Source organism: Meriones unguiculatus, chromosome 15 (genome assembly GCF_030254825.1).
Source record: "Meriones unguiculatus strain TT.TT164.6M chromosome 15, Bangor_MerUng_6.1, whole genome shotgun sequence".
NCBI lineage: Eukaryota > Metazoa > Chordata > Mammalia > Rodentia > Muridae > Meriones > Meriones unguiculatus.
This window is the reverse complement of record NC_083362.1, coordinates 41,340,106-41,412,194: the sequence shown is the minus strand read 5'-3', so window position 1 is coordinate 41,412,194 and position 72,089 is coordinate 41,340,106.

Sequence of the window (72,089 nt, the reverse complement as noted above, 5' to 3'; positions counted from 1 at the left end):
TAATTTATTTTAAAAGTTGGTGGTGCACTGAACGAATATCACGTGCTCAGAGGCTTAGGAAAGAGGCCAGCCAGGAGAGACGATCTGGCCTTCTCGGCCATCGATTTCTGCACAATCAATCGAGTCGGATCATGCAGTTAATCCAATTCAGTAGTTAAGAAAATTGAAAAGACCAGCTGTATGGTTTTTGGGTCCAGTATTTTTATTATTTATTTATTTATTTATTTATTTATTTATTTATACAAGAGACACTGAAAGCACTGTTATTTTGTTAGCCTGTTTAGACCTTCAGAGAAGGGAAAAAGGCAAACAGATTTTTTTTCTCTGCTGCAAAATAATATTTTTGAAAGGGAATAGTAAAGATATAACCTTAATTCTCATAGGATGTCCATAAAAGCAGAATACATCCTAGCTTAAATATCTAAGAGTGTTTAGCTAAAAGGAAATTACTTTTAATCAAAATGGAGTAGCCTCAGTCTTCAGAAATATGCAAAAATAGTTCTTATGTCTGAAACAAAGTAATTCTATTTGCCCTTCAATAGAAGCAAATAAAAACAGGTCACATACAGAGTGTCAATACAAGCTTAGGTAATATATTCTGTCTCTGTGTCACTCCCAATTATGACTTGATGAAAAACCACGTTCAAACACAATGCAAAAAAAAAATTACTTGTTCTATCATTCATGTAAAACACAGAAAATGGCTCAATTGGACACTCACTGTGGAGTGCATACTAAACGCCATCAGAGTGCGACTCATTTCCTCTTTGTGAAATGAATCCATCCCTAAACTATCACATGAAACCTTTAGCTCTCACTACATTCCTATTAATTGCACAACACTTCACAGGCTCTTGTTGAATAGAAGAAGGGAAATTACAGAAAAGGTCACTTTCTTCCTTAGCAGTGGCATGCTAATTAGCCAGGAACACAGGGAGCAGCACGCGAGGTGCCTGGATATTTGAACTGGAGTGGGGAAGAAAAGGATGGAAGAGCAAACTCCGCAAGAGCACGCGCTCCTGTTTTTACAGCTGAGGAGTGTTTAACTCTTAGTTCTCTCTTAGGGAAGGCAGTAATTTGCCATTCTTAAATTCTCCATTTTCAGAAATATACAACTTTTTTTTTTTTTTTTTTTTTGACCACCCTCAGTGCTCACCTATCTCCCGTGTGGTTTTCCACGTCTGGTTACTGTCTTTTTGTCACTGCTTCTTTGAGGCTATTCCACCCTCTGGTTACTTCCCCTCTTTCTCTTTCTGTTACAGCTTCTGTCTTCAGAAGGCATTTTTCTCATTAGTAAGCTGACTCTATGATGTATCACTCAAGCCGTTACAGTTTAGGGTCTCATTATCTCATTATTCAAGACAGCAGTCACTAGGTACATGTGGCAAGTTATAACTAAATTTAGGTTAAAGCACAGAGTGATTGTCTCCAGTCACTGTTGAAAGTCAACAGCTACAGTGGTTAGGAGGTACCATAGAGGTAGCCTGGATGGAGATTTTTATCATTACTGAAAACTCTATTGAATAATGAGTGACAGAGAGTAAAATAAATCAGTATTAATAATGCCAGGAAAGTTATTTTCAACTGACACTGTCACTAGCCAATAGGGATGTATGATGAACTTTCTATGGGCATCTTTTTACTGTTCTGGCTTCTTCCTTCATTCCTACAGGTGCAAAAATCATGTTTGTACACAAAACACAATAAATATAGCAACCACTACCAGCTTCTGTATTGAGCCAACTTGGGACATTGGTTTTTCAGTCAATTACTAATACTAATTTATTATTAGTAATGTAATGTAAAACTGTAAAAGTAAACATTTTACATTACATTACAGTGTATTGTTTAATTTTCATAGTGATCATCGGCCATTGATTGAATTTAAACAGTCAGTCAGGGTGGAATGTTCTTATGTTAGTTTATGTGAAGTGAGTGGAAAGTCAGTCATCTGCTGAAAACAGATTCCCTTTAAGAAATGACAGGGCAGATACTAAGACTCATAACCAAACCTTTGGCAGAGTGCAGGGAATCATATGAAAGAAGGGGAGTTAGTATGACGTGGAAAGGATAGGAGCTCCACAAGGACCAAATATATCTGGGCACAGGGTCTTTTCTGAGACTGACACTCCACCAAGGAGCACATATGGATATAACCTAGAACTTCTGCTAAGATGTAGCCCGTGGTAGCCCAGTAATGAATTGGTTTCCCATAGTAAGGGGAACAGGGACTATTTCTGACAGGAACTCAATGGCTGGCTCATTGACCTCCCCACCCCCCAAGGGAGGAGCAGTTCTGCTAGGCCACAGAGGAGGACTTTACAGCCAGTTCTGAAGATACCTGATAAAACAGGGTCAGATGAAAGCAGAGGAGGTCCTCCTCAAGCAGTGGACTTGGACAGGGGCAAGGAAGAGATGAGGGAGGGAGGATGGGATTGGGAGGGAATGAGGGAATGCAATATAGCTGGGATATAGAGTTAATAAAATGTAATTAATAATAAAATATTTTTAAAAAAGAGAAATGCTCAATAGACTCAAATATTAACGTAACTGAAATTACCAAATTGTAAAGTAATTGAAATGAAAAGAGAGACAATAAATAAATAAATAAATCAAAAAAGAAAGAAAGAAAGAAAGCAAGAAAGCAAGCAAACAAGAAATGGCAGGGACTCTTAGTAACCAGAGGATCTAAATGATGAAGATAAAACTAAAACAGGAGAAACTGAATTAGAAAAACCTTTCTAGGGTTCATTAGAATAAAAGCATAGAGTAAAACAGTGAAAACAGGACAGAAATCTTAGACAATTATTATAAATTTCTTATTTTTGTTTTACTTGAATGGTTGGGCTAGTGTGGGAATGTGTGGATTTTTCTGACTGGTGTAAAAATTTCTCAAAGAAGTAGGCAGTGCCACAAAGGTAACACCTGACTCAAGCATCAATGGCGTTTCAACTTCCACAAATACTGTCAATCCTGAACTGAACTCTAGTTTCATTCATTGCCTGACAGTGCTATTTGAACATCATCTAGTCTCTGCTGGACATGCCAAACTCTACCTCCAAACTACAGTTATGCATATAAGCATCATACTGCAAATACAGTAAATTAAAGCCATTTTTAAAGTTATCATAGCGTTTTTTAATGCTCTTTCAAAGTTTTATTCCTGTGACTCATGAAAAGTAATGCCATTTAACCTTTTCTTGGAAACAAGAGACTGTACTGACAAAGATTTAAATGTGGAAATCAATACCATATAACTGCAATACCAGGATGTTTCTTGGTTTGAAACCTCGAAAGTCATAGTTTGGATACATGTTAACGAAACAGTGTCCAAATGTTGAGTTCTGAATTGGGCCTAAAATATAGGAAAAACAAAACCAACTTGAGGTTATTACTTCCAGTTGAATAAAACAAATATGACTTGAACCCCTAAATCACTAATAATTATGGACAATCTCCCTATTATGTATGATTACATATTGCAAAATGTAAATGTTTGTAAAATAAATTGTTGCAGTAAATTTACAGTAATAAAATATGACCATTCTCTGAAGTTTTGTTTTAAAGAGGCAATCTATAAACTTATATTCAAGACATAAAGATTAAAGAGAAAAAAATGATTTTTTTCTTGTTTTGTTATGCTCTTAGTTAATTTTTTGGAATTAAATACTGTATTCTAAAAACTTACAATGATTCTCACTAATATCTTGCTAATTTTCCAGGTACCAAGCTTTTCTATTATTTTCTTAATTGTGATGGCATGATCTTTGGTTCATTTGAAGTAAGGACTATGAAGTAGTAAAACCAATAATTCTAAGAAACAATAAAGATAAGGTTGTAATTTCCATATTCAGTATTAAAGTATAAAGGTGCAATATTTGAGAAAATAATTTGATGATGACTATGTTTGTATAGATAAATGGGAATACAAGTTCTAGTAATACTAAATATAAAATGAAAGTAATGTCAAAATCAATGAATAGAAGACAAATTAACTAGGCAGTAACTGGGGGAAGTAGAAGAAGGGATATTCATTTATTCAGATCTTGTTAAAAAATAGATTTCAAAAGTAAAACCAACGTAAACACAAAGCCACAAATTCAATGGAAAATGTGTGATGAATTTTGAAGGAAAAAAATTACTTCATAAGCTTATTACTCAAACAAACAAAGGCAAAAAGTGAGAGCTCAAATACCTGTATGCTATGAAAAACTGTAAACATAATATATGATGAACTACATTTAAGGAAAAATAAATTTTATTACAAATGGCATATTTATAAAAAATGTTTCTGCAAATGACTGATCAAGTTGTACTTCATACCTTGACCACTTCAAGCAATAATGGCACGATCGTCTTCTCTTTCTCCATGTATTTTTCCTATCAGCTTATTGCAACTCTCCTGTGTTTATTTCACACTAAGTTTTTCCTCGCTTGTGTTGTTATGGATTCAAGTGAAGAAGAACTTGGGATACAGGCTTCTCTTCATAGATTCGTTTAAAAAAGTGATCTTTTAAAAGTTTAACTCATCATCCTCTGGATTCAACATCTTTAAATGTTTTTTAAGCAGGCATACAAACACAGGTATCCTCTCCTGTGATCACTGCTCCTGTTGGCTACATGTCTGATGATGTTCCTTAGAATTCACTCCCTTCAGGTCTCCCATGGTGAGTTCGTTTACACTGGTAAAGTTTCAATCTATGCTCAGAAGATCTTTATTTGTCTTCAGAGGTAAAGCAGTTTCTGTTCTGCCTGTCACTGTGTATTTTTCCCCATATTACTTGCTACTTCTGATAACAACCGGCTATCTTTGCTTTTATTCTTTTTTCACAAACCGTCGGCTCCCCGACAGTTGGATGATTCTTGTCCCATTCTACGCAGGACAGTCTGACATGTAGAAATTGATGTGTGGATAAATACTCCACAGTGCATCAGTACAAAAGGATGTACAATGATTTAGAAAGTCATGAATAGTAACAAGGGAAAACATATTGCTGAATGAAGAAATTATGTTTTCTCACAATTATTGTTGTTGACCCACCTGAACTAGTTGGTAAGATCCTCTTTCTGCATATATCATATACGTTGGTTTGCGGTGCACAGGAAACCATACTGGAATTAGCCTGGAAGTTTCCTCCCTCCTGACTACCTTTCATAGTAATAAAAAATGTCAATAGTTTCTGGGGTAGGAACAACATTTATTGTCTTACATGTAGACCTTGCATGCTCCAAAATCAAACTGTCAGGTAAGATGTGTTCACTGGTTCAACAGCAACATTAGTGTTATGGTTGTAATCAATTGCTTTCTAACTAAGTTATATATATATATATATATAACTTAGTTACATAAATATTCTAAATTATCCGACTTGAAAATATAATTGATATGTAGTATATTAAAGTCATGGCTTTTGTGAAGTGAAAAAAAAACTTAGTTAGGAAACAATTATATATATATATATATATATATATATATATATATATATATATATGCTTATACCCATAGACTATTGCTGTTCTCAGCCTTTTAAAGCAAACCGTTGTCTCATGGGCTGGTGAAGGTATTAAGAATGAGTTACAGTTGAGTGCTCAGTACTAAAGGAGACATCTGTATCTCCCTCTTCAAGTCTCAGGGAGGGCAGCAGGAATGTGGCAAATGAATGTAAAAGCCTCTGATGAAGGGAATGGCTGGGATATGTTTTCTGGGCATAACATGACCATGGAATTTTTCTTAGTGTCCTATTGCTCTGAAGTGACATTGTGACTATAGCAACTCTTATACACAAAAGCACTGAATCCAGCCCGATTTACAGGCTCTGAGGTTTAGTCCTTGATCCTCATGGCAGGAACTATGGTGGTAGGCGAGGAGACCTGGCTCTGAGAGTAGTTGAGAGTTCTACAGGCAGCTTGCAGAGTGAAATGCTGGGCCTGACTTGAGTATTTTAAATCCACAGCCTCCCCCTCCCCCCCCATGTGACACTTTTCACCCACAAGGCCACACCTATTTCAACAAGGCCACATATCCTAATGCACTCCCGAGGCATTCAAATGGGAAACTGTTGTGGGGGGAGGGGAATCTTATTCAAACCATTACAGAATTCTTGAACTCACCAGAAGCTGAAGTCAACTATACAGAACTTTCACAAAACCTGGAGGAGATCCTGGGGCCTTGTCCATCACTGAAGAGCCATTGACAGCCAATAGCAACTGAGGTAGGAGGAGTCATTTTTTTTCTTCTCACTGATTCAGCCACTGGGGACTCGGCCATCCTCTAGCCAGATTCATAGCCATACATACATGGGTGACTCTACTTAGAGACAGTGGGTCATAAGACAAAAGTACAAAGCAAAAAGACATGAATGTGAGAGGGAGTCATGCTTGGGAAAAGGTAATTTTGGTAGGAGTACAAGGGGAACAAGAGAGGGTAGCGACTTTGATCAGTTTGCAACATATGTACATTCATATATACACACGAAATTTTCAAAGAGCAAATCAAGCGGTAATTCTTTTTTAAAGTATGATTTCTGTTTGTAAAGACACAAATGAATGGATATTTGGAAAGTTCTGCTACATTCCTAGTAAGGGGCCATACAGAAATAACCATGATTAAAATGCTTGTGTGTTTTTTGTCCCATTTTCAATACAGGTGAGTTCTTTTTATGGTTAGAAACTAAAAACAATGTTCATTGTTCAAATTAGTCTTGCAAAGGTACACCTTCCTTATCATTCCAACTTCGACCACTAACCCATTCATTAGGCAGAAGAACAATTTTGAATGCTTATCAACAACAACAACAACAACAACAACAAAAGTGTGTGACTCTTAACTGTCATGACATCTTGTCATGTAAGCTGAGTCAAGAAAAAAGGGGAACTTTATAGGTTATTTTCTTTAATCAACAAAAAAGACCTAATGCTAGTTTCTATGATTCCTGACTCTCTATGATTTAGCTCTGTATTATTGCATTTTCCCCCCATGGAAAGTGGTGCCAAAATTTGTAATGTAACAACAGGTGTGAGGCTGATTACTTATAGTCCTGTTTACAAGACTGGCCTTTGTGTGACATCTGGGAATTTTGATTTCCTGTCATTACCTGGTAAGAGTAGCTCACTGTGAAATTGTTCTGCCTAAACCTAACGACAGAGTTTCCTAAATCTGAGCAAACGGCTTGTAGGGAACACTTGCCTACTTTCTCAGAGTCAGGGGAGTTTGAGACTTGCCAGGTGCAGGCTGCCCACACTTCCCCGGGAGAATAACCACCCATGGCCTTGGGTTTCTAATGAGCTTTTCTGGTTTGAAATACTCCAGACACCTTGTCACAACATGTTTCTGGAGAACTGAGAATGAAGAGCATCTGGCTCCACTCTGGGGGGAGGCCTTGAGGAAGCACGTGGCTGAGTCTCCCTGGACTTTGCCTGTGTGGCTTTTCGTCTTTCTTAGTTTCCTTTTGCTGTAATAAATCATAACTCTGTGCATTGCTCCTTGCTGTGTCCCCTGGAGTCCTGGGAAGTCTCTGAACCCTTGGAGTCTTGATAACTGTGACCCAGAAGCTTACTTTCAGGTAAGGATATTTAACACACTTCCACGTTCTTATTTTAACTAGATGATAAGCTACATAAATGTGATCTTCTCTGTAATATGATATGATTTCAGAGTTACTTCTCTATGATTCTGTTGTACCTTACTTTATACAGACAATCTCTAAATGTAATCAGATTCCACAAGAAGTGCAGATTCCCTAGTGTCTTAATTTCTAACCTAGATTAGGTGAAGGATTCAGAATTTTCTTCTGTGAGGATAATTTAGGTGTTGGTGACAACCCAAAGGAAGCTATATCCCTTCCTTTTTGTAACTGTAGTTTTATTTGGTGCTTTATAGTAAAAAGTAGATTAGGAGCTGGAGTTCAGGTGAGAGGAAACAGAACTGAGCAGATTATTGCATTGTATCCATGACTAAAATGAAGGGGTTTTTTTTCCCTGTCTTTAAAAAATGCTTCCCTTCAGTTGAGGAATGGATACAGAAATTGTGGTAAACCTACACAATGGAATATTACTCAGCAATAAAAAACAAGGAAATCATGAAATTTGCAGGCAAATGGCGGGAGCTGGAAAAGATCATCCTAACTGAGGTATCCCAGAAGCAGAAAGACACACAGGTTATATACTCACTCATAAGTGGATATTAGACATACAATATAGGATAAACATACTAAAATCAGTACACCTAAAGAAACTAATCAAGGAGGAGTACTCTGGCTAAGATGCTCAATCCCCATTCAGAAAGGCAAAGAGTATGGACATCAGAAGAGGGAGAAAATAGGTAACAGAACAGGAGCCTACCGCAGAGGGCCTCTGAAAGACTCTACCTTGCAGGGTATCAAAGCAGATGCTGAGACTCATAGCCAAACTCTGGGCAGAGTTCAGGGAATCTTATGAAAAAAAAAAGGGGGGGTGGGAATAGTAAGACCTGTAGGGGACAGGAGCTCCTCAAGGAGAGCAACAGAACCAAAAAATCTGGGCCCAGGGGTCTTTTCTGAGACTGATACTCCAGCCAAGGACCATTCATGGAGATAACTTAGAAGCCCTGCACAGATGTAGCCCATGGCAGTTCAGTCTCCAAGTGGGTTCCATAGTAATGGGAACAGGGACTGTCTCTGACATGAACTGATTGGTCTGCTCTTTAACCACCTCCCCCTGAGAGGGGAGCAGCCTTACCAGGCCACAGAGGAATTCAATGCAGACACTCCTGATGAGACCTGATAGGATCAGAAAGAAGGAGAGGAGGACTGCCCCTATCAGTGGACTTGGGAAAGGAAAAGGGTGAAGAAGGGAGAGAGGGGGTGGGATTGGGAGGGTAGGAGGGAGGGAGCAATGGGGGGGCACAAAGTGAATAAACTGTAATTAATAAAAATAAAAATAAAAAAATTGCTTGAGAAAAACATTAGTTTTTCCATTTTCTAAAGAGTCCCTGCAGCTTTTGAGACTTTCCCCTGGCAACACCCACCGTATTCACAGCATTGTGTTTGTTGACAAAGTTGAAGACATAGTAAACATGACTGCAGATGTTTGCACCTGTTCACTCACCTTGTAGTGCAGTTGGAGAAGGATCAGGTGCTGAGAATGAGATCACGTCCTTACTTTGTTAATATCTAGAGGTTTGCTATATATAAGTTATTAAACATTTTAAACCCCATTCCAATTTCCTCATTGGAAAAGTGATTTTTTAAAAATACTATTCATTCTCTTTGGCTGTTAATAGGAGATAGTAGGCTCAGAATTTTTTAGATAAACATATTTTTACATGGATTGTAGACCCAACAGAGAGAGTCCCAGTCAGTCAAAGGTTGAAAAGACCCTCATTGCATTGTTGAGATGGTTAGTTACAAGAAATGATTTAGGTCTGTAGTCAAGTGTGTTTTCCCATAATTTACTCATGAATCAATCTTTCTAGTTTAGTCAACTTACAGAATGACTCCTCCAAATGTTATTACTGCAGGGACATTCTATAGCAAGGGCCATCTAGGCTATGCTCATCTGCTGAGAAGAGTGGTGTTAGACAAATACCTTTGGATTCAAGCCGTATTTTCTTCAAACTCACAGAGTCATAGACACAGTTCTCAGTTTAGTGTGATTGCACCAAAGAAAAAGGATCCAGAAGTTGTAATCTGCTCTGCTTGGCATATCTCAAGAAGAAAAGAAATTGTTTTATAGGCTCAGTGCCATGTACCCCATAAAAAATTTCTATTGGATATATTTTTTAAAAAGTGTTTTACTTTAAATACTTCTTGAGAGTCTAAGGGCCTAAAGATCATATCTACCTTTCCTATGATTTCAGTGCAGTCATTGACATGTTTTGGTTGAGTACGTGAGGACTAGTTTGTGTAGGACGCTGTTGCTCTAGTTCTTTGTTCTGGTCATTTGGGAACATGATTGAGACTAAGATTTCCTTCTTGACACTTCCTTTGTAAAAAGTAGAGAGTATATAGATTTATGGAGTAGGCTGACATGTAGTCTGACTCTGTGTAAGCTGGTTATTATTTGGGGGATAACCATATAATTCTTTTTATTAAGTTAGGATGCTAATAACACCCTTACATGTTTTACATTAATGAGACAGAGCAATGGGTATGAAAGTCCTTTGGAAAATGTGTAAAAAGTAGAGTGTAACTGTTAGAACAGGGCCAGTTACACCATATCTATGTTCTTCATACTGTTTTTGTTGGTGTGTTTGTCTATTTTTGAGATTGTATTTTAATTACAGCTTTCTCTCTTCCCTCTCCTCCCTCCAAACTCTCCCATATACCCCTCCAGACTCTAACTAGCAGTGTTTTCAAAGCAAAGACTCATGACCAACCCTTTGGCAGAGTACAGGGAATCATAAGAAAGAAGGGGAGTTAGTCTGATGGGGAAAGGATAGGAGCTCCACAAGGACCAAATATATCTGGGCACGGGGTCTTTTCTGAGACTGACATTCAACCAAGGACCATGTATGGATATAACCTAGAACCTCCACTCAGATGTAGCCTGTGGTAGCTCAGTAACCAATTGGTTTCCCAAAGTGAGGGGAACAGGGACTATTTCTAACAGGAACTCAATGACTGGCTCTTTGGTCTCCCCACCCCCGAAGGGAGGAGCAGTCCTGTTAGGCCACAGAGGAGAGCTTTGCAGCCAGTCCTGAAGATACCTGATAAAATAGGATCAGATGAATGGGGAGGAGGTCCCCCCATCAGTGGACTTGGAAAGGGGCACGGTGGAGATGAGGGGGGGAGGGAGGGAGGGAGGGACTGGGAGGGAATGAGGGATCGGGACATGGCTGGGATACAGAGTTAATAAAATGTAACTGATAAAATAAAATAAAATAAAATAAATTAAAAAAAAAACAAAAAACAAAAAATACAAAAAAAAAGTTAATGTTCTCTTTTCTGATCAATAGTTATTGCATGCATATATGTATTGGTATATATGCATATGTCCCCTTCTCTTATAAAACTGTTGAGTCTGTATAATGTTCCTTGTATGATCATTTGGCACTGGACAACCAGTTAATGTGCTCCTCCCTGGGGAAGAGCACCTATGTTTCTCTCAGTTTTGCTCATTTCCTATAATTCTTTGGGTGGCATTGACGTTTCTTGAGCTTTTTCCTGTGCAGTTTGGCATGTTTGTTGGTGTTGTCTTTGTTCAGCCCATGTTTGGGAAGTCATGACCATGAGACTTTATGGGTGTAGCTTCTGAGGTAAGTAGGAGACACTCTTATAGCAAACTCCCTAATCCTCTGGATCTTACAATCTTTCGATCCCATCTTCCACAGTGTTCTCTGAGCTCTAGGTGTGGGAGTATTGTGCTTACACCCCCAGATAAGTGCAGTCTTCACCCTCCATCAGCAAGTAAAGTGAGACCACTACAGAAAGCCACAGTCCCTCAGTAAGCAGACTTATGGAACATAGTCCCAGCGGATGTATCTTTACACTGATTTTTGATGTCCTGTAGTTTAAAACGCCTAATGTGATTCACTGACATCTCTGCTCATCCATCACTGCTAGGAGTAAAAAGACATAAATCACTCTAGAAGGTACAAAGAACAACTAACTTTATTTCCTCTCACTTTACAATTTTTAAACAAGCATATATTTGTTTTTTGTTTGTTTGTTTGTTTCTGTTTTTGTAAATTGAAGTACAACAAAACTTGCTTTTTCAAAAACACTGATCCCTGAACTACACATGGAATAGAGGAAAACCCCAGTTTGTATTGATGCTTTTTATCATCTGATTTATTTTTAACAGTTTTATCTTTTGTTGTTTATTTATTTTTAATGATTTATTTTGTTTTAATCATGTATATGTATGTGTATCTATGTGAATGGATACTATACATATGTGGGTATTAAGAGAGGCCAGAAGGATTAGATCCCCTAGAGGTACAGGAGGTGATGGGAATTGAACTCAGGTCCTCAAGAGTGACATATAATATAGGATAAACATACTAAAATCTGTAGACCTAAAGAAGCTAAGCAAGGAGGAGGACCCTGGATAAGATAATCAATGCTCACTCAGAAAGACAAATGGGATGAACATTGGAAGAAGGAAAAAAACAGGAAACATGACAGGAGCCTACGACAGAGGGTCTCTGAAAGACTCTACCCAGCAGTGTATAAAAGCAGACACTGAGACTTATAACTAAACTCTGGGCAGAGTGCAGGGAATCTTATGAAAGAAGGGAGAGATAGTAAGACCTGGAGAGGACAGGAGCTCTACAAGGAGAGCAACAGACCCAAAATATCTGGGCACAGGTGTCTTTTCTGAGACTGATACTCCAACCAATGACCATTCATGTATATAACCTAGAACCCCTGCTCAGAGGTAGCCCATGGCAGCTCAGTGTCCAAGTGGGTACCTTAGTAAGGAGAACAGGGACTATTTCTGACATGAACTCAGTGGCTGGCTCTTTGACCCCCTCCCCCTGCCAAGAGAGGAAACAGCCTTTCCAGGCCACAGAGGAGGACAATGCAGCCATTCCTGATGAGACCTGATAAGCTAGGATCAGATGGAAGGGGAGGAGGACCTCCCCTACCAGTGGACTTGAAGAGGGGCATGGGAAAAGATGAGAGAGGGAGGGTGGGATTGGGAGGAAATGAAGGAGCAACAACTGGGATACAAAAAGAATAAACTTTAATTAATATAAACAAATAAAAATTTAATTAAAAAAGCAAATAAAGAAAAACATCATAAAAAAAGAGTGATACTCCTCACTCTCAACCACTATATCTTTCCAGACTGCTTGCTCTCTCTCTTTCCCTCAAAAGTTTCCACTTCGTTTTTCACACACAGATTATTTTGTCTTTATAACTTTCCTCCAAATGCTGTTCTATGCTTTCTCTTAAGATCTTGTCCTTTAATATTTACATTGAGTTGGAGTGTTATTCATTTTTCTTTCAAATTCCCATCTAAAGTTTCTCTCTTTCACATAGCATGTTTTCTTGGTTTGGTGTGTTTTCTCATGATCAACCTGCAGTCTTGTTTGCACATGTGCTCAAATCAATGCCTAATAGTGCATTTTGGTCCTGGTACTCATTTCCTAAATGTTTATTGGTTTGAAAAAAATACAATAAAATAAATGACCCAATAATGTCTCTCCCTCAGTGGTTTAACCCAAAGCACACAACTGTTCCCCTAGGGTAGCACAATGCGGAGAGATGAAAGCCGCAAACATTAGCCTCATAGTTTTTAAACATTTAAAAGCCAGGAAAATCTAATAATGAATGCATCAAAAATTGTTTTTCTGTTTCATTATTTCTCTGATCTTTTGTAGTACTGATTAACTTGTAATCACCATGCTAATGAGGCCCCTTGTGGGCTACTTCACATCTTTAATCTATGCCCATAAGGTGAATTGCAAATACACTCCTTAATCACAATTAGAATCTAATGAAATACTTTAAATGCAGCAACCTGTTATTGGCCTCATTTAAATAAACTACTTAAAATTGTTCAAAATTAGAAAATTGCATTAATATATTTCTGTGCAAAGGACACTTTTGCACTTAATATGCATGCTTGACATGTATAAGGGACATCTGTATGACATTATTTTTTCACTTTATAAATACAATTTGAGACTCAGGGAATAATAAAAGCTATGACATATAATGATACCCAGGAAAGAATATTAAATCAGAAAAATATCAAAACTATAGCATTTGGTTAAAATATGCAAAATCAAGTAAAATTAAAGCAGCCACACACATATCTGATAAAAGTAGGAGCAGGTTATTACCCAAACATGAAATACACTGTCCACACATGTTAGGAGAATAGATAACCTGCCATGCTAATACTCCTACTTCCTGTCTACAGGACATGGCAAAACAAAGCCTTACCTTCAATACTTGTGTTTCTGAAATAGGTGATGCCTGTATCACCTCACCCGATAATACATTTGGTGTTTTTGATGACACATGTTTATTTTTTTTGATGACAAAACTATTTATTCAATATTTTGATGACAAATTATAAGAGTATGATAGTTAAAATTAATTTAAGATAGATTTCTTATTCAAGTTGAAATATATTTGTAAATTAATTTCGCCAATGTCCTAAGCATCAAGTGTAAAATCTGTGTTAGCTATTTCAAAGTGCACCTTACAAAGAGGTTGTATTCCAAAATATTTACTCTCTTCCTTTCAGATTTTAGAAATATTCAAATAGTAAAATAATTTTTAGAATAGCAAAACAATACTCAGAATTCTTTAATAGTATTGTGCAGCTCCTTTCCTGGAATACCCTTTTGTAAATATTTAACGTGTGCTATTAATTTTTTTAAAAAGTGAACATTCTTCTATAGTTAAAATTTTCTTATTTAATTAAATATGAAAAAATATTGTCCCAGATACCTCCTTTAGTGCTGTCATAATCATTTCTACTATAATATTAACTTAAAGTATGCATATATTAAGTGGGGGTAATGTATACTTACTCTTCTTATATATTACAAACTTGAATTTTGTTAATTAATTGTCAACAAAACATCTAGGACAGCTAAGAACGTTAGTGTAAGCTTGTAATGTCAGCCTTCAGGAGGCAGAAACAGGAAAGTCCTTGGTTGTAGGTTATGTGGGCAACATAGTGAAATCTTTTCTCAAAATCTAAAATTAATCAAACTATCCCCCCGTGAGAAAACAAACAGCAAACCATAAAGCCTCTTCAGGAACCAGTCAACTAAACTATTTAATTTGATGGTCTGGTGTTCTTACTTTGCTATTTTCTGGTCCTAGACTCTCATTTGTTACATGGTTTGCAAATGCTTTCTCCCACTCTTTAGTTTAGCTTTTTAAATTCTTAATAATGTTTTTTGAACTTTTTGCTGCTTTCCAAACGTCTGATTTTGTATATAGCTGATGTTGCTATGCTCTGGCTCAAACCTAAGAACTTCTCTTTCAGATCAAAGATTATTATGATTTATTTTCCTCTGAAAGTTTTGAAAAATTTACATCATATGTTTATTTTCTTTGTCAAGATTCACCTATATTTTGGTTATGTGTTTGTGTGGTTCGGTATTTCTTAGAACTTTTGCCAAATGGAAAGTTTTCCTCCACTGAGTGACATCATCATCTATGTTAGAACTAATTGGTTTTGCATGCATGGTTTTATTTCTACATTCTCAATGATATTCCATGGACCTATATGTTTTTCAGTTATCAACCAGAAAAATGTAATTAATGCTTGTTTTTGCTTCATTTGAAAGTTGAAGGATGAATTCTACGATTTATTCTTTACTGCTTTATCTCTTTATGGTTACTTAGAAGTGTGCTATTTGACTTTTCACAAATAAACACATGAAAGGCAAGATGATAAATAAGATGTAAAAATGAGAAGGAGCTGAAAAACAATGTGAAAACCAGATACAGAAGCCCAAAGGGTATATTGACTATTGGGGGAGGGGGAGGAGAATAGCTATCATAGTAATAAAATAAGCTGCTATTCAGGCTTGATGCAAGTATAAGTAACTCCAAACAACTGTAGCTTTTTTAATATAATTTTTTATTTATTACAGTTTATTCACGTTGTATCCCAGCTGAAGCCCCAGCCTTGCTCACTCCCAATCCTGCCCTCCCTCCCTCCATTTTCTCCTCCTATGCCCCTTCCCTGGTACACTGATAGTGGAGGACCTCGTCCCCTTCCGTCTGACCCCAGGCTATCAGGTCTCATCAGGGCTGTGTTTCATAGTCTTCCCCTGTGGTCTGGTCAGGCTGCTCCTCCCTCAGGGGGAGGTGATCAAAGTTTTGCACTGATTTCACATACAACCAGCCCTCTCAACAATCAAGAAAGTGGGGAGGACATATTGACAGATTCTGGGGAAGGAAGGATCACTGTCCTTAGCTGCTACCCACTGCCAAGTATGGGCAAGTCTCACGAACATGAGGGATTTGAGAGGAGGAAGGAAAGGAGGTGATTGACAGGGGTGATAGGCAGGTTTGAGAGAGCGTCATCATTAAGCGTTATCTAAGAACTTATCGAAGAACAAATTTAACAAATGAAAATTTTAAAAGAAAATGCTTTTAACAGTGTGATAATATTCTCTCATAATTGTAATTAGACTTACAACTTTGAGGCAAATTCCTTAGTTACAACATTCTTCAGTGACGCTCAGTGTCTATGGAGAAAAGTGAGTGAGTTTTTCATTTGGCCCACACATTTTCTGGAGAAGCAAAAGCAAATGAGTAAGTCTCCCTAAGTCAGCCAGTGACTGGTCATGAGGGACTCCGGAGTAGTTCATTCTTGTGTTTTAATTGAAAAGCAAGGGCTAGCTGGCAAGGAAGTGCAAAAACTCAAGGTGCTGGTTCATTAGCGTTAAGCCAGTCCTCCACATGGCTGTTCTTAGAATCTCCATGGGAGTGATTCTATCTCAATGAGATTTTTTCCCCCATCTGATTCTAAATTGGGATAAATTTAGTTTATGTAAGTGGCCCTTGCTCGGGTTATCCTAATCAGGGTGAGTGAATGCTACAGTTTAGTGGAACGCTGCTGTGGGAGATTGTCTAGTTCACCCTGCAGCTAGCTCGTTATAACAAGCCACCTCGGGACAGGCTGAGTTCCCTCCCTGTTCTCCACCCACTCGTAGAGCTGATCTATCTCTTGGCTAACTTTTAAAAACCTAGTAAAGAGTAGATTATAATATTTGGAGAAATAAGCTCATTAAAATATGTACACTCAAACTTGGAAAAATTAGAAATACACATTAAAAAGTCTAAATCTGATTTTAAAAATTTTGAATCTAATTTAAATCTAATTAAAAAATCTTAATTGATTATGCCCATTTTAGCTTAATAAATTATAATACCAGGAAATAAAAGTCTATTAATTCATTATCTGATTCAATTCCTAAGCCAATCCTATTCCATTGATATTACGATCTACATATTTCAATTATATTATAGAAAATTGGAGTAATATTAAATCTTATTTCAAAAATTTTATTAAATGGTCGCAGTGAGCTTGTATTCAGCCATTCAAATGACAGACACTTATGTCACACCCTCAGAAACCTAAGTATGGAATGGGGAGATGAGTTATTGGTGAAGATCTTTAGAAAAATAAAGGGCAAAAATGGTGAACAATTGTTCGAAAAGCTTTTGTTTGCTGCTTTTCTGAGTGGAGGAGGTGGTGCCTGGTATTTTTGTTCAGGGATGATAGTACCTTCAATGGAAAGCAGTTGGAAAGAGACAGGTGTGAGAGTATCTTAAAGGAGAAAGGCTTATTCCCATCTTCAGGTGCAAAAGTCAGGTTGTCAAGCAACTCTGCCACATCCATCAGTTGCTAAGATGGAGAAAACCAGTTTATTTTTACTTCACTGATGTAAGTTTTCTTCCAAAGCGTGGATTGGGTGTTACTTGAAAAAGTGTATGTCTATTCCTGCCTGCCCTGACACCGTTCTCCAGGTCCCATTATTCAACTGTACTTTCAGGATCATGGGAAGATGTTGAAGTAGTGAAAAGAATTTCTATAGTATGAGGAATAAATGAGCTGCCTTTATCACCTTCAGTAAGGAACTAAATTAGACTCACACTAATGATGGTTTCTATTCTAGGAAAAGTCTCAATGCCTACCTAAGCATACTGTGTTAGTCAGAATTATAACGGATTAGAACAATGTAATCAACACATATGAATGATACAAAAAAGCAATTTTGGAAAATTGTTTCAAGCCTCTTAATTATTTTCAAATTTAGTCTAACTGCTATTAATTTCCATTGAACAATTTAATTTTTATTTATGTATCAAGAATAATTTTTAATCTACTACCCCCTTTTTATTATATAGATGCATTTTGCTGTGTTCAATATATTTGGAATGGAAAAAAATGAAACAGATTAGTCAAAATAGTAAATCTGTAGACAAAACTAGAAGAGTGGTTATGAGGTTATCCTGAACCAATTCATTGCAGAGATAATTGTCGCTCCCCTACTGTGCACCAGACACAGTGGTGTGATGGGAAAAACGCAAGGGCAAAGGTGAAGTTTTGGTCTCTGTGGCACCTGGAAACCAGGAAACTTAACTACAGCTACCTCTGTGGATAGCAGAGTGACAAACACCTGAATGAGAGAGGGGGTTAAAGAGAATCATGGAAATGTTTGCCATGTGCTCTTTGTTTCTCAGGATTGTGCTTGGTACTAATAGAGTTTTCAGTTAATGGAACTGAAATTATTTCTGTTTTACTATCGAGAAATGTGAGAGACCAAGGAAGTTAGACTGATGTGAAGCTACTTAGTCTAGCTGTGACGAGAACTCCAAATTGTATTTCACAAAACATTTGCTTTTTATCCATACCAGTGTTTGCACAATTTCCCTGTTCCTAACAGATCAGTTGAAGATTTTCTTTTTTTGATTTTTATTTTTATATTAATTATAGTTTATTCACTTTGTATCCCAGCTGTAGCTCCCTCCTTCATTCCCTCCCAACCCCACCTTCCCTCCCTCATCTCCTCCCATGCTCCTCTCCAAGTCCACTGATAGGGGAGGTCCTCTTCCCCTTCCATCTGAAGAATTTCTTAAAATATAGATTGACGATCCCAACACTGTGACTCTGTGCTAGATGCTCCAGGTCAGGGATGGAGAAGCTTTAGTTTTAGCAAACAAATCCCAAGTATTTCTTTTTAGTAAAACAAGTTTTAGAAGCTCAGACTTTCAACACATCACATTTTATACTTATTATGAAGGGCAAAGATACATCTGTGGAGGAAGGAGGCTATTTTTGAAATATTTTTTAAAAAGTTCTATGTATTTGACCTTGACAGTTGGAAACAGATAAGTTTTCTAAGTGGTGACAGGACACATTTTCTAATAAAGATATTTTTTGTGGCAAATATAAAATAGATTTTTATTTTTCCCTGAGTTGCACGATGTGCATTATAAGTAGGTACTTTTTACACATACCCACACCCACACACACCCACACACACCCACACACACCCACACACTACAAACACACACAGAGCATAACCTTTCATGGTTAACAGTTTGTATAATATATACGAGAAAATATCTCATAATTTGTCATGTGGTAATGAGGGAAAAATAATGATTATATATTATACATACATATGCATGCATAAATACAGAGAGGAGAGAGAAAGAAAGAGAGAGAAATGAATAGTATCAAACTTCTATGTAAAATTTCAAAACCGCAGCATAAGAGTTATCTACGGTTTTACTTTCTATAGCTTCCAATCCAACTGGGGCCTGAAAATGGTAAGGCGGAAATTTCAGAAGAATTCATAAAGTTTACAATTTATTGCAACGCCACTTCCATTTTAGAAGGTGTCTCATAGCTGTAACAGACTACCTGACAGAAAGCAACTTGCTGGAGGAAGGGTTTATTTTGGCCAACAGTTCAGGGGAGTATAGTGAGTCACGGAGGGGAAGGCATGGCAGCATGATCAGCCATGGAGTGATCACTTTACATTCATGCTCAGGAGCCTGAGCGTGAAGAGGAAGCGAGGCCAGGCTAGAAAGCCTAACACCTGTCCCCAAACGACATACCTCCTTCCGTAAGTGACCATAGGTAGCGTTTGATATGTGCCCTGGCACCTGGTTAAGCAGTGCATCTGTGCTACGGCCCCTGCTCATCTCTCAGTCCTCTGTGGTGTGATTTTATGTGAAGGAAGGCTAGCATATGTGAAGGAAGGCTACATAACACGACCAGTGTCATTCTCGCAAGAAGTAGAATTAGAGAGTAATGTTAGGTCTTTCAGAGCTCCTTTTGCAACCACTTGCGTGAGCATAACAACACTAACGTTGATCTTGATGTTGCTTTTGAAAGAAAATGTCTCCGTCATCGCATATGATTGTTTTCCTAGTCTGAATGAGGGAATTATTGAGCATAATGAGAGTATAAGTTTAATTGTTGTATTTTAAACTTTTTTAAAAATTTAGCATCATGATTAAATATTTGAATATTTTAGCATTTAAAATTATGTTGTAGAATATTTTTTAAATGAGTCAGCTTTATCTAATAGGTAATTACACACACACCCTAATGACCAAACATTCAAATGTAAGGACTATACTGTATGTAAGGGCTCCAATCGCTCCACCTAGGTTCCGTCTCCAACGCCACCAAGTAAAGAAATGAATTATAAAGGAAGCAGTGAGTGGGAAATACTTACACTTATCTGTATTAGTTTAAATTTAGCTCCTGCTGATATAAGCATACTTCATTCTGACATGGATCATTCTTGACTCCTTCAAGTACTTGTTTGTGAATACCCACTTCAATAATGAGAGATTGGCTCTTGTCGTTTAACATACATACACTTAATTGTGCAATGCCAGTGTACGATGTCTGACTGGTAAACTTTTCACAAAGTGACAGTATGAGACGAAGATCAATTTCACACCAATGCTCCTGAATGCAACCCAGCTTACCGTGGAATGTGACCATGTGAATGACTGGCTCACCGACACTGCTCAGCGGCACACAGGACTGTCATGCTACCGCGCATAACTGATGAAACGGACAAAAATCGGAATCTGAAGCTTAGTTTCGACTTACGGTATTGCTTTAGCGTCAAAAACATCAAACAGCTATGTGGAGAATGGGCGCTGTAAGCTGGGCTTGACCTGTAGAGCGTAGCCGCGTCTCTTTTTAACTTTCACCTGGGGAACAGCTTTAGCACCCAGAATGCAGTGCTTCTGCGCCGATCGCTTTGCCTTTCATCTCAACAGACTACACTTATTCGTAAAGTTCTGTGGCCCGGCAGCCTCTTTCTTACATCTTCTTCAGCAAGATCAGTTTCTACCTTTGTGGCACACTGACCCTGTTTTGGCATGCGGGTTCAGGTTCCTCACCCACCCCCGTGGTAAGAAAATCTTTATTTTGGAATTAAAGTTTTGTGATGAGAAGGTTAAATTTGTATTTTTGCTTATTTTTATATGTTTCATAATAGACCCTGGGCCTGACTAATGCTTAAAAAGCCTAAAAAAGTAGTCAATGCTTAGCTACACCCTCAGTTTCAAATCTTCAATAGCTTCACATCAATCATTTAATTATATGTGTAGTTACTTTGTTTACTTCCTTTCCTTATTCTAAATTTAATTTTATAGACACTAATATGATGTGGTTAACGTTATTTATTGCTAACTTGTTTTAGTGCTAATCTACTAAAGCAAGTAAACAGAACCTTAAAAAGTGTTAATTAATTTAGATTAATGTATGTGCTTTATTTTATCTTCCAATTTATCCTTTCTTTTATGCCATAGGAGAATTATTGCATCATTGGAGGATAGGCTTTTTAATAGGAAGATGATATATGGAAGCAATAAATTCTAGACCACTCACCCTTTAAAATTAACCTTTAGTTCTCCAAGGCTTATAATAATAGTAAGTGTGGAAAGACTAAAGCGGGAATTTTCAGATCCTAGAAGTCTGCTTCTTCCCTTGGAACTGAGGCTGAGAACTGGGTTCTTATACAGTTCCATATATTATAGAGATATCTTTTACTTCATCCGATGCAATTTCTTGTTAATTACATTATTTCCAGGTGATAATAGCAAGCATATAGTTCGTGTTGTTTCAATCCTTAATACTCCCTTTTCAAAGAACATTCTCCTTCTCCCATTTTCAGAATTACTTTTTGTGCTTTCGACACTTTAGTCACGGCCGATTTTCACCTGTAATCTTACTTTTCTCTGTATGCACGTTGCCATGGAAACCATCACAGAATGTCTGCATTTTACAAATTGTGGTATAAATTACAGGCTATTACAATTGTTATGTTACTGTTCTGTTCAGAGTACTGCATTTTCACCTATGGCAAAGGTTATGACTCCTATTTATTCCAAAAGGATTTGGGGTAGTTTGGTGTAGGAGTAGGTTAGTTGTGCTGAGGTTTTTCCCTTCCATTAGTGTCATGTTGAAATAAATTCCTGCTGGGTAGCATTTAATGGCTGCTTTTAAGTTTACTGTGCATGATTACATTTCTAATTAAGGTTCTTGGTTGTGCTCTGACTTTTCATTAAATATCAAACTTCACCAAACTCCTTCAAAAATACAATTCCACATATTGTTAGACCAATGTGTTAGGTAAGATGCCATGTGAGTCAGGTATGCAAATTAGTGTTAAAATAAATTGTCGACTATTAGTTAAAAGACCAAGAAGAGAACTAGAAAGCAGTCAGTCTTTAAGACTTAATGTAGTTGAATACAGAAAATAGTTTTTGTTGTTGTTGTTTTTGTTTGTTTGTTTAACAAAAGAAACTGGGACTCTTACTGAGAAAGCAATCCAGGCATCAGAAACAAACAAATAAACAAACAAACAAAAACCAAAAGCAAAAATCAAAAAAATTAATTAACAAAAGGCTACCGGGCCTGAGCCAGAGAGACATGAGTAAGTAGTATTACTGTAACAAAAGGCTGTTTAGTCTTTGGGTGAAAGTTAAGATTCTGGGGAGATTGCTGACAGATGCTGAAACAGTAGAAGAAACACCATCCTCCAGAGACACTTGTGTTACAGAAGTCTTCTTTCTTCCACCTGAACCCTGATTTCTCATTATTGCTCTCGAAGGGTCTTCATACAAAGATGTTGGCAAACGCAGATTATAGCCATCTGCCTCCACTGGGGCACTAAGAGAGTAGGAAAATATTAGGGAATGAACAGGAATGAAATAGATCCAGCACCATTAGAGAAATTATTAAAATTCCATAAAGGCTGGGTGTATAACTAAGATATTAGCCCACTGTCTGATTTAGGGTTGGTGAAGATCTTTTCCCAATCTGTAGGCTGCCATTTTGTTCTGTTGACAGTATCCTCAGTTTCATGAGATCCCATTTATTAGATCCCCTTGTTGATCTCAGAGCCTGTGCTGTTGGTGTTCTGTTCAGGAAGTTGTCTCCTGTGCCAATGAGTTCAAGGCTCTTCCCCACTTTGTCTTCTAGTAGGTTTAGACTCTCTGGTTTTATGTCAAGGTCTTTGATCCACTTGGAATTGAGTTTTGTGCAGGGTGATAAATACTGGTGTATTTTCAATTTTCTACACGCAGACATCCAGTTAGACCAGCACCATTTGCTGAAGATGCGTTCTTTCTCTTGTAAGGTTTTGGTTTCTCTGTAGAAAAATCAAGCGCCTGTAGGAGTGTGGGTTTATTTCTGGGTCTTCAATTTGCTTTCAATTGATCAACCTGTCTGTTTCTATGCCAATGTGTAGTTTTTATTACTATTGCTCTGTCCTATAGCTTGAAATCAGGGATGTTGATATCACCAGAAATTCTCTTATTGTACAGAATTGTTTTGGCTAACCTGGATCTTTTATTTTTTCCATATGAAATTAATAGTTGCTCTTTCCAGTTCTATAAAGAATAGTGTTAGAACTTTGATGGGAACTGTATGGAATCTGTAGACTGCTTTTGGCAGGATGGTCATTTTTACTATATGAATCCTACTGATCCACGAGCATGGGAGATCTTTCCATCTTCTAAAATCTTCTACAGTTTCTTTCTTCAAAGACTTGAAGTTCTTGTCATACAAGTCTTTTACTTGCTTGGCTAAAGTTACACCAAGATATTTTATATTATTTGTTGCTATTGTGAAGGGTGTTGTTTCCCTAATTTCTTTCTCAGCCCTTTTGTCGCTAATGACTTTTTTGAATTAATTTTGTGTTCAGACACTTTGATGAAGGTGTTTATCAGCTGAGGGAGTTCTCTAGTAGAATCTCGGGGATCACTTATGTATACTATTATCTTATCTGCAAACAGTGATACTTTGACTTCTTCTCTTCCATTGTGTATCCCCTTGATCTTCTTTACTTCTCTTTTGCTTTAGATAGAACTTCAAGTACTATATTGAGATATGGTGAGAGTGGGCATCCTTGTCTTGTCCCTGATTTCAGTGGGAACACTTTAAATTTCTCTCCATTTAACTTGATGTTGGCTATTGGCTTGCTGTATATATGTGGCTAATGGGCAGCTTGGTCTTTATATGGGGAGCCTGGTGAGTGAAGTATGGGTGGGGGGCTGTTTTTAACATAGACTGCCTGCTTTTGGATCACTTCCCCCTGGCAGGGCTGCCTTACTTGGCCTTAGGGGATGAGAATATGCTTAGTCCTGATATGACTTGATAAGCTGGGGAAGGTTGATATGGGGAGAGGGGGGCTCACCTTTACTGGGGGGAAAGGGAGAGGGAAAGGCTGAGGTAGAGGAAGGAAGGGGAACTGGGAGGAGAGGAGGGAGTGGGCATCCATGGCATGTAAATTAAATAAAGAAATTTTTAAAAAAGAATCACAGTTAGCCATAAACAAACAAACAAACAAACAAAAAACCAAATAAACAAAATAAGCTGGGTGAAATAAAATTACTGCAAGTTCTTTTCACATGCAGAACTGGCTTAACTTTGCCTTTGAATGCAAATATATGAAAAGAGACATCTAAGAGGACAGAGTGAACAACACATTGAGAAAACATTGCTTCCTCTGATTTACTCAAATACAACAAACATTCAGATGGTAAAAAGTAAATATCAGTTCAATGAAGATCCTTACATTTACTAAAATCTGTCATGTTATTGGGCAAAAGTTTGTAAAGTAAATCCGGAGTCCAGGAAACCTTAAAATATACTACATATTTTTCATATTGTATTTGTCTTAGTCTATGTCCTAGTGACTACAGCTGCTCTTACAAAGGAAAGGTTTTAATTGGCTGGCTTACAGTTCAGAGGCTGAGTCCATTGTCATCATGTTGGAAGCATGGTTGCACACAGGAAGACATGCTAAAGAAGGAGCTTGAGAGTTCTACATCTGGATCTGCAGGCAGCAGGAAGAGAGGGAACCACTGGGTCTGATGTGACCTTTTGAAACCCCAAGCCTACCCCCAGTGACACACTTCCTCCAACAAGATCTCACCAACTCTGACAAAGCTGCAGGTTCTAATTCCTCCAGAGAATGACACTCCCTATCAGGGCCATTTTCACTCAAACTACCATGGTATTATTTGATATTGTCTTTGTTTCTTCTTCACCAAGAGATGTGAAAGACCTGGATACTTTGATCTAATGAGAACCTGACTAATTAGTTCCACAATATTCATATTATTGTTCATATTGACATATCCTGAGAGCCTGATAATTATTGCAGTTCACAAGGTTCACATCAGGGTAAGAATGTAGGTCTTTTATTTATTTATTTATTTATTTATTTTTTGAAAAGCTCGTAATGCACTTTCCTGGATTAGGAAAATTAGCTGGTGAAGAGGAAGCTTGCTGGTCAGTAACAGCTTGGTTTCCTTGTGTCCTGTGATCAAAATGCGTGATATCTTTAGCAAGAGAGTTTCCATCGTGTTTGGATGCACAATCAATGGCAGCAACAATAACCTGTATTGTTTTGAGGGGGGTCTCTAGGATTTCCTTGACTCTACCGGACATGTTCCACACTGAGAAACAGGTTTTTGATTGGCCCAGTGGTTCTTCAAGAAGCATTATCCCCCAAGTAGAGTAACCCTATTTAAACTCTTTTTGTTAATGTATGTTTTTGGATCTTTATAAAATACAGGTTTCCATATGCCTTTTCAAACACTTTCATCTTAGTTACCCTCCCCTAATTCTCTTCAGCTCTTCCTAATCCTTCTGTCATTATTCTATTACTCTTCCTTCCTTAAGCTCTTGCTGCTGGCATGGTCTCTTTCTAGTTTCATGCTTTTTATAAGTATACTAAATAAATGCTAATCTAAATATTTGAAGCAAGGATCAACAAATTAGAGAAAATACGTGGCATTTGTCTTTCTGGGTCTGGATGACTCATTCAATATAGTTTGAAATTTAGCTTCAAATTTTGTTTTTTCCTTTTACTTACAGCTGAACCTACACACCACATTTTTATTATTCATTGACTGTTTGATGGATTTCTCGGCTGTTTTTAATACCTGACTCTAGTCAATCTGTGGGATCACAGATGTGTAAATGTCTCTCTAACAAGAGGTCTTTGGGCATATTCCCAGGAATTGTTAGAGCTGCATCAAAGAAAAGATCTATTTTAGGTTTTCTAAATGTCCATGCTGATTTTCAGAGTGGCTGCAACAGTTTGCACTCCTACCAAGAGTGAGTAAGGTACCTTTAAGCTATATCTTCATCAGAATGAGTTCTCTTTTCATCCTTGATCTTGGACATTCTGACATTCTCTTTTGCTGTTATTGTTTTGATTTTTGTCTTTTTTAGATTGGGCTTGTCTGTATAGCACTGGCTGTCATGGAACTCACTCTATAGACCAGGCTGGCCTTAAACTCAAAGATCTACCTGCCTCTGCCTTCCAAATGCTGGGAATAAAAGCATGTGTCACCAGTGCCTAGCAGAATGAAATCTCAAAGTAGTTTTAATTTATATTTCCCTGATGGCTAAGGATACTGAACACTTTAAAGTATTTCTTAGCCATGTGTGTTTCTTCTTCAGCAAAGTCAGTTCTATAGCTCATTTTTAAATTAGGTTGTTTATCATTTTGGTCTTTAGGTTTTTTTGAGCTATTTATATATTATAGATATCAATAGTATGTCAGATATATAGCTGTCAAAGATAACTATCCCATACTTAAACTGCCTCTTCACATAATTGATGGCTTCTTTTGCTACACAGCTTTCACTTTCATGATGTTTCATTTGTTGGTTTTAGTCCAGCACTATAATAGCCCTATTCAGAAAGTTCTTTCTTGTTCCAATAAGACCAAGAATATTCTACACGTTTTCTTCTATCAAATTCAGGTTATCAGGTCTTACACTGAGGTCCTTTATCTATTTAGTGTGGAGTTTATGCAGGGTAAGAAATAATGGTTTAACTTCTGTGTTCTTCATGTAAACATTTCATTTTCTCAGCACCAAGTTTTGAAGATGTTATTTTTTTCCAATGTGTATTCTTGCATCAGTAAAAATCAGGTGTTTGTTGGAGTGTGGGCTGATATCTGGTTTCTTAATTCTATTCCACTGATCAAGAATTCTTTTTTCTTTTCTTTTTTTTTGTTAATAGCTTATGGTTTTTATTACTATGGGTCTGGTATATAACTTCAAATAGTGGTGGCTCCAGCAATGTGTTTTACTGCTTTTATGAATTGCATTGGAGTAGTTGTAATCTTTTGTGCTTTAGCATAAATTTTAAGATTTTTTTCAATGTCTGCAAAGAATTGCATTGACATTTTGATAGAGGTTACAATAAATCTGTCGGATAGCCTTTTTTATAATACTAATCCTATCAATCTGTGAGTATGGAAGGTCTTTCAATATTCTTTTGTCTTCTTCAACTTCTTCTTTGAATTTAAGACCGACATCATAACAGGAATTCCAGTCTGCTACTATAACTCTCACCATGAACCCCTAGACCTCAGAAAACTTACTGATATTTTCTTAAATGCATACAGTATCAAACTGCTTTCTAAATCCTCATATGTTGTCTTAGTTAAGGTTACTATTACTGTGATAAAACACCATGACCAAAAGCAAGTAGGTGAGGAAAGTGTTTATTTGGCTTATATATACTAAATTACAGTTCACTGAGAGATGCCAAGACAGGAACTCAGGAAAGTGGAGGCAAGAGCTTATGCAGAGGCCGTGGAGGGGTACTCTTACTGGCTTGTTCCCAATGCTTTTCCAACCTGCTTTCTTACAGTACCCAGTACCATCCCACGGGTGGCACCACCCACCTGGGCTGAGCCCTCCCTTATCAGTCACTAATTAAGGAAACGCCCCCACAAGTTTGCCTGTCTACGGCCCAGTTTTATGGAGGTAGTTCCTAAAATGAGGTTCCCTCTTGTCAGATGACTATAGTTTGTTTCAAGTTGACAAAACTAGCCCCCCCCGCATCCATGTACCCATAGAATCCTATAGCTCTCAAGCCTCATCAATGATGCTTCTTTTTTTACAGTGTATGTTTGCTACAGAGATTGACACCTGCTCAAATTCAAAGATTAACTATCCGTGAAGTGAATAACCGTCATAAGATGGGAGGTGGAATGACTGTGGTAGGCAAAGGGACATAAATGACAGGGATATAGCACTCTGAGCTCATAGCACCATTGGTTGCCAGCACTTGATCAGCTCAGTCGATATTCCTAGAAAAGGTATAATTTGACTAATTTTATGCATGTATGATTATTTTAGAGTTTTTAATCCTTACTGAAAAGGTTGCTAAACAAAATAGGAAAATTACAAAACAGAGAGAATAATGCTGTTTCTATGTTTGGAAGAAACTAAGCTATTTGAACCAATACACATGTTCTAACAGCACTGCTTATGTTATTTGAATGGAAAGTCTTTGATGACAAAGAAAAAAAGCAGGCAAGCCAGCAAGACAAAACAAAACAAAATAAAAACAAAACCTTTCACCACAATTGCTACCATGACAAAGACAGTTGTTAGTGAGAGCTAATCAATAATGAAAGCGAAGCTCAGGCACAATTAGACTGATAGTTTTTAATGACAAACACCCCATGGAACATGTTATTTCCTCTGTTGTTAATGACACGCTTTGTTGTGCAGTTCTTTAGTACGGCCTTCACAATCAGCCCAGAAATTGTTCCTTCTCTGTACGGCATCAAAGATGCAGAGATTTAATGATGAACTAATGGCACAGCTATTTTTCAAGACCACTCCCTGATTTACGAAAAATTTTCTATTATAATTGAAGTTGTTATTTTTTTTTTTGGTAGAGGAATTAAAATTAGCAGGTCCCAAAGGGATGTGATTATTAGTTAGGTATTTTTTTTTTAATAAACACAAACCGAGAATTAGTTCTCCCTTTGTGTTATTCTAGAAGGAGGCATTTGCTGCACAGTTACTGATTGCTCCATCTCTAAATTCTGCATGCCTTAATATGCTAATGGATTTGGAATTATGAGGCACTAAACGTAAACTTTTTATGGGAATAAAATATTTTATGATGTGTTGTATCTTTATTAACACTAGATATATAAACTTAAAATTGAAATACTATGTTTGTATCATTATGCTTCAATAAATGCATACTTAATATTAAAAATAAACTGCATGACTATTTTCAGCATGCTTTTGAGATTTAAAAACTTTCAGTTTTAATGAAGTGCCATAAGTACAAAAAGTATGCAAAACTCCAAGAAATAGCACACTGAATATGAATAGGAAACACCTGTGCTACCGAATTTCTTTTGAGGAAAAAAACACAGCATTCAAGCCCAGCCCCCATCCCCCTTCTTCCCTCTCTCAACCATCTTCCCTTCTTCCCCAAAGATGGTCTCACTCATCACAGCTATCCCCAAAGTTGCATGTGGTCTGAATTTCAGCTAAGTAGAACTATGTCCCATTCAGTCCATCTATTTTCATTTACTTATCATTTTCTTGTTCAGTGTGTAACTTGAATATTCTAACATGATTTGACATCTTTTGAGTTCTAGATTTTCATGAAAAATACTTTGTGAATATTCTTTTGGATGTTCATGTTTTCACATTTATGTTGGAAGTATGATTAGGAATACAATTTCATTAATGTGTTCATGTAAATTAGATTAGAGTGTTTTCCAGAGTGGTACTAGTTTACATTCCACCAGAAGTAGATTAATTTCTGCATTTTTGCAACTCCTGATATGGTTTGCTTGGTTGACATTAGACATTCTAGGTAGCTATGAAGATTTTCTTTCTATTTGTTTGTTTATCTATTTATTTATTTATTCACTTTATATCCCGATCTCCTTTATACCCCTCTCTCCTCTCCTCCTAGTCTTACCCTCCCTCCCTCTTTCTCCATTCCTCCATCCTTTATTCATCAGAAAAAAGGGGATCCTCCCACCAGCCCACCTGAGAATATCAAGTCGCATATGACTGAGCAAATCCTCTTCCTCTGTGGCCTGGTGAGGAAGCTCTGCCAGGAGGATGTGTTTGAAAAGCAGGCAGCAGAGTCCTCTTACTTGGAGACCCACATGAAGAAAAAGCTTCCCATTGGCTATTTATATGTAGGGGGGGGTCAAGTCCGTGCATGGTCCTTCATTGGTGCATCAGTTTCCATAATTTCCCCTGGGCCTGGGATGCTTGGCTCTGTTGGCATTCTTGTGGAGCTCTTGTCCCCTCTGGGTCCTTTTAGTCCTCTAACTCTTCCAAAAGACTCCCTGTGCTCCACCCAATGTTTGGCGGTGAGTCTTAGCATCTGTTTTTATCTGCTGCTGGATGAACTTCTCTCTCAGGAAACAGCTATGTTAGACTCCTGTCTGCAAGAATAGCAGAGTATCATTAATAGTGTCAGGGGTTGGCTCTCTCCCATGGGGTTGGTCTTAGGTTGAACCACCAACAAAAGAACATGCACAGGCTGGTCCTAGACCCTCCTAAACATTTAAAGCTGATGGTCTGTCTGCTTGGCCCGTAAGTGGGTCCCCTAAAAGTTGGACAGGAGGCTGCTTCTGTCTTGGACTCTCTTGCCTCTCTCTGAATCCCATTTCTATGGCAGGGCTGACATGTATTGCCTCAGTGAAAGAGGAGGCACTTAGTCCTGATGTGATTTGATGTGCCAGGGTGGGTTGGTACTTTTGTGGTGAAAGTAGGGAAGGTCGAGAGAGAAGGGAGTATGGAGAAAGTTGTTGGGAAGTTGGGACTGTGAGGAGAAGATGTGAGTGGGTTGTAAAAGGAACAAATAAAGAAATTAATGAAAAAAACAAAAAGAACAAAACCTTCAACCCAGCTAATCAATAACTGGCCCAACTTGAGATGCATGTCATGAGAGAGAGCCCACCCCTGACATTATTAATATTTTGCTTTACTTGCAGACAGGAGGCTAACATAATTGTCATTGGGAGGCTTAACCTAGCAGCTGATGAAAATAGACTCAAAGCCAAACATCAGGTTGAGCTCAGGAATCTCATGGAAGAAATGAGAAGAATTGAAAGAGCCAGAAATGTCAAAGATACCACAAGAAAACCTGCAAAATCAACTAACTGGACTAATAGTGTTCACAAAGACTGAACCACCAACCAGAGAGCATTCATGGTATGGTTCTATGGTTCACACACATATGTAACAGAGGTACAACTTGATGGTCTGCTTGGCCCGTAAGTGGGTCCCCTAAAAGTTGGATAGGAGGCTGCTTCTGTCTTGGACTCTCTTGCCTCTCTCTGAATCCCATTTCTATGGCAGGGCTGACATGTATTGCCTCAGTGAAAGAGGAGGCACTTAGTCCTGATGTGATTTGATGTGCCAGGGTGGGTTGGTTGGTACTTTTGTGGTGAAAGTAGGGAAGGTCGAGAGAGAAGGGAGTATGGAGAAAGTTGTTGGTCCTCATGTGGGACCTCTAGCAGCAGGAGCAGGGGCTTCCTCTGACTCTGTTGCCTGCTTTTGGGTCCCTTTCCCCTAACTGGAAAGCCTTGTCTAGCCTTGATAGAAGAAGATGTGCCCGGTCCTACTTGCTATGCCACGGTGAGTCCCATGGAAGGTCTCTGAGAAGAAAGGGAGGGAACACAGGGAGAGGAAAGGGAAGGTGAGAGAGAGGTACTGGGCAGAGAAAAGGGGAGGTAAGAGGGAGAGGCTGGGATGTAAAGTAAATAAATAAATGAAAAAAACACAATCTAAATCCTTTCTTATTATATTCTGCTCTTCTCTAGAATGAGACATAGTCTTCATGCCCACCTTCACTCCCTGGTTTCATTTCTAGCTCTGTTCCTGATATTCTGATCTGCCAATTGGTGATTTTTTCACTTCATCGACAGCATATCTCATGTATTGGTAATGTAATCTCATCTATATCAAAAGGAGGATTTTCTTGAGCCTGTCTGTGACTTTAGGTTTCATCTTCTTTTTCTCTATATTCAGTCTTCTTGGAAATATATTTATTATCTCCTATGTGTCACTTCAAATATATTATGGTTTTGTTGTTGTTGTTTTGAAATAGGATATTACTCTGTAGCCTAGGCTATCCTAGAAACCCTTATGTAGTCCAAGCTATCCTTCAACTCCCATTGATCAGTCTCCCAAATTCTAGATTTACAAGCTCATCAAATCTTCTCTCAGTCCTTAATCGTTAATAGTAACTCTACTGAATATGTTCTGTCAATATTGTCATTGTAGCCTGGGAATGTAGCCAGCATCAGTGGCCTGAAAGAATAAACAGTTCTCATGCCTCTTCTTAATAGACCTGCTTGTTAATGAAATAATACTTACAGTATCAAGAAGGTATAGAACTTGCAGTTGTTTATAATAATTCCTGGTTATCCAAGTATTTGAGTGATAAAGGTAGAGATGGTGATCAATAGAGGAGATATAAGCAAAGGACAAGACATTTGGGGAAAAGTGGTTTACCTCATCAGCTGTGGGGTTCTGACCATCTTAGGAGAATAAGGAACTAATTTGGATATAACCATACATGCATGCAACTACATGCAATTAGCAATGTATGGATATGAAAGACTATGGAAGAGAGAAAGATGGTTGGAGTTTCATATTTACCAGAAATCAGTTTTGGGAGAAGACATGAAACTATGGCTGTCAAGCAAGGGATTTGTTAAAAATTAAGTTGATGAATTTCAATTCCAAATGTTTGAAAATGTGTGTGATTGTGTGCTATAATGTAGAATTCATAGAATATGAAGGCTTTCTGAATTTCAGAAAATCATTAGTCTTTGGTAAGAAGAGACGCATGCATGATACAATTAAAGAGTCGTAATTCAGAAGCTTGCAAAAACAAAAGGTGGAAAGAAACGGACTAGAGCAAGAGGATTTGTTTTGGACCTGTCTATTTCTATCCTTTCTCAGTTGTATGTGCCTGCCCGGACCCCTTATTTGGCTTACAGCTGTTCCTACACATTCTTACATAGCCCCAGTGGTGGCTGTACACAATGCTTTTCCTTTCATATGTGCTCAGCAGTTCATCTCACACATGCACAGTGATAATTGCTTTGTTTTGAAATTTTGTTTGCATTGCTATCTCCTGAAAAACAAAACCCCTCGAAGATCACCGCATTTCAGAGATAACTAAGTACTACGTTAAATATTTATCCCATCACAAAAAGTTAACCATAATCTTATCAATGATATTCTCTTGAATATTTAGAAAACAATGTAGAAACTATGATGAAATGTATAATTAAGGTTACAGACATCTTTGCATGTCAGATTCAAAACATTTTTATCACTGATATGAATTAAATAAAATCTTCCCCAGATAAATTATTAATTGATACATATTGATAAACTAAAATAATTGGCAAAAAGTTTTATAATTTACATTTTCAAATTTTCCTTAAATTATCATTGAAAAAATATGTATGTGAGTGTGTGTTACAAATCTAAATGCTAAGATTTTTTGAAGTCATGAACCCATGAAACAGCTGCAAATATTAGGAGGAGTCTATTCTTTCTCCTTTTGAGACAAAAGTGAGTGAAATCTGTTAGCTCAGCAGGCGAGTGTTTTGTAACTTGAAAAATACTTTGATTTTCTTTTATATTTGATTTTTTTTCTCTTGGGGAAGCAGCTGAAAGTCTCTACTACAGGAAATTGTTGAATCAGAGAAAGTCAAATTTTTAGAGAGTGGAAGACGCAGTCATAAATGAGCAGGGTGCAAGAACGTTTCGAGCGAGGCAAAAGCGCTCCACGCATGGACAGTGCTGACCCCAGCTTCTCCGTCCCAGGAAGGATTACCTGTGAGAGCGCATCATCCTGAGAGGCGTGGTATTTGGTCCTGAGCCTGAAACCACTCAGGGTTAAAAGGAACGCCTGAAAGAGCCCAGATCAGTGCTCTTTTCCTTTCAGCACTTAGGGATACAACATGTAAATAAGCCCGCTGACTGTACTTCTATTTTATTTTTAAAGTGATTTGGTTTGAGAGCGTGAAAAAAATAAAGACTGAGTTTTAAGTCCTCAGGGAGAAAATTGCCTCAGAAAGTCCATTCCATGCTTCTAGACTATTATTATAGGCCCAAACATCAAAATGCCAGAGAGCTGGTGGAACAATAGAGGAAAGGTCAGTCGGCATGATGCCAACTCAGTCAATGAAAGGACTTGCCAGGTAAGAGCAGTTCTCCTGGAAAAACGAAAATGGTAGAGAAAACAATTTATTCATATGAGGTTCATTTGATTTTTTTTTTTCAGAGAATGTATTTTATTTTTGCTATGTGGACTAGGAAGCCAGAGAAAATGTCACTGTGAGCTGTTATTTACATTTCATAGGTTGAGTGATTGACTGACTAATAGCCACATCTTACTCTATAGGAGGGAGACACTATGAACAGAGAAAGGAAAGAGGAAATGAGTGTGTGTGTGTGCGTGCATGTGTGTGTGTGTGTGTGTGTGTGTGTGTGTGTGTGTGTGTATGTGTGTGTGGTCCAAGTCCCAATGCCGGGATATGAGGAGGGTTACAAAAGGCATCTCCTCATGCCTGTATACCTGTCACACAGATTGCTAGGCAAGCAGATGATAGGAGGCAGTCAGGTGCTTGTGGGCCTACAAGCCGACACAGACACATATACAGACCTGCATACAGGCTACATGGAGGTGGGTATACAGGCCTACAGACAGACACACAGGCAGGCTGGGGAAGGTAAGCTCTCAGACTGCTGACCTCCAGGCCATATTCACAAAAAAAAAAAAAAAAAAAAAAAAAAAAAAAAGTCATCTAACAGAATACATTACTATTTACTTTGGGAATCTGAAGATATCTGAAGATGTCAGCCATTTTGTGCTTATATCCCATACATGTTCTGTGTCAGCCATGTTTTAACTGACTCATACTGGGATAGTTATATCAGCCTCATGTTGTCTAAATATAAACTAACCCTTATAACTTTTGATTTACAACAACGGTGTGTGTGTGTGTGTGTGTGTGTGTGTGTGTGCGCGCGCGCGTATGTGTGTAGCCAAAATCCAAGTCCCTCATAAAATACCATATGTAAATGGGCTTTGTTGAAGTCCATTAAGAAAAAGTTACTTTCTCCTGGATTAAGAATGTTTGAGTTTTGCCTCTGGTCTTGGTGGAGACATGGCATCCTGAACTGCACCAAAAATTAGAACACAACATACTTGGGACTGTCCGTCACCTCACCTGGAGGCCATCCCTTCAGGTGGGAGGAATAATTTTCCCTGTGAGTTAATGCACTCATACCCTTCGTAGCCTTGTTCCTTCACCATGCAACATTACTAATTCTGACCTCTTTTATGAGTTCTAACTCAAAAAGTTGAGCGTTTCCTTTTTCTTCTTTCTCTTTGGATGTCAGTCAAAACTACGACCTTCTTGACAAGGTTTCCTTAACACTCTGGGCTTTCTCACCTGTTCTTTGATAGTGCTACGCCACCTCTACAAGCAACCCATAGCCTGCCTCCATTGCTTAACAGGCCAGTATTCTTGAACCCTAACTCCAAATGCATGGCTTTCTCTTTCTTCTTCATTTTCCTCTCCACGGCAGCTGCCATGATTTATATAGCTTTTCTCTCCTGATATTTTTCTTTCAAGATCTGATAAGATTGTTTTCAAGATTTATTCAGAATCCATCTCTGAATTTTTTCCTATTTGTCCAAAATCCAAAGAGACTCAGATTTTCCCAGTAACATAGAAAAAAAAACCCTGAGGGTTGAAATTGCGTACAAGTTGTGTTTTGCCAAATCACCGTTTAATCAAGAAACTTAAGAGGCAAGGTAAAAATAATGCAAAACTTAATTCACTAGAGTGATGACGTTAGATGGAAGGCAAGGATATGACTGAAAGGTGAATAGAGATCCGGTACAACACAGTCTTGGGCACAAGGTGATTTAGAAGTCAAATTTACGTAGTCTTTTAGGATCCTACATTTTCAGAAATGGCGCTATCATTTGTAATATTAAACCGTATGTCATCTTAGTAAAGATAACTGAAATATGAAAAATTCCAATTAAAATGCTTACAATTGAATCTGACAGCCTCAAAATAACACATTAAGTACATACACTTTGGGGGAATTCTTTAAATTGGCTATTTCTTTTGGTGTTTGAGAATTGTCCACAGCTCAGATATTGCTTCAGCAAAACACATTAACCTTAAATTTCACAAGTTTAATAGGGAGATATTTGGTCAATGCATTATACAAGCCTGCAAGTATTGCCATTCTTTCATTGTTGTTTAAAGTTTCATACATTCGTGTTTATGTTTGCTGTTTTATTTATTTATTTTAAAAATTATTTTTATATTACATTCCAATAGGAACTTTATAAACCACTGTTATTTATTGTAGCCATGAACTTATAATAGATAATATTGGTCTGACAGAGGTGTTACCTTTTTAAATATGCCTATTATTTCTATGTAATGGCTAGGTAATGGTTTTTAATGTCTAATTCCTTAATTGTGCACAATCTACTCTGCAATATTTATGTGCTTCTCCCTGTCCCCTCTGTGTGTCTGTGAGTGTGCGTACATGTAATTTGGTTTGTCCTTTTTTCTTGCCAAAGCTTATTTTTTTTAAATACACTGGCAAAAAGCAATAATTCGAAGAAAATAATGAGTGTATTGCTGAATATTTCTTATTACTAATCTACATATAGGTGACTGGCATGTGTTCTATTATTTCATAGCTGAATATGGAAAGATCCCTGGACAAAGTTAACAATAATGGCCTAATGAAGATGAGCTTCTTTTGAATTTGTCCCATGATTCGGTTACAAGTGTCATGTGTAACTGTACAACTTTGAAGTTAGTGAGGAGAAATGTCCAGAGGAGGCAGTCCTGCCTCTCACACAGGCATTTGCTCTCATTGTGTGGACATCAACACGTGACCAGAAAATCAGCCTTAAGGGTGCTTATTTAGTGTATTATACACACAGGCGATTTAAAAGTCAAGGAGAACACAGGTAAGAACCATGCAGGAATAGCAGCTGTAAAACAGACCTTCCCTGTGTGAGCAGAGATAGCTTGCTTCTGTAGAACCAGCATGACATGCACACAGCTTGCTCCCACGTATTATTCTCAGCAAGGAAGAGAAGCTTACGTTTTGTTTTTCCTAAAAAAAAAAAAAAAGTATTGATTTCCTATTTTTGTACCTCACTCAGGTGATTACATTTTGTGTCTTTTAGGTATGAACACCGTTTCTAATCTCTTCTTTTTATACTGTGTCTTCTGTTGACAGTTCTGAGTACAGGGATCATACCAATTGCCAAGATGAAATGCAAAGGTTATATTTAAAGAAAAATAACTCTTAACTTCTCTCTTAGTTTATTTGTCCATAAATCTGGAAGGTAGACAGTATTGATTTTGTTGCAGCCTTGTGATAACTGATGGATTATGTAGAGTACTTTAAGATATCGGACTTGTAGGATGCTCCTAGTCAAAGTCTAACCAGTTCTCTTCACCTTGCCTGGCCTTTGACTCTATCCTTGTCCTGAATCTACTTTAGAGTCCTGTCTATAATGATGCTTTTTGTTTGCCTGTTTTTAATCAGATCCCCTGATCTTACACTGACTATCCCACATCCTTCTCCCATGCTGATCATCATTGACACATGCTGCTTGTGGGCTTTCTTGTGCCTTGATGTCTCACATAGTACAACCTTAGTGATATAAGCCAAAGATCATTTAGATTCTTTAGAGTGATATCTCTCTCTCTTTCTCTCTAAATGTCTTGTTCTCTCTTCCTAAGGGAATCAAGAGAGAAGAAAAAGACAATATCACCACAGAGCACTGAAGGACCTGAATGTGCTGTGTTACATAGCATATTATGCTTTGCTGCTTCTATTCTATGGAGAGAATTAATTCCACAATCACTATTTTTTTTGTACGACAGATCATTACATGAAATGAAGATATAATAGAGGTTTTGATGTTGAAAGACACTTTGCCATGGCATGTGGCAAAGTGTTGTGAGTGAAAATATTGCCAAGTATTTTTGTACACTCTGTCAGAGATAAAACGACTTTAATCGAACACATTAGTGCAATTATTAACCATTATGCTTATATTTTCAGAACTTACGCACAGTAATAATTGGCACTAAATGAACTGGAATAATGCTATTTTTTTCTGAAGTGTTGGTTTTAATTTAAAGTTAGAAGATAGATACAAGTTCAATCAGCATAAAGAGTTAAATGGCTGTTTACTCCATGTTAGACAATGAACTAAAAACAGTCGGGATAAAAAATAATTATTAACACATAGACTCAATTACTAGCATTGCATGTTTAAGGTATCTGTGAAGCAGCTAACATTTCTCCTTAGCATCTCAGAAGAGCAGGTTTTTGAGTGATTATTTAATATATTATTCCAATAGGACATTTCAGAGTGATACATAAAATACCAGTAGCAGCTGTGCAGGGTCGTCAGTGTAAGCCAGGACTTGCCAGTGGGGCTTTCATTGAGCAATAATTCTAAACTATGAAGTCCACGTGGAGACATCAGATGATAATCAAGCCCTGAGGACAGAGGATCACTGAAGCTGAGGATTTAAGCTTGAATGGTTGGTTTAGAGATAGCAGTCAAAGATTTGGGACCTGTTGAACTCACCAAGGGAGCCTGCACTCTGGATTCAAAGATCCCTTGATGACTTCAGAAGACACGTCATGTGATGGTTTTGTGAGGTCTCCAGGCATCTCTAGTCAAATTCGAAGCACAGATAGCTTTCGTTTACTTGAAACCACTTCGGCTGGTATGTAAAATATGTATCTATTTCATTTTTAAGAAAACATTTCTTTCATTTTTATGAGTATAGTAAAATTACATCATTTCTCCTTTTTTTGTTCTTCCCTCCAAACCCTGCGAAATACCCTTCCTTACTCTCTTTCTAATTCATGACCTCTCTTTTTAGTTGCATACATATATGTATATGTAGATACATAAATACAACCTGCTCAGAATTTTGTTTTTATTTAAAGTTTTCAGTTGGCACATTGTGTTTTTTTTTTAATTCATTTTTATCGGCATCCTTCAGGGAATAGCAACTTTTGAGCTGAAATCGTCAGGAATACACATTTTATGAGCACTTAGCATTTGAAGGGCTCATCTGTAGAAATGATTCAGCTATCTGAATTTTCCCACAGATAGCTTTCGTGTGTGTTCTATGACTATAAATGCACGGAGGCTTTCTGTCAGCCTGCTGCATCTCTAGTCAAATGAGCAGTGTTAAAACATGTGAGTTTACCAGAAAAAATGGAGTCCTACTCCTTATGAATCAGATGAAATAATCAAATGCGTGAAACAAGCGATGCCATTCAGAAAGGCCGTCTATAATATTTAAGATGTAAAAATAATATATAACGCATGTCTTTAAATTTTTAAAATCAGCTATTAAAGTCCAATTTTGTCACTGAATAACCATTAATCCAAATTTCAGTGCATATCACAGGCATTTAGCGATGAGACAACTACTTTTTGTTTGTTTGTACAATCAAGCAGGTGTAACATATTACATAGTGGGATGTGTGTATGTGTGTATGTGTGTGTGTGTGTGAGAGAGAGATTTTTACCAGTTCTCTGTGTATTCTAGATATTAAATTCCTGTCTGAAATAGCATCAAACATTTTCATTCATCTCTTTTAAAATTTAATTTAATTTAATTATTTATTTTTTTAGATTTTCATTCATTCTATAACCTGTTTCTCTCTTAATAGTTTCCTTTGCTACACAGAAGTTTTTCAGTTTCAATTGAATTCACATGGTGCTTTGTACTACTAGAGTACCATTCAGAAAATTCTTGCTTGTACCTACATTTTAAAGTGTTTTTCTTACTTTTCTTGTAGCAGTTTCAGCATTTCAAGTTTTAAATTGAAACCTTTTATCCATTACAAGGGGGTTGATAAAATATACTCCAATGACACCCAAAAGATCATCAAATAGTTTGAGTACTTATACTCCAACAAAGCTAGACAACCTTGAAAAATGTGGATAATTTCTAATCTCAGATGACTTACCAAAATTAAATTCAGAATTTATAGATAATTTTACATAGACACGTAATAAGCAATAAGATTAAAAGTCTCCCAGTGCCACCACCAACAAGAAATCCATGGATACTGAATTCATCGATGGATTCTAGCAAATGTTTAAAGAAGATAGAATACAAATAATTTTTAAACTGTTTTACAAAGTAGAAGGGAAAACACACTATCAAAGTAAGTCTAAAAAGTCAGTATTAACCTGATATGAAACCTATAAAATGACACTACACACAAAGAAAACCATAGACTAACTTTCCCAAAGAAAATTGATGTAAAAATCCTCAACACAATACTTGTAAACTGAATTCAAAATAACATTAAGAAGATCATATGCAATGACCAAGTTTAACTTATCCCTAAGATGCAAGACCAGTACAACATGTGCAGTTTGATAAATGTGATGTACTATATAAATACAACGAAGGACAGAAATCATCCAGCCATCTTGGTAGAGACAGAAAAGGCATTTTACAAAATTCCACACATTCTCATTATAAAGGTCCTGAAGAGACTAAGAATAGATTAAAAAAAAAACCTCAACATAATTAAAATGACATAAAATAATATGAGAATCAGTAGTTATTCAGTATATTAATAACGAACCCTCTGAGGAATAAATTAGGAGAAATATATCTTCAATAATAGCTTAAAAATATCAAGGAGTAAACCTGGGAAAGAATGTGAGTGACTTCTACCATGAAAACATTAAGACCCTGAAAAAAATATTGAATAAGACATTTAGTGAGTGAGAGAGTTCCACATTCCTGGATTGGCAGAATTAATACTCTGAAAAGATTATAATGCCAAGCAATCTGTGGGTTCAACACAATATCCAAACAATTTCCGAAGACATTCTTCATATAATTAAAAAAACAACACTGCTAAAATTCATACAGGAAAAAAAAAGCATAACAGCTGCTTTAGTTACTCTTCTAAGGCTATGAAGATACAATGTGACCAAGGTAATTAACATAAAGGAAAAAATTCAGTGGGGCTTGCTCATAGTTTCAGAGGTTTAGTCCATTATCCCTCTGGCATCCTGGCAAGGATCATGGCAGCATGCAGGCAGGTGCTGGAGCAGTAGCTGAGAGCTACATCCTGATCTGTAGGCAGAGAGAGAGAGAGTTTTGAAACCTTACAATCCACTTCCTTGAACAAGGCCACTCCTAATCCAAAAAGACCAGATCTCCTAGTCCTTCCAATTCTTCTCAAATAGTGCCATTCTTAATGACAAAGTATTCAAATGTTTGACCCTATAAGGGCATTCTTACAAACCCCACAATAGCTAAAATAATCTTGAGAAGAAAAATCAATGTTGGATTATTACAATACCTAAATTCAAATATGCTATCAGCAGTTAGGGGATAGAGAAACAGCCATGCTGACCACTCAGGAACCTAATGGCCTTCAATCTTTTAAGGAACCCAACTCAGTCCAAACAGATAGTCTTAGCTTCCATGAAGCAAGAAATTCAATTCCAGGCAAAGATAATTTGAATCAGAGTTGGGGATTTTATTACGGGCATTTTAATGTAACTTAGAAGGTTAAAAGAAACAGCAATTACCGAAAAAATAAGATACCCAAGTGTGGATATGTGCTCTGAACATTAACCATATATATATATATATATATGGTTATATATATATATATATGGTTATATATATATGGTTTTATATATATATATATGATTGATATATCTTTCATTGCTCTTAAGCTTTACCTCAAAAATAGTAAGCAACATTTTGAAATTATTTTTCATAACTGAGATAAGAGATGTGGTTCTGAAGGTGTGCTAGATGAAATTATAATCAGATAAGGTCAAAGGAGAAACCATTAGGTTTGCATACGGGATTTCACTAAAGTTCATGTCTTTTCCCTATAATTGGACTGTCTACTGAGAGTCAGAAAATTACAGGTTTATGGATAGGAAGGAAAAAATGGCCATCAACAGCAACTAATTGTATTGTAACTCTTCCTTCTTTGCTGGTAAGCTGCTTCAGATGGATATTAGAAATGACCTCTTTTGATTTAATATATCCTCATAATTTTGTCTGTCTTTCTATCCTGCCTCAATACTACAAAACAATGAAAACCAAGGCATCTTGCTACTGGCACCAGAACAGACATATCAATAGCTGAAACAGAATAGAAGACCTAGAAATAGATCCACACAACAATGGCTACCTGATTTTTGACAAAGCTATTAAAAACATACTTTGAGGAAAAAAGGCAGCACTTGCAACAGAAGTTGCTGACAAACCTGGACATCAATCTACAGAATAATGTAATTATCCAAATCTCTAAACTTAATCTAAATCATGCCAAAATTTGTGCCAGTTTTTATTTTTAAGATTTACTTTTATATATGTGTGTATATAGATATTCATGACACACTGTGTGTGTGTGTGTGTGTGTGTGTGTGTGTTTAACATGGGAACCTGAAAAATCACAGCAAATGCTTTGTAGATGGAGTAACAGGTGTTGCAAACTCCCTCATGTAAATACTGGAACCTAAATTCAGTTCCTCCGGAGGAGCAGGAAGCATTCTTAATCTCCAAGTCATCTCTGCAGCCCAGAAATCGTCTTCTTAATAACAGGTGGTGCTTTAAGTTACTGGAGAAATGTCCTTCATCTCCCTAGATATGGCTCCCACATAATCAAGAAAGCCATTCCCAACCCATGAAGCTGATAATTTTACTCCACAAAATGATTTACATAAATGTCAAGGAGAAGAGAATACACTTGAAGTGACCAGTTATCTATAGCAAATGCTGAAAAAGGAGGGAGAACAACAATTTCTGTATTTATTTTCCATAGTGACAATCAAGTCTTTTATTTTTTTGTGAAATTTTCTTTCCAAAAGCAATAAGTGAAACTTTATTTAAAATGTGTTATATGGTTTATATTTTAGAAAAAAGGGTTACTTGGAGTTAGGAGGGATGGTTATAAAATACCTCAGGGAAGACTTGAAAACATCAATCTTTCTTTTGGAGGAAACTGGTGTGGCTGAATCAAGCGGCTCAGATTCTTTGTGTTCTGACTTGTGACTGGCCTACCTTATTAAGAGGTGACCATGAGTTTTCAAGCCTGTGGAAAGTACTTGGAGACTAAATGAGAGCAACTTCAGAAAGAGAAACTGAGTTTGATGTATATCTTCATGAACGTTTCTAACAAGGACTAACTAGGAAGTATAGAGGCTTAAATAGGACATAGGAGCTTAGAGATGTTCAGGAGTGTGAAGGAAAGTTCCAGGAAAGACTCACCTGAAACTGGATCGTCTGCACGGTTAGCTGACTGATTCCAGTGGCCTGGGGAGGTTAGAATACTTCATTCAATTCCAGAGCCAAATTACAGTGGTTCATTTCTAGCCCCCTTAAGAGACACTAATTATACCTCTTAATGTCTTTCTGAGTGTTATTTGGAATGCGTAAATAAACTCTTAGGTCCTACTAACCCAAAGGCAAGAAATCAGTCAGAATGCATCTGAGGAATATAGCTAGCTTCCTCACTTTCCTGTAACCCAACCACAAAAAATTTCCACCAATCTATTTGAAAAGGTGTCTTGATTTATGACTTCTTCTGTGCTGCTAATTTAGGGAAAATTGATGTCCCCTCTTGGGGTTCCTTGTCTCATTAATAAAAAAAATTCAAAACAGACTCAAACAGAATCTTGAGGACAACTCAATTTGACTTCAAAGAAAAACACCTCAGGATAGGCAGTTGCCCAGAGGAAGAGAATGTGAGAACACAATAAAATCATTGCAGCAGACCACTCTGGGGTAGAAAGAAAGGTTTATTGGTGATTAGACTGCCAAGTCTACCTCTCCTGTGGCAGAGAGAAGAAAATGCTAGGAAAGCAAGCAGATTTTTCTTATAATCACAGTCAGCAGGATGGGAGCCTTTTAGCTGATATAAGCTGTTTGGATTGGCCCAGAACTTGATGCCCCTGCCTGAGGTAGTTGACATTTTAGGGCAGACCTAGAGAGGCCCTAGTATATTAAAACCTATCTTCTAAAATTCATTAAGAATGTTGAAGTTAGGCTTCTGTTTATCTAATAATAATCCTTCTGTTTTAGATGGTTAGAGTCCTTCTGTTTAGGACATTATCATCACCACTGCCATTTTAGGGAGGAGGAGGCACTTTGGACCAAACAGAAAATGGAGAGGAGAGAGAAAAGTATAGCTCACCATTTAAGCCTGCATGGAGGCTAGACATGTGGCAGAAGGAAGAGCTTTTAAGAAAAAGTGAGGGAACCCAACATATCAGGGAGAGTTTACTTTCATCCTGGATACTGTATGAAAGAAACAGACAAAAAAATGATGCTGCTTTCTGAGTTAAGATTCAGAACATTGGGCAGGCTCATGTGAACATCATGGCTGTTCAGCTAGCAGGGAGAGTGCACAGGCACAGGCACAGAAGAAGAAAGAACATCTCATTAAAGTAAATGTATTCAGCCTGTTTCTTTAGCGTGGTGTAATGTGATTCCTCCTTCCCATGACTGGTTCCTTGGCCGGATGAATGAAACTGCCTAACTGGAATATTCATCCTCTATGCTTTCTAGAGATTCTCTTCTCTTGATCAGACGTGTTCCTTAAAGGGCCTTTATTGTTACGTTCACACGACTATGAAAACATCATGAAAGTGTTACCACATTAGAATATGGAATTTGGAGTAAACTGAGTTTGTATAATTGGACCATGGTAACTTGTATGTGGTTCCATGTTTTTTTTTTTTTTCTCATTTGAGGTGAGAGTTATGTATTTGCATGGAGAAGAGGCATGCTAACCCTAAGTAGTCAGGCGTGTTCTGGGATAACCAGGCCAAACTGAAGCGTAATCAGCAACACCTGGTACTGTTCTCTGGGGCTGAGAAATTAAGTTTAGCTTGAACAGAATACTAACAAGGGGCTATGAGGCAGTTTGTTTGCATTGCTTCATTACAGAAATGTATTTGTCTTTACAGAGTTATTACAAGGATGAGTTATAGGTAATAAAGGAAACTTTAGGTCGTATAAATAAAAATGTAAAATATATCAAAAGCAAAGCACAGATATTTAGAGCACAAGGCAAACTGCTTTAACATGGACACAGCAGCGTGGGGATAGAATGTGAGGTCTGGGAGAGCTTTGAGAAAGTCTGCACAACTAACACATGAAAGAGAGCAGTTGCAAAAGGAAGGAGAGAAATTCCCTCAGCTGATGCCAACTAAATCAAGCTTTCTTTCCAGGTTCAGAGGCACACCAGAAGGTAGGTGACTTGTGTTTTTTTTTTTACAATATAATAAATTATGCCTGATGGATATTTAAGGTCCTAATGAGATGTACCACATATGAAGTTATATTTGGAACAACTACATATAAGAGAACACATGCAAATAAACCCATGTTATGAAAATGGCTCCCAAAACATGCACAGAGAATGTGCAGTGTAACAAAAGCTTCACTCTTTCCTATAGGGTTGCTGCTTGAACCACTAAAGGTCTTCTCGCTCAGGCCTGTTTCCTCACCCTTGAATGAGAATGATCTACTAAGAATCGACCCCTAGTCCAGCCATTATGCCAGGGGTCACTGTGCAATTTCTTGTCATAGAATGGGGGAACCTGGAATTTTCCTAGAGTTACCCACTGAAGGCCATTATCTACTGACAACAACATAATTTAGCAGTAAGTGTGCCTGAGTTGTATAACAACCAAGACAGCGTAGCTTTAGAGGGAATAATGGGATGCTTAATTCTTTTAACAAAAGAAACTCACCAAGGTAAGTGATACTGTAAGACAAACTCTAACAAATCATTTACATACAGTTCTTTCTAAAGGGACTCAAATGATGTCTTCGAAAAGGTTCCTACCGCTAAAACATTGAACATAAAATCAATAAGTGGGTTTGATAAGTTGGCATGAGGAGATTGGAGAACAATTGTTGTTCGATCATAGAGACTATGATAAACAAAGGGAGGTGTATGATCTATATTTAATGAGCAATGAGAAGCTGTAAGCCATTTTGAGTAGAGTAAATGATATGACAGCATCTTTAGGAAGATGGATTGAAGCAATTGTGTTCAGAAAAGATTAGAAAGAAGAGGAAAATAAAAGCAAGGGCCTATTTAAGTAGTTTGCTGCAATCTAGACATAAAATAATAAGGTTTTATGAGGTTATTGGTTTTAAGAATGGCATTGAAAAGGAACTAAAGCAAGAGATATTGATAAGGAATAGTATATAGGGCTTGAATGTCCATTCAATATATGCAGAAAAGCATGTGTCAAATAATATATTATTTTAAGCAAGGAGGCTACATAAAGACTGTAAAAATAAGAGAAGAAACAGATTTTGTGGAGGAGGTGATACAGTTTTGGACAGAGCTTTGAGCTGTCAGTTTGTGACTTAAAGGTAACATGCTCAGTGAGAACTTGAAGCACATGGCTGAAGCTTGGTAGAGAAGGCTGGTGCATAATTGCTGTGTAACCATCTACACACACTTAAGAGTTGTTCTAATTATCTCTTCGCTGTTGTCACAGAACAGCATGAGCAAGGCCATATTTAGAAGAAAGAAATATTTTGGTTTATGGTTCTAGAATATGAGAGTCCATGACAACAAGGACAGCATGGCAACAGTGGCAGGCATGTTGGTGGCAGGAGTTTAAACCTTGAACCATGAGCACAAAGAAGAAAGATCAAGTTTGAGAAGGTTGAAGCTTTCAATCTCAAAGTCTGCTCTCTGTGACATACTTCCCATGGGAAGGTCACACCTTCTAAACTTCCAAGGCAGCAGCAACTGGGGAACAATTATTCAAAAACCCAGAGCTGTAGAGGACAATCATTATTTAACTACTACAATAGTGGACTTCCATGCATTAGAATTTTAGATGTGTTGACTTCTCTGAAACGATTAAAAGATATAAAGTCTAAATATTAGAACCTAAATTTAATTTCCGGAAAATAGTTTTTCCTTACAAATCTGTAAATAATTTTATAATTCCTTATTATTATGGATATATACATTTGTAATAATACAGTAGATAGTATCGTAAATAGATGCATTGTTTTGTTTGGGGAGAAGAAGATACTTATTATTTATGAGTGAGGAATATTAGTTTTCTTTAATTAAATGAAAACACTCTTACCTCCCAATATATTTGTAAAGTCTACTTCCTGTTGGTTTTGAACTCCTGAAACAGAAGAATCCTATCCTAGATTTATGTCACAGGAGCTAATGCCTAATGGTTTTACCAGGTAATATTATGACAACATGCTTTTGTCCAATTGTCAGTCTGTTGTTTGTACATGTACAATACTGAGCCCACTGTATGTATTCTTTTAGCTACATGAAGCAGAATACATCTTACCATTGTAATCATTCAGTTGTGAATGATTGAGAACCAGTTGAAAAACAATTGCTACAGAATGCATGCAAATCATTAACAGGACGGAACTAGAACTCAGTAGAATATAAATACTGAAGGTTTCTCAGTAATGACAATAGATAGCACTTTCAAAAGTAAATAGAGGAAAAGGCTTTGCTTAGCTCACCATAGTCCCATTACTTTCCAAACCAGAGTTCACACAGGATTCTTGAAGAACCTTTCTTGTATAAGTTGGAATTTTCACTTAGCCCTGAAGACTTTCTCTTGCTCTTATCAGTGATTCAGATTAGACTTTTAGGTATTTAGATTTCCGCTTACTTCTGACTGATTACTTTTCTTTGTGTGGTGTATTGGATATGTATCTATGTTTGTTCACTTTTTATACCAGATGTTATTTCATGGTAAAATTCCTACTCTGGTCCTTTACTTCCATCACTCAGCACTAATAAAATATCCTGGTTAGTAAAGTATTTAAGCTAATAGGAAGTCCCAGCTCACTGTGGTTGGTACTGTCTCTAGGCAGGTGGGTCTGAGGTGTGTAAGAAAACTAGCTGAGCATGAGCCAGTGATGGAGACAGTAAGCAGTGCCCCTCCATGTTTTTATTTTTTGTTGTTGTTGTTTGGGTTTTTTTGAGTTTCTGTTTGAGTTCTTGCCCTGACTTCCCTCACTGAAGTACTTTGACCTGGAAGTGTAAGTCAAAATAAACCATTTCCTCTCTGATTTGTTTTTGGTCACAGTGTTATATTAAATAACAAAATGAAAATAGGGATTTGAAATTTTCTTATCTCAAGAACTTGGTTGGTATAACTATAAGAATGAAAATCACTACAGGATAGATTAGAGATGAATAAAAGAAAATGAGCTAGTTGAGCCTGTGTAAACGTGCACTGATATAACATACTCTACTGTTTGCTTTGTTTAACAAGGACCAGTCTGAAACTGAGTGCTAAAGACTTTGAAACTTTAGTCCTCCAATAGAAATAAAATGTCAGGAGGAAACTGATAGGCCTCCTCCAACCTAGAACTAGGATGGTGGCTAATGGCACATGGGATGACTACGAAACAGGTCTTGTTTGTGTTTATTTGAAGTTATTGGTTCATGCCTATGTTAAACTTTGCTTTACCGCTAAACAATTGAGTAACATTAAACTGAAAAGCTATACAGAGTTGTTGCTACAATTCTTTGTTCTTTAATAGTTGTAAACACATGTTATATGAATACTCAGTGAAATATATATTTATGTATACTTACTCTACAATTCCTAAGTTATTCATCATCCCCCCAAACAACAACAATAATCAAGCAATAAATAAATAAATGAATAAACCAAGCAAACTTTTATTCTATGTAGAGACCAGAGGTAGATGCCAGCCTAGATTTTATAGTGTATATTTACCAGCATCTGGGTTTGGTAGCATGCTCTGACAAGTACAATACGTCTATAACAAGTCAATAGATTGAGAGAATCAGAAACTCAGAAAAGTCTCTTAAATTACTTCTCTTTGACTACTTTACATGATGTTGAGTATACATTTAAGTTCTACTTAGTCTATTTTTCATACTGTATATTTTCTATCAAAGTTTTATTCCCAACTTGTATTTGTAGGAGGAGAATTAGTGTAGAAACTGATGGTAAATGAATGTAACATTCTCAAAGTCCCCTCCTTAGGAAATAGAAAAGATAAGATGCAAGTCTTTATCTGACTTCATTATATTGCTTACTAGCAACTAGGTTTATTAATTTTCTTGTTTAAAATACGGCATTATTATTAACTTTTCTCTAGCACACTTAGCAAACACAGCTGATGATGTTTGCTTTGTATTTAATCTTTGTTGTCATCAGAACTTGTTTGTGTATAGCCCCATTTCTTCAAAGCTTTTTAGTTTTCATTTTGTTTGTTACAATTTCTAAATGCTCATCAATATTAAAGAATATCAGCATATCAACAATCTTGATATCAAATCTACTTACAGAGTTATAAGAGTGATCTAAATGGATACATTATTATGTTTTAGCTTATAATATGCTGTTTCCCACCTGGGTAAGATGGTGAAGAATTCCTTATGATCCCCAGAAAGACAATGTGGTTGTGTTATATGAATACAGTTTCAAAGCAATTAGCTAAAAGGCAAAAATGTCAATCATACCTTTCTTCTTTCCCCAACCAAGTCCCCAAAGTGGTTCAAAAAACTTTTTCAATTAATCTGTTTGTTGATTTTTCTTTGTATAACAGTTTAATAGTCAAACATTATTTTCCTTTTCATATCTCTTATTAATTAAAAAAGATTTTTTCTTTTTTCAATCCAATACTTAGGTTGTCAGAGACCACATTCTTTTATTTTCCTAGACTGGCAATTACCATGAGAAACAAAGCTATCACATGCAAATTACATTCAAACCCTTTGAGTCTTAACAAATGCGTCAGTATTTTACATCTAAGGAAGTTCAGACCCCAGAGACAGCTACAAACATTTTTCTCATGCACTTAGGCAAATGTCCTACACATTAAAATTTCTTTATATGTAGAGTTCTGGAAAGTCAGAGAATTGTTTTTCTTTTAATTATATTAAGAGAATTAATATCAATTATACTTTATATCAGCATATAATTTTCTTTTGAGTAGGACCCTCCAAAATCATATTAAATAACAAAGTGCTACATGTTGACCCAAACCCAATGAATGAGAAAGTGTTGAGCTCCTAACAGCTCATAAATGTTCCATCAAAAGAGTTTTAAACTTGACCACACATGTGTTTGGGTATGAAAACAAAACGCCCGTCAAAACACCTATTATTTCTAAAGCAAATAATAGAATGATTAATCCAGGTTCTCCAGCCTTTATCGACCTTTTTGTTTGCTTGGTAACAGTTTGCTGACATTAAGCTGACTGTGTGGGCTGTGCCACATATTAATCCTGCTCTTGAGGTCACAACTTTACAAGTGAGCTGGAGGTGTTGCTATACCAGAGTAAATCAAGAGAGAGCCAGAATTCGAAAGGTTTTAGTTATGATTAGAAGAGTAATGTGAGAGTAGAGAGTAGATCAGAATTTTTGTCATAAAATGGCAGCTGAAACTGGTTAAATTTACACTGACTTTAAAAATAATTATGGCAAATGTTCCTTTCAACCAAGGTAGTTTGATTTAAGTAAAAAGTAATTAACCTAATCTCTTGAGTGAAAGGAATTTGTGTCGTGATTATGAGTAAAATATGTAAATATGTCCACAATTCCTATTTTATCTTTCTCAGTTAGCTGAAACCATTTGGAATGTTATGTTTTGGAATGTTGTTATTTTATTTGATAATTACCTTTGGTCCATGCTGTTACACAAGACAAACTTTACCATGAGTTTAAGACATAAAGATGAATCAAAACTTGAAGCAGATGGTCACACATCCTATCCATAGTCAGGAAACAGAAAAGAATGAATGTGTGTTTCTACTCAGTTTTCCTTTGCCGTTTATGCATTCCAGGGTTTCAGCTAGGACAGAGAGCCACACACAGCTGGTAGGTTTATCAGCTTCAATTAATGTAATCAAGATAATTCCCAAAGGCCCATTTCCCAGTGATACTAGATCCAGTCAAGCTGACAATTATTATTGACCAGCCTACACATCCTGGATGGTGTGTGGTATTTTTGTATGCATAATTCCAGAGTTGTGTTTTTACAAGTTCTATTAGAGATTTTTATCTACCTAGTGCCTTAATAATTTTTTCTCTGATATGAAAACGGGCCAGACTTTATTTTCTTGTGCAACACATATGTTTGGTTGATATCTCCATTCCCTCCCACCCCCATAATCTGGTAAATTCTATTCTTTCTTGCTCCAACCCTGCTCCCTCTGAGGAAAGCCTCTGCATTCTGAATTCCTGGTATTTCTAATTGCTGTCCCAACCCCCTTCACCTGGAGTCATCAGCTTCCCAAACTTTTCTCCCCCAATGGCCATATCTGGGCACAAATCCAGTGTGTGTGGCAGACACATCATTTTCCTTTGTCTACAATTCTTAAAATCCCTGCCTGCCATAGTCTGGATGTGACTTCTTTTGGTCTCATCCCCTGAGGCTGATGAACTCATCCAGGAGCCCCCTTTCCCAAATACTCTTTTTAAACCTTTAAGCTGGGTTTATTTCATAGGCAAAGGAGATAACCTATAAAGATATGCTTCTTTTACCCCTCTGTGTTACAATAGAATTTTCCCTCTAGAAGCTACTGAATTTCTGTGCTTGGCATTTGGCAGACTGAAATTTTGCTTAAACTGTAGCATGTGTTAGGTCAAGATTCCCAGGAAACGGGGCCTGAAATAGAGTTTAGCATGTATTATGTAGGTCATACTGCTCCATAAGAGACAAAGACGAAAACATCAGACATATATTAAACAGTGCTGTAGGGACTAACACCTGTGGGATGACAGGGGAGAAGACAGAATCAAGCAGGGGAAGATAATGGAGTTTCTCAGAGATTCTGCAAAGGCCATAAACCTTGAATGACACTCAGAATGGTCCTCCCTGTGAAACAGCCACTGGCTGTGAGACCCTAACGATGAAGATCAACTTGTTCCGGGTGAGTCTTTCAATAGAGCCCGCTTTGAAGAAGGCTGACAGCTAAGAAATCCCAGGAGTTAGAGCAGACCCCTTCAGGCTCAATCTGTAATGTAGTATAGAGGTGTATTTATTATTATGCCTTTCTACATCTATTTTCCCAACAATTGAGAGCTCTAGATTTCATGGAATAAGTTTCAAACTGATGAGACACAATGCCAAGGTGGAGCCAAGATATGAGGAACCTGAGTGAATGTGTAAAGAATGAATAATGTACTGAGTAAATGTGAATTATTTGACCTGGGCACAGCCATATTAAGGATCCAGTGTCTCATCCCCATGAGAATGGTACAGCCTTCCCGAAACATATGAGTGCAGGCCAGAGGAATGGCAAATCCTCCCTCTGGTCCAAGTGTGACTGTTGACTGGAGGGTCTGAAAATGACTTATATGACTCAGACTCAGAGTATGCAAGAAACAAGAGCAGATTTTATTTTATTTATTTTTTAAATTTTATTAAGCTACACGTCCCAGCACGCAGGAGTCAACCATTCTAGAAAACGGCAACCCCGAGACAAAAGTGGCTAGTCATCTCAGGCAACATTCGCCCGGCCTTTCAGCCATATACAGCCGCACTGGTAGATGATTGGCTCAGGTTTACCAAGGGCACTTTGTGGGCTTTTCCTGGAGCTAAGGGGTATCTGCTTGCCAAGATGGAGTCTAGATAACAGATGGAATCACTCTGGCCCTCTCCGGCGATAGGTGTAGGTGCTAGTGTTTAGAATGATTGATCAACAAGTACTACAACTAGTTGTTGTAGCAACTGCAGCTTCCTCCTTCAGGATGTTTATAGCTGAGATTGCTCACCTACACAGAACTACTGTAACTATCTTCCCCCTGTGCTGTACTTAATAAAGAAAATTGAGGTTCTGGGCTGTTGAATAGTAGGTGTTAGCATACAAGTGATTCTGCTGGCCAGCCCTTAGGGCACTAGCAATTTATCACCTGCCTCTGCCAGGAATGCTAGATATCTGCCAGATAAAAAGGCCCATGCCACCCCAGCCATTTCTCTGTTCCAGCCTCTCTCTCTCCTCTGTTTCTCTCTTTCTTTCCCTGTCTTGTCCCCTGTCTCTCACTCACTGTCCCTCACACTTCCCAAGACCCTCTCCCTTCTTCCTAATAAACCTCCTTTATACCAGATCTGTTGTATAAATTCCTCGGTGGTGGTGGGGGGTTTACACCTTGGCAAGGACCTGCAATGGTGCCATCCTGCCATCCCCACCACATCATCTTTATAGATCATAACAGGAGGTACAGTCCAGTAGAGGAAGTGTAGCCAAACTGTTTCCAGCTTTTTTGTATGTGCATATGTTCTTTCTTCGTGTCCTCTTTGCCTCAATCATGTTTTCAGGACCAAGCTGTACAAGATCGGGCACCAAGATGACCAGATATCTGTGGCCGCTGTAATGTCTATTTGCTGTGTGACTACATTGTAACTGTACATCAACAGTTGGTTTGTACATTGTAACTGTTCGTTTCTCTACGTTCTTACATTACATTGAGATAAGTTGTTTACTCAAACAGCTAATTGGTGTTAGTTAAAAAGCTGCTTCCTTGAAGATAGCAACTGTTGGGTAAATAAAGCAACCTAAACTAAGTGTTCCCTAAGTGAAGTTCCCCAGAAATCTTGTGAAGGCCATTTCTGTTTGTCAAAAAAAGTCATTACTTCCCTTTCCTCCCCTAATTCCAGCAGCCTGCAAGAGATCAAAGCCCCCATGCTAAATCCTCCACTGTCCTGGCTTATGTCCTTAGCCTCACTCAACTTACTGGCTCCATGAAACTGACAAGGCTTTTCCTGCCAGCCACTGTTCTCTGCTCCTCATCCTTGAGAGACAGCCCAGCAGTTTTCATGCCCCAATAAACTGTCCTTCTACCCCCAGAGCAGTCTAGTTTGAAAGCGTCACTGTGCCTTTGCTTACAATTGGGAGTTAGTATATGGGATTGGCAGAAATTTACTTGGTAAATGGTTTTAACTGCCTAAAGTCTAAGGCATTGACTAGAAAGTGTTAGATATTTGATTTTCTATTCATTCAATGAACAAATTAATCAAAGTTGGGCAGAAGAACATAGAGTATATAACTGCATGGACAGTATATTTGTATATATTGAGAGTCTCAAACAATTACAACATGTCCTTCAGAAACCTGTTAAAATTAAAAGACCTTACGAAGACTGACATTCCAATGTTAGGTCTCTCCAGCATCTCCTCGTCACATCAAGGCAAAGTTAGCCATAGCATATCCACAGGGAACCAAGCTAAAATAATGGTTTTTGTGGTATAAGTAAACAGAGAAAGAAGAAAAGAAAGTAAACAAGGAAGGAAAGATGAAAGTAAGGAAAGTAGAAAAGGAAGGAATAAAGAGGAACAAAAAGGAGGGGCACAAAGAAGGCAGAAAAGAAGAAAGGAAGAAGAGGAAAGGGAAAGAAAGAGACTTGTGCTGGACTCTGAGGAGAGGTGGGGTATTTCACAGTATTTGTGAGAAAAAAAAAACTCAGGATGGCCTTTGATTAATAGCCCTGTGAAAGAGAATAAGAAATGTACCTAAAAATACTACCTTTGATTTAAAAAGGTTGCTGGGTGAGAACAGTAAGTTATTAAAAAGCAAGAATAATTTAAGAACTAATTTTACAGATAATTGATAATGAAATGATCTGATAATAGTGCAAATAGAGTACAAAGGGGTAAAGTTTGAAGAAGCTATAATTAAGAGGATTAAGGAGTCCAGCTGAAAAATAATTAAAGAAATGAAGATTAATGGTAACAGAGCAGAACAAGAAACTTACTTCCTGGAGCTAAGGCAGTCTTTCGAAAGGGACATTAGATACGGAATTTATCCAAAAATCTGCAGCGGCAACTAGAAGAACGATACTTTGTCCCTTGAGTGAACCTTCCTCTGTCCTCTCAAGAGGGCTATATTGTACTTTGATTGAGAAATTATTCTTTGCTTTGCACCGCACCAATAATGTTCTTTTTAAAAAATTTTATTTATTTACAATTAGACAGTTTGCCAATGTTTAACTAAAAGCATGGGTTGTACTTCTACCAAACATACATAAAATGTTAGCCCTCATCCAACAAGCATATTTTAAGCATAATGTGTGAATTTTAATAATATAATTTACATTTTTTCTGATGGAGCAAATGTTGCTTACTGTTTTTTAATATGTAATATATATCATCTAAATGTGCTTAAGTTATTTTGAGATGAGAATAGGCCATGTGTCATATATCCCTGGGTCAATGTTTTCAGTAGTAGTCAATGCTCTAAGCAAGGTCATTTGAATTGGAAATCTCTAATAATTTATATGTGAATACAGCTCTAAATATCATAGTTTAGTCTTTTGATATGTCTACTTTCACAACAATTCTATTGCTTATTTTTACAGGTTAAAATATGCATTCAAATGATATACATTTCCTTATAGGCTTGATTTTATTTAACATTTTAATTGAAAGTTTTGGTGTAACTTAAAGTTCACATAACATTACAAGAAATAATGCAAACATATCTTTGTACAGCTCACCAGTTTTTTAGCAATAGTGGAATTTTGTACAATTATGGTGTAATGTTACACCCAGAATATTGACATTTGTGTAATGAGGACATCTGAGTAAGATCTTCCTACTTTTACTGTACTCGTGCATGTATTCAGCTCCATGCAGCATCACCACAGATGATGCTCACATATGAACCACTGTGATGAAGATGCTGGAAAGCTCTATCATACCGCGAGACCCCTTCATGTGGCCTCTTAATAAGTGTGCCCTTTTCTTTTTATAAAGTACTATTCTCGGGCATGTGGTTTTATTTATATATGAAATTTAAGATAATTTTGAGCAAACTCTAGTCTGTTATAGACATAAAAGGAGTACTGTAGTTGTAGCTGCTCTTTTAACATAAAGGAAATCATAATTCTCTGAGTGAGATGTTACACCTTACCTATTTATAGGTGTTAACCATGCAGAGCTGCCTGCCGTTGGATACATTTGATTCATGGCCCTGTGAAGCAAAGGAAAACGTGTGTTACAGGGACCCTGATTGTACCAGAATGCTCAAGTGAAACTGTTGTAGGATTTAAGCCTGTACCTGGGTTAGATGCTCTCATCCAGCAGGGGAGGTTTACAACGAGAAACTTTATTCGTTATGGTAGTCATGAGGCAGAAGGACCAAAATACGACCAGAGCTGTCACTGAAGAGGAAGCAGCACCTGCTCTGCTACCCCATCAGCAGGTGGACATCCACTGGGTGGGTTAATTATTTATGGTGACGTTTGTGTTCCTTCTGTGTTCACGACTGACTCTGGAGTAGTCTTGATTTTTCATTGATGTATCATCATGACAAAAGCTTATGTGGTGGTGGCACTCTACGGAACTGTCTACCTTCAGCAGGACAACATGTGAGAATTCAAGTCCCTCCTGGTTCCAAGGAGCTTTCTCAACAGGACTGTGGTAGGGCTGTTTGCTTAGATCTTATTTTCTCTATAAAATTATTTAGCATTACTTTTAATTACATGTGTATGTATGTGTGTCTATGTGTAGGTATGTGCACATGAGTACATGCGCTCATAAAGGTCAGAGAAGTCAAATTCTGCTGAACTTGGAGTTGTAAGCAGCTGTGAGCTGTATGAAGTGGGTGCAGGGGATCCTGTGGGCCCTTTGAAGGAGCAGGAACATGTTTTTAAGTGCTAAGCCATCTCTCTAGCCTCTAGGTCATACTTCTTTGAATATCATTTTGTGATTTTTAAAATTGATTTCTTTTTGATATTTTTATCATTGAATGTATTTTTGGTTTTGTCTCAAAATGATTAATACCTCATTTTTAATTATTTATACAGAATACTAAAAGATACTGTGCCTTGCATATTTATAGTATATTTTCTTCCTTAACAAAGGTATTTTTATTAACTCATCTTTGAATATTTTAGAACTAGGATTTGTCTATCACTCAAATAGAATAATTTTGGTTGATAGAAGTCATAATTAATTCCAGGCCAGATTACATGGAATGTTTTAGTGGATCTTCTGGCTACAAAGGGAGAGCCTGTCTCAAAAATCAAACCCAAACCAAAAAAAAAAAAAATTAAGAATAAATATATCATTACTTAACAAAATCCTTTAGCAAAAGAGAAGGAAAGAAAATATTAGAAACCAAAAGTATGCCTGTCAGTAGAGGACTGGCTATTTAAATATAAGAACATTATGTCATTACTAAAAATAATAAACAAGAACTCCGTAATGTATTTTGGAATGTGAAAAACAAAGTAAGGAAAAGCCATGGATGTGATCCTGACTACTAAAAATATAACGACAGTAATTCATATACAAGTGTCCTGCGTACTGGTCGTCCTTACAATAGTCTATATGGTGTAACTTACAGTATTTTACTACTGTAAACAGTATGTTGTTTTTAGCAATTGTAATATAATGCTTCCCTACAGATACAGAGTTCAGTGACGTTTTTTGAAATTGTCTGACACACACACACACATACATGTGTGTCTAAAATAGATGCATGTAATGAGAGCAAACTGCTAAGGGCTGAAGTATGGGAAGAGAAATAAAAGAAAAGATACCAATCAGTGAGCACAAAGAGTCATGGGAACAAAATGAGAAGTTCTAGAGACATGCTGTAGTTAAAACTACAGTCTGCAATGTTATATTCTATGCTTAAAACTATAGGACTGTACATTATATTAATTATTCTTACCACAATAAAGAAAAATTCTATAAAAGCCAAAGTAGTAACATTAAAAAATTAAAACTAAATGACTATGGCCATCATAGAATAGTGAGAATTAGATCATTAAGTTAAAAAAAAGTTACAATTTATTATGCTTCATTTGACTTGCCAACTTGGAAAAATCTGCGATCCGCATGGGAAGGAATCTTGGTGCAAGATTATCTAGATCAGAGTGAGCTCCTGGCACGCTCATGAAGGGGTTTCTTAAAGAGTGTAAACGGAACCAGGAAGACTCACCCTGAAAATGAACAGCACCATTTCATGGCCTGGGTCCAGGACTAAATGACAAACTGAGCTGAGCAAGAGGATTTGCGACTTTCTGCTCTCTAACAACAGACGTAACGTGACCAGTTCCTTCAAACTTCTGTCTTTGTGAGTTCCCAACTATGATGGACTATCACTTGACACTCCAAGCCCAAATAAATCCTTCCTCCCTTAAATTGCTGGTGTTGGAGTATTTGATCACACCAAGAAAAAAGGAAACCAACACACTGTTTTATGCTCAGGGAGGCTGATCAGGCAGATCTCTGTGAGTTCGAGGCCAGCCTGGTCTACAAAGTTAGTCTAAGAAAGCCAGGGCTACACAGATAAATACTCTCTGGACAAACAAAATCTATGGATTAAAACTGTGAATAATTTTAATAATAGGAAATAGTGTTTAAGTTTTGTAGTTCATCACTAGAATGCAAATTTAACTTAAAAAAAGCATGCTATAAAATACAAAGTTTATATCCACAAATAACATTCCTGTAAAACTGAAGATCTTGTACAATCATCAGCATTGAACCTATAAGACAGGCCTGAGAAGATGGCTTCTAACAAATGTCAGGCTGGCGATGAGAAGGCGAGCTGGCCAATGGGATCTTCTCCAATCCTGTTTCTATCACTGCTGAAGGTATGTGGTTTTCTTGTTTTGACAAAGGAATTGCTGTGACACAGTTAACACCTATGGCAGGAGTGACATGCGGGTCAGGTTCTTTTCTTAAATAGTAATGATTCAGTCACCACAGGAGGAAACACTACAGAAATGTGAACAAGTTCATGCAGACGCCTTCTATATGTGATGACAGTCTGTATGAGACCCAAATTAATTCTGATACTGAAATTTTGTCTGAAAGGAAAATATTTATAATCATATTCTAATAGCTTTCATATGTATGAGCCAATCAGCCAATAAATTTTCTTTTTTTTTTTTTTAGTTGTTTGTGTATTTTGATGAAGCAAATATTTGGCTTGTTTTCTTCAAAGCCCCTTCCCTTTCTCCTTTTTTTCTGCTAATGCTAATACTTACTCTGCAGAGAGCAGTGTAACGGGTTCCTATCCATTAGTTCTGGGCAGATCACTGAGATGTGCAGGCTTTCAGGGACTACCCAAGTGCTTTAGGGGCCTTAACAAAAGGTGTAGCATGAAATGAGAAAGCACAGAGAGAAAATAATCTTTTTCTGATCCAGACACCTATTTCTAAAGTACTTATTAAATGTCAGGGATTCTTCCTTGCACTGTAGAGTCAGCAGGAGTCTAACTAAAAATGTCCCAGGAGCTTACTGGCTAGTTGAGATCTCCCAGATGAAGAATAAAAACAAAATTTAGAAAAATGCTCTCTAATTTGTTTCCAAAAAAACACTATTATCCCATGGGAAATAAAAACTTCCCAATAAAATAATACAAGCCTGAAGTCTCCTGCCAAAGATGCCTTAAATATCCAATATCAAAAGAAAGGTAATAGAATTGAGGGAGGAATTGTACCTAGAGCTTCATAGTTGGACATGGCCCCAATTGGTAGACCCTTCCTTTCTTCATTTGTTTAAATAATTCACATTGCCAAATGTCCTTCAGGTTCACTAAGGCCATTGTGTTCTTGTTTTTCTTTCTGTAAATAAATAGACATAAGTTTTCCAAAACTTGAGAAATAGGCTCAAATGTGTTTTTACCTTCAATAACGTATTCTTATAAATAGTGTGTTTGAAGAAGAAATCTATTTTAATTTCTAAGTTTGTACATACAAGTCTTTGAAAGTTAGAGTTGAACCAGAAATTAGAAGCACATTGAAAATTGGAATCAGGTAACCAGGCTATACCTTTTGAATTAACATTTTCATAGTATTCAATTCTTGTTTTGGTTAATCTTGGCTGTCAACTTGAATAGATTAGAAAAGACTCAGGGATATGATTTTACATGCCAGAGGGCATTTACTGAGTGAGAGGAGCTCTCCTGTACTCTCCCATGGTGGGCAGCATCTTCTGGAGGCCCAGCTAGGAAGAGGTCGTAGGGACAGACAGTATTGCTCTTCCTGCCCGCCTTCACCCCTTGTTGGCAAGTGCATCTACTCTGTTACTGCTCCTGCTGCAGCAGCCATCCTTTATTGAAACCCAGTTTCTTTGGTCTTGCAGCATGGAGTGTAGGCCACTGGTTTTCCAGGAATTCTCTAAATCCTCAGTGCTATCTTGGTGCTTCTCAGATATCAGTCCTTCTGAACCCAACCATTACCAGTTCTCAACCTCTCCAATATACAGGAAGCCATTGTTAGATGATGCGGCCCTGTATCATGTAAGCAATACATTTTCTTGGGACTATATATTAATTTTGTCAGTTGCTCTAGAGAATCTTGGCTCATAATATTTGTTAAAATGCTACTTGGGAGGAGAAATTAAATTCAGTATTTATTTACTTAGGTATTCTATGTTAACTTGGATGGTAATAAAATGGACATTTGAAACAGCCTTACTCTTTAATTTATTTTCTAACCATTTTTTGGACTCCCTGGAGAAGATTGATTCATTGTATACCTGTTTATGATTTTTGCAGGTGTGAAAAGCTTCAAATTCATGACATTTGAGTTAATATAGAGCATAATAAAGAATAGAAAACATTGCAAAAGACAAAATGTGATTTGTACATTGGAGACAGTTTCTTGACCAATAGTGATCTAGATGGGCAAATCCTTAGGATGAGTTTTATGAAGGACAGATATATAAACTTCAAATCTGAAAGTATATTGCTAAGAATAATGTAATCATTGCCATTGGAGTGATAAGATACAACTATTGTGAGATTATGAAAGAAATTAAGGATGAATTCATTTTTCTTTTAAAATTTTACCTTCATGAGACTGCTGGATAAGTTTTAGTTGCGATGGGCATGGTCAGAAAACAATGGTGGAAGCTCCTCCTGTCCTAGTAAACCTGAAGGACCTTTGACAATGTGAATTATTCAAACACGTAACTGTTTTCAGTTGTCATACACACTTCCTTTGTTATCTACACTTTCAAGAAATTTCCCATCAAAAGTCTTTGTGGGTCTTTAGTTTCTAGAGACAGGACCAGAGTATTTTTCTTCAGGACGGGCTATACTCTATAAAGTAGAACAGAAACTTCCGACCTCTCAGATCTGTCCTCTGATTCCATGGCATCAAAGAAACCTTTTACCCTGGACATGTTTTGAGTTATGAAGTAAGTTTCTAGAAACTGCCAAGTAAATATCCCTTGTTCCCAGAATCAGAGGCTCCTTAATCAACAACCATGGCAAGTACCCTTGTAGGTGCTAAAGAAATGTGTGGTGTCAGGGTTAACCTGGACAGAGGCCATGCTGGGAAGCCCACCACCCACATCCAGGGTTCATTCAGAGTCTGAGGTTGAGCTGGTGAGATTTTTCTGTGAACTGCTGGTAGTCATGCCTCAACCACCATTTCCTTTATCTATTGTTATGAACGGGTGTCTCTTTCCTTATAGTACATATAGCAGCATCTACCCAACACTGTCTCTCTAAAAACCAACCAAGCATCAAAGCAAATTTCTGGCATTTTAAGGCATTTCACACCCAATCATTTACCTCCCACTCTAACTTTATTTCTAACTTATAAGGTTTTTGGTTTTAAATCTCAAGCTTGGCTTGCTCTTTCTTCTTTCTTTCTTTCTTTCTTTCTTTCTTTCTTTCTTTCTTTCTTTCTTTCTTTCTTTCTTTCTTCCTTCCTTCCTTCCTTCCTTCCTTCCTTCCTTCCTTTCTTTCTTTCTTTCTTTCTTTCTTTCTTTCTTTCTTTCTTTCTTTCTGAGACAGAATAACACAGAAGGCAAACTTCTTTTAAGAAACCATTTAATGTGCTTGAATATTTGGTTAAAGTAAAATCGTCTGGCAAGAAACAACCCGAGATATTTCAGAAAGGATCACACACACACATGCATGAATACATAAAAAGAACATAAACTGAATAGGATCAAATTTCCTTAAGACACAAATGTTGCTAAGGATACCACAGAGGAAAAAAAAACTTGGAAGGAATTTAAAATTAAATGTAACTTCATAGAATTATATTGTAGAAGGAACTGTACCCATTCACAGTTTCATAGAGGTATAAGGAACCCTAAAATATCCATGTGAAGAAAAGTAGAACATTCCATGGTTTCCATTCTTGGGATAGACCTTTAGATAATGCAGAGGTAAAGAAGGAGGACCTCGCATTGTCCTGTAATGTAACAGTTTTAGCTTCCCATAGATTTCCTAACTTTGATCTCAGCATAGTCTGAAGTGAAAGACTCTAGTCTTACATAAATGTAGAGGAACCCCCTATATGGCTCCAGAGCCTGGAAGGAAGGTTTGAATTGCCAAGGAAATGAGGTAGAAACAGCAGGGTAGCGCTGTTCATCAAGAGCCGCATGGGATGAGGTTTGAGGCTGACAAGCATAAATGATAATTGAAAACCTGAGATAGGCTCCCAGGCTCTGCATACTGATTTACTTGTATTTTCTGCAGCTTGTATGCAAATGTGGTAAAATTTGTGTATAGATGTACATGTTAGATAACCACATGGGGTGGAATGGTATGAAGTCAGTTCATCTGTCACTGAGGACTGAGAAGTCATTCAATGTGTAGGTAGCATTGCTGTTTAAAAAAAAAAAGTTTTTAAGATTTAAATCCTGAGAGGACTGCTTACTTGATTGTGAATCTTAGCATCCTCTTGGTGACCGTTAACTGGCATTTGGGTGGGTGTCGGTACCCGAATTACTGACAAATGGGTAAGATTCTGCCTCACGTCCTGTGGCTCTTCTTAAGCTGTCCTTTACAATATAACATGCTGACCTGAAATTCATGTCTAACACAGGGTGTTGGCCCCTTCACCACTGAATGGAGGCAGCAGATTTAGGTTTTTATTAAACCAGTCCAATATGTTTTATGATGTCATATATTTACTCTTGGAATTTTTATTAAGTTGAAAACTTTCGGTTATCTCTGGTCTCATCAGTACAGAAAATAAATGCTTTTTTTCCCATTTATTACTTTAAAAAGACTTGTATTCATCATCTTATGACCATGGGGGCCATATTATCTGTTTTTCCTGTGGTCTTATATTTGAAACATACTAGAAATGGCAGCGTTTGGATGTACATGTCAATCTTAGCTTTGGAAATAAGTTACAATATAAGGTTGACCAGATATAAAAAGTAATGTCCTCATCATTGGCCACTTGTAATTTTTGGCCCATGCTAGTGGGCCTTTGACTCACACAAGGAACTAATATAGTGGTAACTTTGAGTCATACATTGGTAGCTGTGCGGAGAGAATAATGTGGGCAAAATGTTTACGGGGATACTGAAATGGGTGTAAAGATGAAATACAGATACCACATAACTATGAAATAAAATTCAGTGTTCCTTAGAACACGTTGATGCAGGTACTTTAAAGTAATTCAGCATTAGATGTGTGTGTGTCAGTACAGAAGATATTTCCCCCTGATTTTCAAAGCAATTGGTTTTTACTGAAGAACAACTGAAAATATGTACAATGCAAATGATCATAGTCCCATGATCCAAATATTTTGTTGCTTAGTTGGTACTTATTTTAGCAGCATGCCACATCTAAACATGGACTGACCAGATCTCCTTGTTATTAGAAGACCAATCACTGCCGTCCTTTCCAGGTCACGGGTTCATTCCGGAATGTAACAAGGGAGTGTGTGCCAGTTCAGCCTGCTCTGTAGCAGTGTATCACCTTTGCATACTTTGCAGTACTGGCTGTGTAACAGCTCTTCTGTGAACCTCTCTGTGATCCCTTCATCCATTTTTATTTTTAATGTCTACACCCAGTGTAATCTTTTCTGCCCTTACTGCTCAGCTGAAAGCCTTGCACTTCTCAGAAGATGGCCCTTTGGTAAATAAAGCAATTCTACTGCCTATAATTGTTTCTTCAAATGAGGGCAGCGTGGAACTGGGGAACTTCTGGAGTGAAAAATCAGCTCACTCTCCCCAGACTGCAGCAGCACCCGAGGCACTCGCTCACTCCCTGTCATCAAATGAGCTTTTTTTTTTTTCCAGCAGAAGTTGCTCCGTTGCTCCATCAACAATTACTGTCTTTCTCAGAACTCCTAAATTATTCATTAATGCAAATCCAAATTCTAATCACTTTATTCTACAACAAAGTTGAAAGAAGGAAAATTAAATGCTATTTATGCCTTTAAAGCACAATCTAGCTCTCTTGGACTTAGTGAGTTTGAATAAGAATACATATGATTTTTAGGATAAGTATGTAGTTTTAACATGAAAGGTTTTTGTAGTGATTTGATTATTTCCATTACAGAGGAAAAATGGCAAAATCTTTGCTGGTTTCCTTTAACTCTCAGAAAGTCATAGATAAATGAGTGTCTTGTTTGCTGGCAGCAAAAATTTTTTGCCAATCATTTCATCTTTACCCCTGCTTGTGAATCGACCAGCTTCTAGCACACCTTTAGGATTCATCTCCATCCTTCTTTGTGATAGAGGATTATAGCAGAATGAAAACAAGGCAGCAGGCTTACGCTATTAGCAATGCAAGCATGGCTACCATTTTTAGGTCTCTCTCTCTCTCTCAGATTAAGCCCTTATCTCACTACCTTGTATTACTGGTACCCTTCATTGGGGCAGAATAATACACACTGATAATTCTATGTAAACTAGCATCTCCTTAAGGAGGTCAGTGGAAGACATTTTTTTTTTCTAAATTGTTAGTTTATAGACTTACTGACATAAGAATATAACCTTTGGTTATGGTTTTGGAGTTTTGCATCCCTTAAATAACTTTGTTTCTCTTTAAAAATCCTATAGAACCACAGAGAGTTTAGGTCTTTCAGTCCAAAATGTCAAAAAGCATTCTTATTAACCATGTTGAAAGTCTTTGTGGAGCAATATGACTATAAATGCAAACTTACAGACAGAAAATCGCACCGTAGCACATACCATGTTTATTGCCTATGCTGGCAGAATCACAGTGATCTAGGGTTGCCTGTACATTTGAACTTTCAGTAGCAGGAATGGATGGGTTGAAAACAACACAAAGTATGAGCCTCTATTTTTCACACATACTGACCAGTTAAAAAGTTCAGTTCATTATAAGGGTAGACAGTATAGATGATGAATTTCAAGACAATAGGAACTTGTGTCATTTGCGTATGTTCAAGACAAGGAAATATTTGTGTTTTCAACATAAAAAGTATCAGATGCTATTGTCTTTTTAGCCCTGTGTTTTATTTCAGACCTGCAACTTACCCTTAGTCAAAGCATGGCAGTTCAGCTGCCCAGGTACATGGCACACTGAACCAATACAGCAATTGGAGTAAAAAATGTGGTCATGATGGCAAAAAGAAGAAAGACCAGTCCATATATGTATCAAAACCTGAAGAATAAATTCTTCATCTAGAGGCCAAACAGAAAATAGATAATAAACCTGTTTTTTGTTTTTTTAATCAAAAGTACTATGTCAGAGTGACTGTGGCATTCATGGTGGATCAGACAATTATTGAGGTAAGACTGAGGCACTGCTCCCTGAAGGCTTCAGAGGGGATGAGTATGTCAAACAAGTCATGAATTAAACAGTCCTTCAAAGGCCAATTCACAAAATCCACACCCTGAGTAACGATCCTGAATCATAAATCTTACGACAGGCATAGAAGTCAGGTCCAAATGATTGACTAGAGAATTCATGAGAAGTTATTCTAATGTTTAATTTAGCTTCTTATGAGAAAATATACTTTTATACAGCATGGCAGGGAACATCACACGAAACTGACATTTTACCAGAATTTTAATAATAATTGAGAGTCTCTTTTCAAAAAATTTACATTTCCATATTCGTATGAAAGAAGTGAGTCTTTGAAGTATACATGTCCAATTTGAAGAGTGCAGACTTAGTGTCAGCTTTTTTTCTTTATGTAGTGTTAACTTTTTAAGACATGAAGAAAAAAGAAAATTTGTAAATTATAGTTAAAAACTGGCTTGTGTTAAAACAATTTTGTTGACCAATTCTGTAAAATACATTAAGCTTTTAATTGTATGGCCTTTGTTAGTGAAGGGTTGCAGCATAATTGTTAGTGAGCTTTCAGAAGTGCTTCTTGGAGATAATGTTTGAATAATCTTTTGCCTAAATTTGAATAATTTATGCATGAAGCAATGTGGAGTTATAATTGCAATCACCGTGTTCAGTTCAGTAGCACCGAGTCATATTTGAAGTTATGTGCCGATTACACTATGTAGCTTAGGCTCTGCTTTTCATTTCACTTTTAACAAAGAATTCTGAGGAAAGAGAGATGGCCCAGAGCTTGACAAAAGTTCCTAAGTGAACTTTTAAAGAGTCCTTTTCAAAGATTTTTATTTAGTTTTTATTATTTTTTTTTTAATTCAAAGTCTAAAATCCAATCTTGCATGCTTCTGTGCCATAGAGATAAAGCAAAGGGCTGAAAGTGCCTGTGGTTGGACAGAAAAGGCTTTCTACTTCTCTGCGGAAGAAGCAGCAGAAGTCACTGCTTCATCAGTCGTTTCCGGGAGCAATAGTCCCGGAGTGTAAACAGCATTTTATTCGGACGTCAGTGGAACGGAATGTGTTATGGCTGAAATCTGTGCCTTTCACTGTGGAGAATGGATTAAGCCTGTGTAACAGGGAGTCAAATACATTATATTTTCTAAATCAATGAAAGGGTTAAGAGCTTTTAAAAAATATATATGCAATTTCTGACTTAATAAGACAATGATGTAATTGTCATCAAAGCATATTCTAAACAACTTGTATTAATAATCTTAGCTGTTTTGCCAATCAACTAACACTAACTCTACTGAGACACAATTTCAAAAAACTTTTACTAATTTGCTGAGAATTGAAAATAATTTGAACATTTTCATCTCCTCAATCTTTCTGCCCTCAATCTTCTCAAAAAAAAAAATCTGTGTTAAAGTTAAGTCTTAGAAGGGTAATCATTTTTCTTTAATTAAAAATAATCAGAGGCCCTTAATTTATTTTGTATCAGTATAAAGGGTTTAACTAATTGACCAAAATTAAAGCATTTTAATTACAGTATTTTCATGAAAATGATCCATTGGATACACTAAGGCTTATTTGTAATAAATGTGAATTTTCATTACATCGTCCCCCAATATTTATTTACTCAATAATAATTCTTACAACAATGTAAGAATATTCTTTTATCATTCACTTCAAAAAATACTCAAATACTATTAGTAAAAACTAGAAAAAGAATGAAATATGAATAAATTGCAAATGTAGATTTGTATTTACTCCATTTTTGGCAGCCTAAACTATAATGACATGCTATGAGTTGACTTAGCAACTGTGAAAGTACCAGGCTCTCTTTTGCTTCTGTCATTTACTTCTAAACAAAATAAGTAATGTAGAGATGTTGCAGGCATATTTTGGCAAAAACCCATGTGACAACACATGCTGGAGAGAATGTGGAGAAAGAGGAACCCTACTCCATTGCTGGTGGGAATGTAAAATTGCACAACCACTTTGGAAATCAATCTGGTGCTCTCTGAGACTATTAGGAATAGAATTACCTCAAGATCCAGCTTGGACAAGATTCAACAAGGACATTTCCTCAACCATGTTAGTAGCAGCTTTATTTGTAATAGCCAGAAACTGTAAACAACCCAGATGTCCCTCAGTTGAGGAATAGATACAGAAATTGTGGTACATTTACACAATGGAAAACTACTTAGAAATTAAAAACAAAGACATTGTGAAATTTGTAAGCTAATGGTGGGATCCAGAAAAGATCATTCTGAGTGAGGTATCCCAGAAGGAGAAAGACACACATTGTATATATTCATTTATAAGTGGATATTAGACATATAATATAGGATAATCATACTAAAATTTGTACACCTAAGAAAGCTAATCAAGAAGGAGGACCCCGGGTAAGATGCTCAATCTTCTTTCAGAAAGGCAAACGAGATGGACATTGGAAGAAGGAGAAAACAGAGAACAGGACAGGAGCCTATCACAGAAGGGTCTCTGAAAGACTCTACCCAGCAGGGTATCAAAACATATGCTGAGATTCATAGCCAAATTTTGGGCAGAGTGCAAGGAATCTTATGAAAGAAGGATGAGATAGAAAGACCTGGAGGAAACAGGAGTTTCACAAGGAGAACAACAGAACCAAAAAATCTGGGCAAAGGGGTCTTTTCTGATACTCCACACAAGAACCATACATGGGGATAACTTAGAACCCCTGCACAAAAGTAGCCCATGGCAGCTCAGTGGCCAAGAGGGTTCCCCAATGATAGGAACAGGGACCGTCTCTGACATGAACTCATGGCTGGCTCTTTGATCACCTCCACCTGAGGGGGAGTAGCCTTGACAGTCCACAGAGGAAGACAAAGAAGCCAGTCCTGATGACACTTGATAGACTAGACTAGAGTCAGATGGAAGGGGAGGAGGACCTCCCCTCTCCTTGGAATGGGGGAGGGGCATAGAAGAAGAAAAGGAGAGAAGGTGAGTGTGGGAGGGGATGGGATGGGGGCTATAGCTGGGATACAAAGTGAATAAACTGTAATTAATAAAAATAAAATTAAAATTAAAAAATCAATAAACTAATTAATAAAAATAAATAAAATTTAAAAATCTCAAAAAGAAAAAAAAGCAGTAGGGACAAAACAAAATAAACAAAATAAAAACTCAAAACCAAAAGATCATCTTACAACTTAAAGGGGCAAACATGTTCTGTTTTTCATAACAGAAGAAAGCAGGATTTGCATGAAAAAAAATTTCCAGCTTGTTCATCATCACAGTGAGTTGAATCTCTCTCCCGTTGAGTCAGTAGCCACGTGACACTTCGCATCTGTAAAACTGTAATCTGAGGATGGAACACATTAAGCCACTTTGGAATGATTTAATGTGCTTTACAGTACCTTGTCAAGGAGAAGGGCCTACTGCACAAAATATTCGTCACTAAGGAGCAGTTTTTTGGTTTAATGTGTTTGAAATTCTGTGGGATGAAGTAAGTAGAAGATTTTAAAATGTGATGTCATGGCTTGTGAGATTTTTTTGCATACTTACTTTCTGAACTTTGTGAAGTTCTGACTGAAGTTCTGACTCTTAGAATGGCATTACAGGTAAGGTTGTAAGGCTCTATGTTGGGTAATTATTCCATAAGATGATTAAAATGACACTGATTTAAAGTGACTTCAAAACACACAACCACTTAAAGCTGTATCTGTTTGTATTTAGTTCAAGATAGAATTCCATTAAGCATTTGTATTAAATGCATTTAAAATAACTTTGAAGATGATATAAAAATTAATCAAGAAACTTCTTGATTAATATTGCTGAGAAACAGTTCTAGATGAAATTTTATAGTATATTTCATTTTCTTTTTTCTTTTTTTATTTTTATATTAGTTACAGTTTATTAACTTTGTATCCCAGCTGTATCCTGCTCCTTCATTCCCTCCCAATCCCACCCTCCTTCCCTCATCTCCTCCCATGCCCTTCTCCAAGTCCACTGATAGGGGAGGTTCTCCTCCCCTTCTATCTGACCCTAGCTTATCAGGTTTCATCAGGACTGGCTGCAATGTCATATATTTCATTTTCTAAAAATATAATATTTATTGTATGTGATTTAAAAATTATTCAATATGGGCTATTTGTGAAACATAATGTATATTTACTTAAGTTTGTTTCATAACTCAGAGGAAACTTTGCAGATGTCTTTCTTGCATCAGGTAAGCTCATAGATAGTAAACTGTTATTATAGAACACTGCATAGTTACACAGAAGTTAAAAACATGGGGTTGTAGATTGGTCAACTCCTAACCAATGCCCTAATAACTTGCTCAGGTTAGCAGACTTTTTCTTATTTTATTTTTACCTATGTTTGTGCATGTGTGGTGTGTGCCCATAGTGTAGGTGCCCACCAAGGCTAGAATAGGACACAACCTTGCCTCGTGGTAGAATTACAGGTGGTTGTGAGCAGCCCAACGTGCCTGCTGGAGACTCAACAGGGCTCTCCTGGAAGAGCAGGCAACATTCTTAACCACTGAGAAATCTCACCAACCAAAGCTTCAGTTTGTGTATTTGTCAAATGAAATAACTACATGCTGAATCATTCAATAAGAGTTACATGTTATCTCTGAAATAGCGGGCAATATTTCTTTACCCATCACAGTAAAACAGCGAAGCAACTGGTGGCTACTACCATAAATATTTATGTTATTGATCATACAAGCCATGAAGGAATGATAAAATGGTCTTTTAAAAACAACAATTACTATTATTGTGGGAGATTGTGTGCGGCATGGAGTGTGTGTTGAATTTAGAGGACATCCTTTTGAAGCTAGTTCTCTTCTATCTTTATGTAGATTCTGGACATTGAACTCAGGTTCCCAGGCTTGAGTCTTGAACAATTTTATCTGCTGAGCCATCTCACCAATCCAAACAACTCATACAATCCATTCAGTGTGATGCCTCATGAAAAAAATAAAATACACATAAAAGTTTCCTCAAAACAGTGTGTGATGTTTACATGGTTCCTGCACAGAGGTTCAAAGCTGTGCGTTGGCAGGATTATTAGGGTCTCAATGGAGAAGATGATGTTAGTAGCAACAGGTGTGAAACAGCTGCAGTTCCATTTCAATAACAGCAATGGATGTTTTGTTTTCTTTCTGAGCTCTCTCATTCATTTTGAGTTGACACTAACACAGAGGACAAAGGAAACAGAGTAACCAAAAAAATTTCCATTTTGTGAGTAAAGAACATTTTAGTGCTGAGAAATAAGCACTTACCGCATACAATAATGATGAACTATCATTGCCTAATTTACTCTTTAGGCCTTCTCTGAACTGCAGGATCAGCAGTGGCATCAGATGCTAACTTAAATAGGAGCCAAACTTGACAAGTTCATTCCATCTACTTAAAAGTGGCTTTGTAGGGGCCTGGAGAGATGGCTCAGAGGTGAAGAGCAGTGACTGCTCTTCCAGAGGTCCTGAGTTCAATTCCTCACAACCATCTACAATGAGATCTTGTGCCCTCTTGTGGCATGCAGACAGAATGTTGTATACATAATGTATAAATAAACAAATCGTTAAAAAAAAGTGGCTTTGTAGAAAAATTTGGGTAAGATAGACCTTAGTCTCATTAAATTCCAAACAGGTTTCTAAGGATGGATCATTCCATATTGATACTCTAGGTAACCATTAAAGGTGCACTAGTCTGGAGTTCATCATGCCTCAGTATGAGATAAACTTGATATCAATTATAAGAACATTTATAAAGCATGAACAATATGCTGTTGTCACGTGCAGGAGGTACTAAAGAAATACATGGTCCCCCAAAGAGCTTTCAATATAATTAAAACAACAATCTATGTTAATAACCTCAAGCCAGCAAACCTTGGGGGCTGGGTAGGATAATGGATAAATAGTAACATGGGAACTGGGAGAGCTTCCCTGCTTGGGAGAAGATAGAAAATATTAGTTTTTGATATGTTACATTTTGTACAATGGCGAGCTGCCCATGAGGTGCTTCAGAGAGATAAGGCTGTTCTGTCAGTTTTCATCTTCTGCTGGCCAGAAGCACCCCAAGATTCTGAACTACAGCTAATACATCATTCATGTTTCATATTTTAAGTGTTTCTTCTTTAAAACTGTATGCCCTTGATCATGCTTATAAAATTTTTAGTTTCCTGTTATATGTTATATTTTTTTTGTTGGTATTACTTATTTTGGTCTGTTTGTTTATTACCCATCATAATGCTTAAACAGCCCAGAGGACTCGTGTGTGGGTAGGACTTAGCCCTCAATTTGCTTGAGTGAGAGTGTCTTCCTTCAATGACAGAAATCTTTTTCAATCAAAGGGGACACGTGTGTCTGGTGGTTGGAGGTTGGTCCCTTGGCCTCAAGTTGGAGGAATGAGGTGTCATGTATATATGGGGAGAGCTCCTAGTTTTTTCATAGTTTGGTATGTTTTCCTCTATTTATCAATTGTGATTATTGTTGTTATTATTTTCAGTGCTGAGGACCAAAGGCAGGGTGTCACTGATGTGAGACAAATACTATCCTACTGAGTTTGTGTCCCTATTTACTTCATGTTCAGACATCTCCCTCATTTCATTCATTTGAGGAGCATGGTCTCTTTGTCCTTTTGAGATCCTCTAATAAAATTGCCACAGATTGAACAGTTTATAGATAGCAAAACTTTATCTGTCACAGTTCTGAGAATATGAATTTCAAGATGAAGGTTTAGGCAGATTTAGTGTTTTATGAACAGTGACTGGCTGTATC